Consider the following 72,089-nt stretch of genomic DNA (forward strand, 5'->3'; position numbering starts at 1 on the left):
AAACATTGGCAATATTTTAGGAATCTGCTTAACCATATCAGTCTGAAGAAGGGTAGGTTGTTCAACCTGTTGTGGGATTTTTAAAAGCTGTATTCAAACTGGTTTTTTTAAGCTCGAAGTCAAGATAAAATCTAGTTGATTACAAAATTACTATTTTTGCGTGGATCACATTCAGTTATTCAGTTTCAGTTAGCTTTGCTATCAAGTAGGTTTCATTAACATTATATTTTGTAATTCATACAGGAATTTTAAGAAGACATTAGCAGATGCAGTAAAAACACATAATTTTGTCTGCATCAAAATACAGCTCATACAAAAACTTTTAAGTCTCTTCTTTTGACCTCCTTTAGCAGACTTTGCAACAAGTATATTTACAATAGGCTTGTCAGTGGTACAATTGGGCAGGACAATATTGGTGTCATAACCCTATGAATGTGACAGTTTTCTAGTGTTACTGGCTGTTGTGACTATTTGTGACTGAATTCTTACAGGAAATAGTTCTTTATTTGTATGATCCTTCGATCTAACTATGCTGTCACTACACAAACCACACTTTTTTTTTTTACTAAAATCCAGAATTACATAATAAAAATGACTAACAGCTTCGATGTTATCACAAACCAGTGATAGTGTCTGTTTGTGGCAGATTCTGATCTTAGTTGCATGTTGTAAACCGAAGGGAGCTCTACTATCTTCACTAGAATTGCTCTTGACTGATGCCTCTTCACAGACTCTATTTATCTAGTATGATTTTTATCAACTGCTTTTGATTATGTTTTCTTTTCATCAACATAAAAACTTTAAAAGCAACATTTGAACTTAATCTGCATGCTGGAAACCACAGAGAAATAACTCCACAGATTTTAAAAATCATTTAAGACATTTTAATAATCTGGTTGTCGCATTATGCACTGTAATTCCATGAATTCACTATCTTTAAGAACTTCAGTATTTCCCCTAAAGTGATTTTCCAATATTCCTTAATTCTTTATATTATTTAAATCATATCACAAATGTCATTTTCAGATTACAGTATATTTCTAAAAGATGTTCCCAACACAAATTATTTTCTAAGAGTTAAAGCAAAATACTGTGTATTGTTTTCATGATATTTTATTCTACAAAAGCATGCAAGGAAAAATGTCGAAAGAAACAGGCATCAGAAAAGGTACTGGAAACTTGGGTGAATCACAATGATATTTTTGATCTGATACCTGCCTTCATAATGGTCTGAACCAAAATGCTACATCTAATTATTTCCAGGTTTTGAGATGTTCTAATTTAAAACAAAAATTTGAATATGAACTGGTATAAACCGCAAAAACCTCACTATCTGGAATTATACTAAAAAAAAAAAAAAATTGCTATTAAAGAAATAATTAATTCTATGACTAATAGGTTGTTTAATCATGCTATATTCCTATAACGGAGAAAACTACCCTATTAATAATGCAAAACTTGTTGTATTTTTTCCCCAGTTCTACCCAGAATGCTTTTCCTGGCATTCCAACAAATCATTTGATCACTGAAAACAAATTTAAATTAATTATATGATTCTCTTTTTAAATTCATCCCTTTGGGAAAAATCATTTACTAGCAATAAACCAAAAAAACTCGACCTTGATAATTGACTGTGGGAATCAAAAACACTGGGGACTTGTTGTGTAATACTAAATTTTACACAGTTGCCAAGCTCAAAACTAAATTATCACTCTCTTATGTTGAATTTTATTAATATATGCAAATCTGAGAGCATGTTTATAAGTCTGCATTTGTTAGCTTAATTTCTCCAAAAAGCTCTACCGTTTCAAGTGAACACATCAATTCCAGAAACTCTACATGTTCATAAAACACTCTGAGTGAAATTCCTGGTGGCAGCAACCATTTCAGTTAATGAATCCACACAGGTTTCATGCACGGTGTCACAGAACTACTCAACAGGAAATAGACTGTGAAGTAGATTCTACTGGTCCTTCAAGAAGTTACTAGGCAGTCTACTTAACTCTTTCTAGTGATTGCACCATCTGTCCAAGTCAACTGGATGTCCCTTAGCATTCACAAATTGTGAAATCCTTTCAGAAACAAGGATTACACCTGGTTGTTACTGCCCAATAATAAATAGAGCCATCATATATGAGTTTTTAATAATAGAGGAAAGAAAGCAAATAAAATCAATGAAATTAAATAATGAACTTGCCCTGAAATAACAATTTGATGTCTTAACTTCAGATCAAAAACCAGCTCCTGGGATAACAAGTTTCAACAGTAGTGTCACATGACTTCATTCTGGCTAAAGAGAACAGAATGAAAACACAACTTTCATTTGATGACAGGTTCTTTCCAGATAAAAGGAAGGGAAAATTAGAATAGATTATTCACTTCCCGTTTCTCTCACTCTGAAACAAATCTGTAAATTTCTCTCGTGGAGCTTTGATCTCACTTTCACCTGGAGTTATGCTAAGACTGCATAGTTTAGAATTTAGTTTATTCCAAGTTTAGAATTTTTGCTAATGGAATCACTACAGTCATTTATGTAAAACTAAGGTTCATGCTAGTGTGAAAGTTTCTGCTGCTCCTTCATATGTTCAAATGTCGTAATAAGTTATTCCACTGAGCTATTAGCATCACAATGAACATGAGACAGGCAGATTTTCACAATTTATTTATTTATTGTGGGAGTGGACTGCACAATGATCTCAGCAAAAAATATAAGTAACAACACTGTAAGCACAGCGAGTCCCGTAAAATGAAGAGATTGCAGCAAGTGTAGGGCAGTCATGGGAAGCAGGCAATTGAAGCAGGAGTGGAACCTCTCACAGATGGCAGCCATCAAAAAGAAGGCCATCCCCCAGCAACTTCCCATTTATATATGGGCCGTGGTGTTCATATATGAAATACTTGATTGATCAACCTGGATGTCAATCTAGGTCCTGTCTCATTGTGATTCCTCCCAGCTTCTAGCTTGAACATGCAGCTGGGAAGCCAAAAAAGTCCTTTGTCCACTTTGTAACAGTCAAAATATCAGTGAGTTCTTACATTTTTTCCTTCCAAATCCCAAACACTGGAAAGATACTGGAAGAAAACTTGAACTCTATCCCAGAGTGCTATCTTATTATTCTCAGACTAAGTGCAAACCAAAAGACTGTGCTAGGCACTACGAAGAAGATGTTCTAACTGCATGGAAAATCACCTAAATTTCAGCTAACCCAGCACAAAACAGTTGTGACACAGTAATGCACAATTATTATTACCATGGGTTGGCTTTGCTCAAGAATATCAAGAAAAAAAAAAAAGGATGAAATTATCTGATCTAGGGAATTTGATCTACTTACCTGAAAAGGACAGGGGGAAAGCTGCAAGGGAAATCTTCACAGTTGGATATTTTATTTTTATATTTTATGATGTGGTTAGCTTGCTCTACCATCAAGAACAAGTCCAAAAAGAAAGAGTGTTGTTTGAAAAAAAAAAAAAAAAAAAAAGAGAGAGAGAAATAAAAATCCAAAGTATGAGCATAACTTTTGCTAATGGAAGTTTAAGGCACTTTGATGAAATTTTGCTGCTCTTTACAGAGTAGAAAACTCTGGTTTCACTGCAGCTGAAAAGAGTTACATTTTGAGATATTTAAAAAAAATACATTACAATAATTTTCTCTACAGACTTCTGGCAGTTCCAGGACAAAGCCAACATGAGAAAGGAGGCCAGATTTCCCTGTGTTGAGAACTAGTATCACATATATTGCCAACAATGTTTTGCTCTAAATGTCATGCTTTATTTTACAGTTAGACAAATGTGAATGTAAACAACTCCTTATTGTATCCTTTGTTTTATTACTTTCATTAGAAGTTCATAAACTTCATACATGTAACCTTACTTTGAAATGTTAATATATATTTTGAAAGTTAATATGAAACTAAAAAATGAATAAATAAACAGAACTTTAAACTTTTTTTCTGTTGTCCTTTACTACTTAACATCTTGTTTGTTTTCTATTGAAAATTATCAAATTTATGTCTTCTGGAGGAAGAGAACAAAAAACCACAAAAACTTAATACCTCGTTTCCTTACTTCACAGAATCACAGAATCACAGAATGTTAGGGATTGGAAGGGACCTCTAAAGATCATCTAGTCCAATCCCCCCTGCCGGAGCAGGAACACCTAGATGAGGTTACACAGGAATGTGTCCAGGCGGGTTTGGAATGTCTCCAGAGAAGGAGACTCCACAATCTCCCTGGGCAGCCTGTTCCAGTGTTCTGTCCTCCTCACTGTGAAGAATTTTCTTCTCATATTTAAGTGGAACCTCCTATGTTCCAGTTTCCACCCAATCTTCTTTACTTCTTGAAGTAAAGTCTTTATTCACTTGTTCTTTGTTCAGTGTTTAGTATCTATCCACAATAAAAACTTTATTGATATTTGTAAATCTTTTTGAAGGGCTGTCATTGGTCTGTGTAATTTCTCTGCTCAAGATATCGAGACTGGTAAACGTTCAGACTGGTGAACTGGTAGTGGACAAGGAGAAGGCTGAGGCACCCAACAAATTCTTTACCTCAGTCTTCACTGGCAAGCTTTCTTCCCAGACTCCTCAAGTGAAAAATGAACTGCAAGACAGGGACTGGTTATGAGACAGGTTATGAGACGGTCATTCTGACAAAGATGCTTACTGACAATGGGAAAAATAGACACACAGAACATGATTCTGTGAGGAAAGAGGAACATGAATTACAGCTCACCTAAAAGGGCAAATAGATGGGACTGCACAGAGAGCCAAAGCAAATACATATTTGAGGAATTCAGCCCACTGGCTGTAAGGCTACGAATATGTGAGTAAACAGAAGAGCATTACCATGTGATTTTCCAGTGTTCCCCTAAGAAAATTTGTTGGTAATTTCACATAAAAGATAAAGTATGAAGTAAATTAAGGCTGCAACAGATAATACTCATAAAATAAAACTACAGACACGCAAAAGAATCTCATATTCCTCTACTGTGTTAATTTATTATTGAATAGTTCATAAAATATTTCATATTCTTCCAGTAGAAAAATGTATATACTGCACTTTCTTTATATGATGCACCTGAAGCAGCCCAGATTGAAATGATTCTAATCTGCTGCAGCTAGAGTGTCTCAAATATTTGATTTCAAGTTAGCACTTATACTTCGGTCCACAACATGAACACACTGTAACTAATAAGAATAGAATTAATTCCTTTGGAAAAAAAAGTAAATCTTAAGTCCTCTACATTTCAGAAATCCCAACAATGCTTTTGAAAGTGTATACTGCATTAGGCATTGTGGGAAGCACATGTACACCCAGTTGGTTACATGTAAAATTTAGTAAGAACGTTGGAGTTCTTTAGAGATTTTAGAGGGGGATTGAATTTAAATACTGCACATAAAATATTACTCTAAGCCATGACTTAAATTTGTATGCAGTCCCATGCAATATACACCAATAATCTCTTGGCATCACTTTGCAAGAATATTTTATGCCATACAGAAACGTCAGAACACAGAGTTATCTCAAGACTACACTCAAGAAAGCACAACACAAACTACTTGAATGTAAGGACTTCCATCTGAAAACAGTTCAAGCAGAGGATAATGTAGCTTACTTTAGTCTGCCCACCCATATAATTTTATTTCTTGATAACAGTGAAGATAAAATGCCAGATGTGGTGCTGAGCCATGAAAAATGTTCAGTATGTTTTCCATTGCACAGAAATAATATCGTCTGTCTTTTAGGAAACTGCTATAAATATTGTATGATTGGGGATGTTGGAGAAGGTTGACTAAGCCAGTTGCAATGGAAAGAAAGAACCAGTCAGCTCAAATTTAATTAGTCAATGTTACATAAATGCCCATCTTAAAAACACAGAAAATGGTCAGGTTGGCTGTTACTTATCAAATGGAACTGTTAACAAGTGGAGATTTGTCCAGAAAACCAAAAATTAAGTATGTGTTAAACTACAGTATCAATTAGAAAATTTATCTTCCAGCACTTTAGTTAATGAGCTTCACATAAGATTAAATAACAGATACTGCAGCTGCAAGGAGAGGGGTTTTGTGCAATGATTCACTTTTAAAATTACATCAAATTTCCATTAACCACAGTACTATACAAGTATTATACATTGATTAAAACAAAAGTGCACTTCCGATACATAAAATCTAGCCTCTTCTACTGTTTTGAGTACTGTAAAAGAATGCACAGGATGTATAATGTAATTCCTAGTATGTTCTGAATACTGTAAAATGATATCTGATATTATTCTACATTTCTTAAAAAATAAAAATGTGAGAGAAAAAAGGCATAATTTCTTACCTTTTCCTGTGTGGATATGTGGATTTACAGACATACACAATTTGAGTGTAATTAAACATTTTGTTTGGTTATATACCACACCTATTATTGTAGTTAAAACATTATTTTGTGTTACATAATAATTTCACTCTTTTACCTACTATGCTTTTAAAGTAATTTTTAAACAAACTTTATAGAATCAATACAATGAATTCTAAGTCTTAAAAAGACTTCAGTTTGTTTAACACACAGAAAAATTCCTGACTGATATAAACTGCTGTCTTTGCTTGAATTTAGTGAAGCTAAATTCATTTGAATCATTTTACACCAGCAAAAAATACGACCTAAATGTGTGTCTCATGATTCAAGAAAAAGAAATCAGTAAAGAAGAAATAAGAAATGAGCTATCGTGAAAGGTTTTTTTTCATAACAACATTGGATGCTACGATTTCATGTGTAACTGAAATCACATTGCAACTCCCTGGATGTCATTCTCTTAAACAATCTAAGTTTTATTTCTTGGCATTTATTTTCCCTGTTCTTTTCAGAGTAACTTGTGTGGCCATGCTTCCTATAGGGAAAATGGAGAGAAGCAGCTGCTTTTGCAGGCAACCACAGGGATTCTGTCCACACTATACTAATATAGAATTTGTATAGACAACAATCTGAAAAGAAGAGCCTGAACGGAATAACAGGAAAATTCTACAGAAAACCAGACATTTACTTGAGAACGGTTGATTCTTTACAGTTAATGTAGACTGATAAGACATGATTAGTAGAAGAGTTGCTGATGGGGATATGACATACACAATACAGGTGGTTCAGAACATGAGGAAGTATTACTCTGAATCAGTGAGGTCCAAAGGACTTGTTATTAACAACTGGGACACGACAGATGGGATACTGGCCTGCACTTTTCAGTGTGGTTTCAGCCAAAAGGAATCCAATTAGTGAATCCTGAGACTCTATAATGGATTCACTGTTATTGTTTCTTTGCAAATCAGAAATGTTTTTCTGATGCAAATCAGTTAATTACCCGTACTTCCTGATCTTCAGTCTTATCCATATCAAGCAGTCAAAAGGCATTGAGATCATGGGTCCAGACTAGTGGTAGAGTACAAAAAAAAAAAAAAAAGCAAAACACCCATTAATGTAAATAATATAGATGTTGTAGATGTTGAGTCCTCAGCAACAGCTGCCCACCAGGTGCAGAGAGGAGCCACCAGCTTGTGCAGCGGGTGTGGTAGCTTGTGCAGCGGGTATGGCAGCTTGTGCAGCGGGTATGGCAGCTTGTACAGCAGGGTGCAGAGAGCACTTGCTGCTTGTCATTCCCTCCGACTTATTGGCAGCATCCCAGACTGCTGATGACCATGGTCGCCTCCGGAAGGAGAGCTTGTCTCAAAAAGACTGTGGCAATGCAGACTGAGGTTCTGTCCCGAACGGTGACTGTTCAGGTCTCCTGCTGTAGGGAGTGCCAGAGCCTGCTGCTGCCAGGGGAGGGAGGTCAGCACTCTACTTGTGTGAGGTGTGAGCAGGTGCAAGATCTGCTGGACATGGTTGTGAAACTTAAGGAGGAGGTTGAGACGCTGAGGTCCATCAGGGAGTGCGAAAGGGAGATCAACCGGTGGAGTAACACCCTGACGTGCCAGTTGGAAAGGCCCCAGGGAGGTACCCCCAAAAAGGAGATGGACCTCCTGCCCTCTCAGACAGAGGCGGAGGTCCTGAGACAGCCCCACCCTTGTCACTCTCGGGCAGAGGTAAATGACCTAAATGAAGACGAAGGTTGTAAGCGTATTCCAGTTCGGCATCACGGGCAGCCCCCCTCCCTGCCTGCTTCGCCTCCCCAGGTGCCTCTCCGTAATAGGTTTGAGGCCCTGGATCTTGAAGAAGAGGTGGGTGAGGAGGTGGTGCTAAGCCTGCCTACAAGATCACATAGGAAGGAGTGGTTGACTACACAACTTAAGACTGCCTCCGATAAGAAAGAAAGAAGGGTGATTGTAATAGGAAATTCCCTTCTGAAAGGAACAGAGGGCCCAATATGCAGGGTTGATCCTCATCTTAGGGAAGTCTGTAGTCTACCTGGAGCCCGGATCAAGGATATTGCTAGAGAGCTCCCCAGACTGGTGCACCCAACAGACTACTACCTGCTGCTGGTCTTCCAGACAAATGGGGAGGAAGCTGCTTCCCGTAGTCTGAGGGGAATAAAGAATGATTTCAAGGTGCTGGGAAGGATGGTGAAAGACTCAGGAGCTCAAGTGATCTTCTCTTCACTCCTTCCCTCTTCAAGTGAAGATGTGGGGTGGAATGGGAAAATTCAGTCTCTAAATGGTTGGTCCCAAATCTGGTGCTACAGGCAGGGCTTTGGATTTTTTGATAATGGCTGGTTTTATAAGACTCCAGTCCGGATAGTATTACACAGGAAAGGCTTATCTCGCAGGGGCAAAAGGATGCTGGGGCAGGAATTAGCTGGGCTCATTTGGAGAGCTTTAAACTAGACTTGAAGGGGGATGGGGTTGTAGCTGGGCTTGCCCCAGTGGGGCAGCATTCTAAATGGATGAGGACCGGGTGGCCTCCTGTGCCCCTAGGGAGAAATTGGTGTGCTCTGCTCGCTCCCTGAAATGCCTGTACACCAATGCGCGCAGCATGGGGAATAAGCAGGAGGAGTTAGAATCCTATGTTCGGTCAGGAGATTATGATCTGGTGGCAATCACAGAAACGTGGTGGGACAGTTCACATGACTGGAATGTGGTCATGGATGGCTACGCCCTTTTCAGGAAAGACAGGCCAACCAGGCGTGGTGGTGGAGTTGCTCTCTATGTGAGAGAGCAACTGCAATGTACTAAATTCTGCCCAGGAGTGGATGAGGAACGAGTTGAGAGTGTATGGGTCAGGATCAAGAGGCAGGCTGGCAGGGGTGATACTGTTGTGGGTGTCTATTACAGGCCACCAGATCAGACTGAGGAAGTTGATGAGGCCTTCTATGCGCAGCTGAGAGTGGCCTCACAGTCACAGGCCCTGGTTGTTGTGGGTGATTTTAACTTCCCTGATGTTTGCTGGAAGGACCATTCAGCCAGCCAGCCACAGTCCAGGAGGTTCCTCCAGTGCACTGATGATAACTTCCTCATGCAGATGGTGAAGGAGCCGACTAGGAGAGGTGCACTGCTGGATCTCATCCTCGCTAACAAGGAGGGTCTGGTCGAAGCAGTAAAGGTTTAGGGCTGTCTGGGTTGCAGTGACCACGAGATGGCGGAGTTCAGCATCTCGTGTGGTAGGAGCAGAATAGCAAGTAGAATTGCAAGCCTGGACTTCAGCAGGGCTAACTTGGGCCTTTTCAAGCAATTGCTGGGGGAAATCCCATGGGCAAGACTGCTTGAAGTTGTCAACTTTGTACAGTTGTCTCAAATGCTGTGTAGCATCTGAAACAGCACTAAGACATTTATATTTTAACAGCTGAATTGAATTTTGCTCCCTTTCTAGTCAGTGGAGAGAAAGAGACACTTCTGGGGAAAAAAAAAAAAAAAGCCTCCAACCAAATGTGAACATTTACTTTAGGATGATACACATTATGTCATCTTTTACACTACAGTTTCTTACATCCTAAATTAAATATATATGTTTAGTTAATAAAGTCTTGCAAGTCAGATGGATAATTCCCAAAATTTGCAGAATAAACATCATACAATTCTCTGACATTAACTTCCTCTTTGGACCCATATCAAGGTTGTAAAGCTCCACATTTAAAGAAATGGTGATTTAAGGATTGGGACAGTGCATTAAACCTAATCTGCCAGATAATAATAGGAACCTGAAGGGACACCTAATATAGATTATGAATGCATTAATTCCTTTGAGGGTCTTTCTGTATCAAGGAGTTTCATTAACAAAGATTTTCTTTCATTGTCTTTCACTTGGCTGGCTGGTTTAATTTTGTTTAGTTAAACCCTAGGATTACTATAGATGAAGGTTAATCCTTAGAAAAATATTATTAGATTGCATTACTAAAGGTAAAAAGTTCAACGATCCAGTAAAAGTCAGATGAACAATGAAAGGTGGAGAAACCTTAGTAATCTCATCAAGGCAAATGGACCATATAGAATCAGCTGGTCTAAGACTAACAAAAGAGAACAAGAAAATAATCGTCCATGATGTGAGACCCTACAGAATTAGTCAAACAAAAATATTGTCTTCCCAGAACTCCTTGCAGACTAGAGGGATTGCCTATAAGGATTTCAGATTTATGGTGTACAGGAGGGAGAGCATATGAAAATTGTGTAAAACTTACTGGGGAATGTTTTAAGGATGTGGGGATGTGGAAGACTTATGGGATGTTTAGGACAAAAATTAAAGACAAGGAAAAGGAAAGACTGAAGTAGGTCTGGGATGAACAAGCTTGGGAAAATGCAAGGAAAAGGCTATAAAAAGGGCTGGATGAATGTATGTGTTGTTTCTTGGCACGCATGTTTCAATGAACCTTATGAAATCTATATTTTTATTAAATTCCGTTGCTAACTATCTTCTGTGTGCATACATACTCTATTCTGAATGGAAACCTGCTAATACTAGTGAACGTCAAGCTGGAACAGATAGCAAAGGATCTAAGAGGTCTAAGTAGTAGCAACTAGAGTGTAAATGTATACTTCTGGGGCTCATATGTCCAGGAGCCAGAAATGTGGGAGACTAGGGCACCTTGGAATCACCTGCTGGGTAGATCCATGGGTGTGCTCCATATTATGTGGATATATTCCCCCAGCAGACTCCAATCTTGACCATCTGGAAAGCAAGAACAGAATCGGGCCACCCAAGTTGTTCATGTTTGTTGAGTGCTATGTATTTATGAGGGTGTTGCTAAGCCACTGTTCTCTGTCTGTGGTAATCCACATAGCCAGTCATGTGTGTCTATTTTTCAGGCATTCATATGTGTCTGTTGGGAATACATGGTTAATCTTGCACTGCGGAAACTGAGGACATGGGTCCAACTACTTTACATCTGCAAGGCTACCAGATTCAGAAATGTAACTTCGAGTTACAAAGGGACTATTCTGTCAGCTGCAGAAGGGCAAAAGGCCTTGCAGGTGAGAAGTTTATAAGCAGATAAGCATCCTTTCATCAAGTTTGGAAGTTGGCACTTTGCTTCTGCTACTTTAGAAGGATGGTAAGAGTCAAAAGATATTTCTTCAGTTAATCTAGTGAACAGTAGCCCTTCAGCCCTGATCCTTCCTGTTCCTTTGTACTGAAACTATAAATAAATGACAGGGACATTGTAGCCAGGTGAAGAGAGATTTTCCTAGCTCATGGCTCTTTTGGCTATTCAAAATTGTAACAGAAACTGGGCTGCAGATGTGCAAACCAATCTCTGTGAGAGGGAATTGATTTTATCCATTGCACTTTAAATGTACATTCTATGAAAATCTCAAAGGATGTGTTTTTCCTGATTTTAATCAGTGAACTGCAATATCCCTTTTATAAACATCTCAGTGGTGGCATGTCCATTAAGATACATTAAGAATATAAATAACTGGACATTTATTCCATTGTTGCTTTGTCTTCCTCCTTCCAGACATTCACCTTTTCCTATATACATGAAAGTTGAAGAATCTATTTCTTGCTAGATAAAACATCTTTAATGCATAAAAAGGCTCAAAGAAATTTTATTTGTCTATGTGTAATAAAGCTTGGCAGCATAGTATAAAACAATAACATGTTTAAATTAGTGTATGACTTAGTTAAACAACATTTTATTTTGAGTGTGTACCTGGCAATAAATGTATTTCTGCTACACAGGGACATTTTGTTTACAATGTATTCAGGTTCTTTCAAGCTATATTTGCTGAAAAAGTTTTCTTGAAAATGATCTGCTGTATAAAAAGCATATCTGAACCTGTCATATTTGACCTGGGTCTGAGACAAAGCATTTAAAATAAGCAACACCTAGCTGAAATATCAGGAATATTTTGGATAACTTCTTTTCAAAAGATAAGGAACAAAAAAAAATCCAAAATGTATGCATTGTATTCTTGGATTTTATTCTGATGTACTAACTAGTATGAAGAATTCAAGTAGAGGAAGATCATCATAAAAATTAACCTTTCCACTTCAGATTGTTCCTGCCTCCTGCAATATAAACAAACATGAAGTATGTGTTATTTTTTGTTTAAATCCAATGCTTTACATTGTATGTATCTTGTCACTAGTGAGAGAAGGAGGCTATATGAATGACAGAATCTGTTTGATTCTGAGCTATTATAGTGATTGTTGCAGAGAAAGGGAAAACAGAAAGGAATAAAGGAAAGGACTGTACAGAAAAGAAACATATGCTACTTCTACTTTGAAAATTCTCTCTTCTAGTCATTGATATCAAAAGTCATACAAAGAATATGCTCTGCTACAAGAGTACAACTGGATTTTTGACCAAGTAGGTAAAATTGTATCTAGATTCTCTCTCTCACACACACACATCTTTACTCACCCAGGAAATGTATATTCATATATACTAGAAAATTTATGTTATTGTCTGATTCTGTAAAAGTAGTATGGTACAGTGATCATACCTTAAATCGAGGCAACACATTTGCATCTAAGTAAACACAGTTACACATAGTCATTGAGCAATTTTTTTAATTCTTAGATAAGATGTCATGGTAGAATGAGCAAGTAATTTTCTGCAAATGAAAAACCAATGAAATTGAATGGAAGCAATTTTAGTACATTATGTTAGTGGAACAGCATATCAAGTTTCAGAAACAGTACTGCTTTCTGCAACTTTTATTATTGATTGTGTAACAGAAATAGATTTTTTTGCAGCAAGGAAGACTGTGCTCTATGCAACTGCAAGACTACTACTTAGGATGGATGATTGACACACTTGAACAGGTTCCATGAACATACACTCATGAAACATAATGGCATAAGCCCCTGTTCATCTATTCAGTAGGCTGTCCCGTCCCAACAGACGGGATGAGGGATGAGTTAACTCTGAACGCGAGACGCGCCCTGACTCAGCAAATGAGATCAGGTGTGAGTTAACTCTGGGTAATTCTGCACAGCAATGCAAAGTGAATGACAGACAATTACTCTGGGGGTCCAATTACGAATTTACTAAAAGCACGTGGTGGAATACAAATTACAGTGATTAGTGACTTGACAAAAGGATATTATAATATCACAAAACTTATCAATACATTGACAGCTGTTGTGGTTCACACTGCAACATAGGTGTCCTGGTTCAGGAATGGCACGGCAACCACCCTCGGGTCGCTCGGTCCATCAACTCGCAGACACCAATGTGGTGGACGGCAAATGGTGTTTGTTGGTAGGTAATAAAGCAACATATACCTTGAGATTTACAACATCACATCCGCCTGCTTAGATAACACATGAAACACTACACCTATCAGGGGAGGGGCCACTATCTTCCTGTACAGCGCGAGATCTTCCGAACGCAAGACCCTAACTACCAACAGACAGCAAAAGTACTTCTACAAATGGTGGATTGGCAACAATTAGTGACTATAATACAAAACTTAACAAGACTTTAACAGCAGAACTTCAAACGATTTTACATTTACATGTTCAAGAAAAAGGAAAAGAGAGAGAGAGAGGAAGACTAAGATATGAGAGAGAAAGAGGATAAGACATTACCACTCCACAGGTTATTGATCCAGCGATGTCTGGTGAAGGGAGGGTGGATGCATTGAAGACTTTGGTCACGCCGCGCAGCACGTACACGCCACACCTGATGCCACACGCAGGATCATTTTATAACCCAGTTCATTTACATGTGAGCAGTTCATCTCCTCCCTCTGCTCGCTCTTCATGCTAACTAGGAAGACTCTTCTGGAAATGGGTCTGGGGTCTTTAAACTAGGGGAAAGTTCATGGTACTGACCAGAAGTGAGTTGTGTTGCCTGTTAGTGGTAGCTGGTTCATGGTTTCTTCTGATAATTAGTTGTCCAACAGATGCTTCATCTCATTCCAATTAGGCCATGAGGCCTTCCCAACAATTTACAAGGTGCCTGACACCATAACCATCTACCTCTTCTGCCAAACAAAACACCTTGGTAAAGATAAGGGAGGTCTCTGCCTACACAACCATCCATCTTATCCTCCCAAAGTAACAAAAAACAGACGTTTAAGGTATAACAAGGTTCTTTGTTCTCCTAAGGATGTGGGGGGAAGCGCTTCAAGATTGTCACATAGGTAGGTTGTAGAAATATTTTCTGTGAACTTTTTTTATGACTGTCGGGAGGAAATATCTTCTGAAAATATCAAGAGACTGGACCTACCCTGAAATGTAATGATCAAAATAGATGTTTTATTATGGTCTCTTGTGTGAGGAGCATCCGCATTTTAACTGCCCCAAATACACTTTCACATTTTATGATTTCAAATGGACACCAACTCTTCAGTTCAAGCCCTTCTTAGGTGAACATTACAGAAAGTAATTAGAAGGGAAAGAAATAATTTCAATAAAGGAATAAAATTAACTTTTTTTCTGCACAAAACAGAATCATAGAATAATATAATTGTGGAATTGTTTGTGTTGGAAGGAACCTTAGAGATCATCTAGTCCAATTCCTCTGCCATGGGTAGGGACATCTTTCACTAGATCAGGATGCTCAAAGCCCCATCCAACCTGACCTTGAACATTTCCAATGATGGAGCATCCACAACTTCTCTGGTCAATGTGTTCCAGTGTCTCCCAGCCCTCATTGCAGAAAAAGTCTTCCTTATGTCTAATATAAACCTATGTTCCTTCAGTTTAAATCTGTTGTCCCCCTTGTCCTGTCACTATAGGCTTTGATAAAAGTCCCTCACAATCTTTCTCATAAACCCCCTCTAAGTATTGAATGGCTACAATAGTTTTCACTGGAGCCTTCGCTTCTCCAGGCTAAGGATTGATGAAACCCAGGTGCCTTGACCTTGTTGAAGTTTGTGAGACTAACACAGGCCTGCTCCTTCAGTCTGTCAAGGTCCCTGTGGATGGAGGCATACACTTCCAGAACAGTAAAAGTTAGTCCTGAAGAGAGGAATACATACCAGGTAAAATGTGTCAGGAATCAGTCTAAGGAGACATACAGAAAAGAGACGAGGTAGCTAACTGGAATACAGCAAAAGACATATGTTTAAAAAAACCCCAAACATATAAGAGCAGTGGCAGACACACACCACCCCTCTCTCCCCCTGCCTTCCTTCAATATGGAAGGTGCAGACACATCTCCACCCCCTGCCTCTTCTGCAATGGGGTTAACAGCTTTTTTTGTTTTGATCCCACAGTCCATTGGCATGGGTCGTTAAGAGAGAGGAGGAGGGGGTGCAGAGGCGCCAAGGAGCTGCTGGGTGCCCACAGCCAGAGTATGGGTGCTTAGAAGCTTCAGGGCACCCCACAGCCAGAGTGGGTGTGCAGAGAAGCTTCTGGAATGCTCACAGTCAGATCTGACAAGGCTATATAAACAGGACCCCCGCTGAGGTTTTGCCGGTTGTGTGGACCTCTTGGAGCGCGGGCCAAAGGCTGTGGATAAGACCCCTCTCCCTTAGGCAGGATGGCTGCCTAAGGCAATCTCCTGGGACTGGGATTCCCTCCACAGATAAATTTCTTAATAATTCCTCGCAGGATTGTGGGTGCTTATTCTGTGCTTAAATATAAGCACAAGTATTTTCTTTAATAATTCCTTGCCAAATTCAGGCAAGTGTATACTTTTCCCAGAGTCAGGGACGCCTCTGGCATTGTTTTTGGTGAACCACGGTGTATGCACACTGTGGATCTCCATTGTTATTATTTGCTGCACCTCAATAATTACCTCGACTGATATTCAAACCTGTATTTATGTCACTATTGGAGAGCTAAAACTCTGTTTTCCACTGGTTAATCTGCTGCACCTTCTTTACCAAATGAAAGTTTGTTTTGGATCCTGTTGTCTGCCTAAACTAACTTCGGGGTGCCTCCGTGACAAGTAGTGAGAAGTTTTTGGATTCCTTTTTAGGAGTAGTTGAAAAATTAACTCAAAATTAAGATCTGGTTCTTCTGAAACATACTGAAACAACTTCATCTTGCAAACTCTCTGCTTAGTTGAAACACCACTCCCTGACGCTTACACTGCTAAAGAGGTTACATAAAATTTTAGTCATACTGAAAGACTATTCTGTGGACAAATCTCTACTATATTCTGTATCCTTATACACACACAAAAGGTATTTTCTTTAATTTTGCTTTTCATCCAGCACTTATTAAGGCTTCCCAGGTTGTAAGACACTTCATTAAACTAATTTTAAGTTCCTAGAAAAACTATTTTCTTCCTTCTTTTTATGAATTTTCATATCTTTCTATTCTATACTTTCCATCTCCATCTGTTCTTGTTCTGCACTCTTCACATTTGAAGTATCTCTCATTGCCTACACTCTTGAATATGTTGTTCTATAGGCAAGTGATCTAATTTCAGACAAGGCAGAAAATCATCTTACTCCAGGGGAATTCCTCTGATCCACATTTTATCAAACAGGGTACAGGTAAAAGACTTTTTGCATTCTTACAGGAAGTTACAGCTTGCTGAGAATATCCAGAAAATAGTGAGCAAAACAGATACCCTGTAACATCCTCCCTTTGTTGTAAAGGCATGCATTGATCTGTCATGACGTTAGTCTGGCCTCATTTTATTTAGTAACATAGACATTCTTGGTCAGAATCTAGTAATGAACTAGCAACATTTATGTTATTTAGTGCTGATGTGGAAAATACAAACAATATATTTCAGCACAGATACATTTCATACTGAAACAGCAAACAGTCACTGAAGGGGAAAAAAACTCTATTTACACATTGTTGAAATACAAGGTTACTTATTAGCTATTTAAGTGCAAGTGACTGCACTTGCTATTCTAACGAAAAGACTTATTTCCTGAAGATGTAAACCAGCATCTACTTTTGCTAAGAAAGTGTCACAACCATCTCCAAGATAAGTAGAGACACAAGAAATTTTAGATGAAAAACTACATTTTTGTGACCCACTTGAAGAATTCAAAGGGGAAACAGGCTGTAAGAACTAACGCTCTTTTAAAAATAAATGGGAGAAAGGGTACAATTTAAGACTCAATTCTATTTGAATGTGCACTCTGAGAAGTGACCTGCTATGAATGATTTCATTGACAAATATTAATAAATAGTTCAAACTGGGACATGTAGATGGAAAACACAATTGCCACTTCCTTCGGAGGAACACATCAAGTCATTAAAACAAGGAAGACTGAGAGATATTTGATAAATACCTGTAAATACATACTTCCTGTAAATACATTAAGCAGATTTTCTTCAAATTCTGCACTGCTCGTCTCTTACAAGTATTCACATCAGTGTTCACTATTTGAGTGTTATGAATAAAACATTATATCTACAAATGATCTTAATCTGTTTTGAATTTTTTTGTGGTTCAGTAACACTGATGGTAACCCAACATTCTACTCTTCATAAGAGTATGCTGACACTGTAAATCAGTCCTTGGGTCACCTTTAGCTTTCAATATCTTAACTCTGCAGCACACTCTTGATGTTCTAAGGCTAAAACAGTACATTCCATTGAGAGTTTGTATTACACAAGTCAGACTAACAAAAACATCTTCCCATAACTGCTGGCGCTATTGAAGGCTGTCTGGCACATAGAAAGGTCTTAATGTGCATATGTAAATCCATGCATATGCATGTAAATCATAAGGAAACTTCAATAGTTATTAACATTTCCACACACTTATATTAATCTAGCATAGCAGTCAGTTGTAATTCCAGCCAGATTTATTAGTTTGTTTCTGCAAGGATTCTTGTGAAAAAAAAAAAAAAAAAAGTTTTATCTGCTTATACAGTACTGTCTGCCTTCACAAGCATAAAACATGGTTAAGACAGGAGGGTGATCGAATGGATGCATCGAGTTACTGTTCCAGCTATGGAAAAGAGCTAACGTGTTCTTACACCTAATGACATATGACTTTTGTCTGTGGTTGGGAACACAAGAAATGAGTTCCAGAAATATATAAAAAAAACAAGCTTTATTCATATCTCCTATGTTCTTAGAGATCAAAGTCACTAAGTTACAAACAAAAGTCAACGGAAACCAGGCTTTACAAGGACCAGTGTTCATGTTTAATTTAGCGGATGAAAATCATCAGTATGCCTTAACATCAACATTATTCAGACAATCTATACTATTATCCAGAAATGTGATACTATTTATTGAGCATGAATTAGAGAGACTATGCCTGAATTAGTGACCATGGGAGAACATCTGCATTCCTCTGTTCAAGTGAGTACTCTGCTACCTTTCAACCAGTGTCTTCCAACTCAGAAATATATCAGACTTTCCTTATCTTACAATTTTGATCCTCAAGAGGTAAACCTGGGAGAGAAGGTCTCAGAACAAGATCATGGCACTATTTGCATAGGAAATTTCTGGGCCACTTGAGTGATTATAATGCTGAAGTGCACTCGGGTAAGATAAATGGAATACTGTGGTGGCCCACCTTTGTTGTTGTTGTTTATGTGTATTAAAAAAAAAAATTAAGAGTAATTAACATGAGATACTTTTCACACTCTTCTGTCTTTTGACCAACTTCTGAATTTTCAGTTGGTCTACCCAGTCCTATAGTGGGACAATATTTAGAAAATCATGCATGAAGATTCTTTAAGTACCTGATATCCATTCAACTCTGGATGTGGCAAGTGTTTTGAAGTTTGTCTGGCTTAGTTGATCTTAACCTCTAGATATGGAAATATGTATATTCTTAGTTGTAACTACAAGTTACAACCTATCTCTTCTCCCTCGGGAGGAATTCCACTTTAGCAGTAAATACTTGATTTATCTGAAGATGCCTATTTATCATTCATTAACACAGTTGGAAAAAATTATGTCCAGGATGATTATAATTATATTCTAATACTCTTTAGGCAGTTGACATATATATAGACATTTAAGGCAATCTAAGGCTTCCTTATAAAATTTTATCTATAGATAAATATGAGATGTATCACATCTATCCAGTTTGACTTTCTCCTTAGAATATTTTTAGACAAATATTTAAAGTTAAGAATAGACTTTATTTACTTTTCATTCTGATTTTATTATGACACTTAGATTCTTTCATGTCTAGACACTATTTTCAAAAGCTAAGACTGACACGATCCTGAGAATCTGTTACTCCTTTTTAAAATTATCATTTTTATTTTCCATGTTTCTGTTCAAAATTTGGCAGTCTCTTAAAAAAAAAAAAAAGTACATACATTGTAGCTTTAAAATCAGAAGGAATTATTTTATTTTTGATATTTTTAATGTAAATCACCCTAATCTCTGGCTGAACCAAAATTTGTGATTCTATCCGGAAGTAACACTTAACAATATTTAGTTAAGCAAATGCTTTCAGGAATTACTTCATGTCCAGCTAAGTTTCTGGTGGTTTATGAGTGACTGTATACTGAATTAATGGAAAATATTCCAAACTACAAATCCCCTGGTAGGTGTCCTATTTACACTGAATGTGCTCCACTACTTTTTGAAGTATCAAATCAATGTAGGATTTGATAGCTTTTTTTACAGTTTGGGAAAGCCTACAGTTTTTGGGGGAAATCATGGCATGTTGAAGCAGTTTCACTTCCGTTAACTCATTCTTCCATTTACTCTTCCTTTCATTTCTCCAGTTACATTAGGTGTATCTACATATCACAGACTAAATACTAACAATACAGCTTTCAAAAGTATATTAAGTAACATAATTTGTATTTTCCTTATAGTTAATTCTTTCTACTGAGGTGCTGCAGGAATGCAGTGGAGTTTAATAATAATTCATTATATATTAGGTAATTATCCTGAACAGCATACTTCTGCTATGTAACTGTATAGGATTATAAATTAACATAGTCCCTTTGTTGTTGTTTTGGTGTGGTTTGTCTTGATTTATTTTTTTTTAGAATGTTAACACTGCTTATGTGTTTAAACTAAAGAGGACAAAAAAAGTAGTAGTTTCCCTTAGACCTGGTGGGGAAAGAGCTTTTAGTTTTTCTAGAAGCCTAATCAGAAGTGTAGACAGGTCCAAAAATATATTGGCCTATAGTAAACACTGACATATGATACATTAGACCTACAAAACAAAACAGTTTTAGACCCAAAGAAGGGAAAACCACATCGCAGAATCACAGAATCACAGAATCACAGAATCACAGAATCACAGAATCACTGAATAGTTGAGGTTGGTAGGGACCTCCATCTGGTGCAATCTCCTTGCTTAAGGAAGACTACCTAGAACCAGTTTTCCAGAACCATGTCTAGATGGATTTTGAACATCTCCAAGGATGGAGACTCCGCAACATCTCTGGGAAACCTATTCCAGTGCTCTATCACTGTCACTAAAAAAGTGTTTCCTCATGTTCAAAGGACTCTTGCGTTTCAGTTTGTGCCCATTGCCTCTGTGCTTTTACTGAGCACCACTGAAAAGAGTCTATCTGTGTCCTCTTCGCACCCTCCCTTCAGGTATTTATATACATTGATGAGATTCCCTCCAAACCTTCTCTTCTCTGGGGGTAAACAGTCCAACACTCTCAGCCTTTCCCTACAGGTTTGATGCTCCAGTCTCTTCATCATCTTTGTGGCCCTTCATTGAACTCTCTCAAATATGTTGATGTCTCTCCTGTACTGATGGTCCCACAACTGAACATGACACTACTGCATCATGATTCAAGCACTAACGGTGAAAAGGGAGGAAATCTAAATTTTTCACCCCTTTTATAAGGAAGTTTTTATGGCTAATATTTTAAATCAGTAATAGCAATTAAAAAATAGTTTAATTTGTTAGCAGTTCTATGGGGCTAAGACAAAGAATACAATACTTTACATTTTTCAGTTGAATACAGACTGTCTAAGAAAACAGCAGATTCCTGGGATGGATATTTATCTTCAGATCATGGACACTACAATTTAGGTGTCCTTACCTCTAGTGATTACCTTGATAAAGAACTCAATTCAGTTATTCTTTTGTGGGATTTTAAATGATCTACTGCATCCCTCCCTTCTTAGCCTCCGGTTGACATTTCAGGAGGCATCGTTTTCTGTGATATGATGTCTTCCAATCCCATGTGGATGCTCCAGATACTTAGAGAGCCTTAAAGGGCACTGATCACCTATATCCAGGCAATTAGATCGAAGAATCATAGAATATCACAAGTTGGAAGGGACGCTTAAGGATCATCAACTCCAACTCCCTCTTCCTCGCAGAACCACCTAAAACTACACCATATGACTAAGAGCATTGTTCAGACCCTCCTTGAACTCTGACAGGCTTGGTGTCATGATCACTTCCCTGGGGAGTCTGTTCTAGTGACTGACCAGAGATCATGATCCTGATCTCTGTTGATTGTAATGGAAGCTTAGATAACTACCTATATGTACTCACAGAGACCTATGGAACACTTCTGATCCCTCTAAAATGAAACATGAGACCAGGTGGCATACCTTAGGATCTATCAAGTGGCACCTGTTTCTAAGCAACTGAATTCTAGGGCTTTATTTAGACACGGATGTAAAATATTTGCAGCTTAACCCGTGTATATTAAATTATTAGTACTTTTTTATTTTTTTTCTTTGTTAACCTTTTAATTCTTTCTCTTCAGTGGCAATCTCTCTGCACAGAAGGTAGAGTGACTTAAGGTTTTTAAATTTCAGGGTTTTTTTAGTTGTTGTTGTTGGTCTTGGCAGAGAAGTGATTTATTTTTTTTCTGAATATGAAACATCTTGTAATTTTCCCTTGGAGATGTGCACCTTGTCAACTGATGCAGACCTATGCTTCTTCTGACCATGATCATTTCAAATGCTGAGTTGATTTAAAACAATAAATCATTGCTGTCTTCTTCAGAAACAGCATTGCTTAACTCCTTGAGTTAGGAAGTGTATTTTACATGCAAGCAAACATATTATCTCCTTGTAGACCTGATTCAAGCCTATTAGGTCTAGAGAAAGATCAGAGTTCAGACATACTGTGTTTAGGTTTTTCATTTGGATAGTTCCACAATCAGCATACAAAGGGGCTATTTAATGTTCTGTCTCTGAGGCACTCAGCATTCCTGTATATTGTACAGAGAACCTCAAGATACCACCTTTGGGTATCCGGTTCTATTTGGGATTGGATAACTGAAAAACAAGTTCTGTGATACACAACTGGGAGATGACCAAATTTTTCTTTGGATTTGAGTCTCCTGACAGGTCTATCCCTCTGGCATCAAGGAGCTAAGCAGATTTTACCGGTTGAATTAGATGATTAGTATCATGAAATGCTCAGAAAGCAGGTGGCTTAAAGAGCCTGGATATGAGGCAGGCAGCATGTGAAAGGCCTCATTATGCTTAATTAAGAGGATCTCTTATGCTGCAGATTTTACCTGTCAGGGAGCAGGAATCTGCTTCAGTGATTTATATTTGTGATTAGCTGGATTCTCTGCATGAGAAGCCCTCCAATTCATCAAAGAGTTCTCAGATATACAATTGTGTCTCTCGGATCAAATTGGTTTTTTGCAAGACAAATGTAGGAATGCAGACAAAACTTAAAACATAACAGTAAATCAAATATTGCACCTTACAGTCTCAACAGATTTAAAGGTTACTCTTAGAGCTAACGAAATAGAGCTCTTTGGCTTTCTGCCTTCACTGCATCCACATCTGTGAATTGCTTTCTATTCTGCTTAAAAATATAATACTTCTAGATCTGATTTTGAAAGTCATGTGTTTTTTCCCATTTCAAATAGCTATTCAGAATAATAAATCTAAATCATGCTTACTGTCATGTATTTGAAATCAACAGTATTAAACCGAGCTTGAACATGGCATAAAAAAATAGTGAGAGGAGAAAGTTCATGCTGTAGTTTGCTTTTTTTCATTTCATTTAAATTGCTTCTAGTTAAATAGGCAATCACCAAAGAAAGGATTAATTTACAGCATAGTGAGGGTTATGTAGTTCTGCATCAGATTTAAAAAAAATTATACAGGTAAGAGGTACCAAAGCAGAATTGAGAAAATTAATGACTACTTCTTGTTATTTCAGTGTATGTACAGCCATTCTATCTCCTTTTTAAAATAAATGCTTCTATCACCTGTAGAACAGCGCTCAAGACTGAGCAGTATAAAATACTATAGTTGCTTATAGAAGAAAAGGAAACACTAAACCCAAAAGAAACAAGTAGAGAGAAGACAGGAGAACATATAGATAAAAAGCAAAGCAGAAAAAGGTATCAGAGACAATAGAAGATTTGAATTAAATAAAACTGAGTGTCTCTGAGTGAAAATACGTTCCATGCAAGTGCAGTAGAGGCTTGTACCATGAGATACAGAGCACTGGCTATGCTGTGCATAATGTAAGGTGTTCTAGGTTTGTCTCAATGCTCCAGCAGCACGACAGAACACAATCTGCCTTGGAACTGTCTCACTTCAAGATGGACTAGAATACTGATGGAGCTAGCAAACAACTTGAAGATTACTGTGAAATATGTGTTTGTGAATTTTGAATGCGTATAATCACAGCATGTCTTTCCAATCAATTATGTACTTCCAGTCTGCAGTGGATTTGGATGGGATAGAGCTAATTTTCTTCACAGTTGCTCACATGGCACTGTGTTTTGGCTTTGTGACCAGAATAGTCTTGATAACGCACCAGTGGTTTAGATATTGCTAAGCAGTGATTGCCCAGTGTTGAGGCCTGTGTTTCTCACACTGTCCCACCAGCAAGTAGGCTGATGCTGCACAAGAAGTTGGGAGGGGACACAGCTGGGACAGCTGACTCCAACTGACCAAAGGGATATCCCATATTATGTGGTGTCATGATCAACAACAAAAGCTACAGGGAAGGAGGAAATAAAGGATGTTCGTAGTTAAGGCATTTGTCTTCCTGGACATGGCTAACAGCTGTTTGACAATGGAAAGCAGTGAATTAATCCCTTATTTTGCTTTACATGCATGCACAGCTTTTTTTTTTTTTTTTTTAATCTCAACTCATAAATTTTTATACTTCTGCACTTCTGATTTTCTTCCCCATCCCACTGTAGGGGAGTGAGAGAGCAGTTGTGTGATGCTGAACTGCTTACAGGGATTAAGTCATAACGTAGTCTTAACAGTTTTGTTATTAACTGCAAGGGTCACACGATGGTTGTTTCATTATGCATGCATACCATACATATATTCTATGATATCTGCCAAATATTCATTAAAATACACAATTGTTTTAGCTTTTGAAACTTATTGTTCCACCAGGCTCTGTACTGGGATGACTACTAATTAATATCTTCGTCAATGACACAGACAGTGGGATAGAGTTCACCCTCAGCAAGTTCAGAGACCACAGTATCACAGTATCACAGTATGTTTGGGATTGGAAGGGACCTCAAAAGATCATCTAGTCCAATCCCCCTGCTGGAGCAGGAACGCCTAGGTGAGGTCGCACAGGAATGTGTCCAGGCGGGCTTTGAATGTCTCCAGGGAAGGAGACTCCAAGATGAGCGGTGCAGTTGACATGCCTGAGGATTGGATGCCATCCAGAGGGACCTGGGCCAGCTCAAGAAGTGGACCCATGTAAACCTCATGAGGTTCAACAAGGCCAAGTGCAAGGTCCTGCAGCTGGGTCAGGGCAACCCCTGGTATCAATACAGGGTGGGGGATGAAATAATTGAGAGCAGCCCTGCAGAGAAGGACCTGGGGGTACCGGTGGATGTGAGCTGGATGTGAGCCAGCAATGGAGGTCCTGGTGGACAGCAGGATGACCATGAGCCAGCACTGTGCACTTGTGGCCAAGAAGGCCAATGGCATCTTGAGGTGTATTAGAAGGGGTGTGGTTAGTAGGTTGAGAGAGGTTCTCTCCACCTTCTACTCTGCCCTGGTGAGACCACACCTGGAATATTGTGTCCAGTTCTGGGCCCCTCAGTTCAAGAAGGACAGGGAACTGCTGGAGAGAGACCAGTGCAGAGCCACAAAGATGATTAAGGGAGCGGAGCATCTCCTATATGAGGACAGGCTGAGGGAGCTGGGTCTCTTTAGCTTGGAGAAGAGGAGACTGAGGGGTTACCCTATTAATGTTTATAAATATATAAAGCATGAGTATCACGAGGATGGAGCCAGGCTCTTCTCAGTGACAACCAATGGTAGGACAAGGGGTAATGAGTTCAAACTGGAACACAAGAGGTTCCACTTATATTTGAGAAGAAACTTCTTCTCAGTGAGGGTATCAGAACACCGGAACAGGCTGCCCAGGGAGGCTGTGGAGTTTCCTTCTCTGGAGACATTCAAAACCCACCTGAACGCCTTTGATGTGCAACCTCATCTAGTTGTTCCTTCTCTGTCAGGGGGGTTGGACTAGATGATCTTTTGAGGTCCCTTCCAATCCCTAACATTCTGTGATTCTGTGATTCTGCGATTCTGTCCCTGTGTGCTCAGAAAGCCAACCATATCCTGGGATGCATAAAATGCAGAATGGCCAACAGATTGAAGTAGATGATTCTGCCCTTTTACTCTGGAGTATTGCATCCAGCTCTGGAGCCCTCAGTACAGGAAAGACATAGACCTGTTGAAGAGGGTCCAAAGAAAGGCCGCCAAGATGGTCAGAGGGATGGAACACCTCTCTTATGAGAACAGGCCGAGAGAGTTGCGGTTGCTTAGCCTGGAGAAGAGAAGGCTCCAGGTCATTCAGTACTTAAAGAACGCTTATAAGAAAGACTGGGAAAGACTTTTTAGCAGGGCCTGGTAAAATAGGACAAGGATTAATGGCTTTAAACTAAAAGAGGGTAGATTTAGACTAGATATAAAGACATTTTTTACAATAGGTGTGGTGAAACATTGGAACAGGTTGCCCAGAGAGGTGGTAGATTCCCCATCCATGGAAACATTTAAGGTTAGCTTGGATGGGGTTCTCAGCAAACTGATCTAGTGAAAGATGTCCCTAATAGTTTCAAGAAGATGAACTAGATGACCTTTGAAGGTCACTTCCAGGCAAACTATTCTATGATTCTATGATTGAATCAATTCAATTTTTGAATATTTTAGATCAGATAGAGACCTTCTTGTTTTTGTCATTCACATTATATTGTTTCATCATATTTACTCTGCTATACATCTGTTATTAGTCAGTGATTAAATTCATAAAGTAATATTATTTATATTACAGTTTAGTGAGTCCTCGGGCTATATGAGATAGTAGTGTGACTTCTTAATAGGGAAGCTTAGGTTAAGCCCCTTTGTACAGTAAGTACATTTCTTATTTGATTCTCTGAGTAAACATTCAACAACAATGAGCCTCTGGGTTGATCGATGTGGTGTACATTAACATTTTTGATTCATACAATGCATTTTAAAACAGATTTGTCATACCAAAAATGCCTAAAGTTCAATGATTATTCAATGATTATTCAATGATTATTTTGAAGCTAACCCACTGAAGATTTGCCCCAGATTGACCCCTTGTATCTCACATTCCTGAGGGCCAATCTTATTAGTGAAGTAAAGAAGGCATTCTGTATTTCTACCTTCTCTGTATCCTCCATCACCAGGGCACCCACTTCATTCAGCAGTGGACCTACATTTTCCCCAATCTTCCTTTTGCTGCTGATATACTTGAAGAAGCCCTTCCTGTTGTCCTTGACATCTCTAGCCAGATGTAATTCCAACTGGAACTTTGCATTCTCAAATAGTCTGTTCTCAGGGGAACAACAAAATTTTGACAAAACCATTGCAGACCTTGTTAAACACCACTAAGTGATAAATTCCATGGATTTCCACAAAGGAATTGGTATTGCTCAGCCCTTTTTTTTTTTTTTTTTTCCCTGTCCTTCAGTCTAGTGATACAAACAGAATTCAAGCACCAGTAATCCTCAAGTTTGTACTAGGTAGGAAAGTATAAGATAAAAAGTCAATCAGCAAGCTTTGGTTTTTGTTTGTTTTCTTTTGTTGTCTGACCTTTCTTAGCAAGCAGTAAAGTGACCTTTCTCATTGTCTAGTGTATATCCGTATTTTGCTTAGGTATATTACTTCTAATTTTCAGATACGCATCAACAAAGTAGAGGGGCATATTTAGTTTTTGTTCTTGTTGGTTGGTTTGTGTTTTTGTTTTGCTTTGTTTTTTTATGAACTTCAGGGCTAATTTGTTAAGTGTGAATTAAAAATAAACATCAATGGAGCTGAGTAAGTGTTGTTCAAGGGTAAAATGTATTAGCAAGAAACCAAAAAGTCCCAGTAGAAGCAAGTCATAATAAACAAAGCCAAAGGGTGATTATTACAGATGAGTCTTACCCTAGATAACAAGAATTTTGACAATGTGAATGCAAACTGATTTAAATCAGATTATCTACAAGATGAAGTGAGAATGATATAATACAAACATTCTACTGAAAACACTTTCTAAACATAGAGGTAATGGTTAATGAGAAGACATTATGTAAAGAGGTTAAAGAATACCTGTCAGTGGACATTGAAAAGACCAGGTCAAACAAAGAATAGTTAGAGTGTAGAATATTTAGCTTTGGGGAAACGACCTTTTGAGAACACCTCTTATTTTATGCGGAGCTATGATTCTACAGCAGGTAAGAATCTGTACTAAGCGCTCATTTAAAGAAACAAACTGGTTTTGTCTTGATTGAGGAAGAAGAAACTTGCGAAGTCAGAATTTGTAATGAAATAATGTGTTAAAAAGGATAAAAATATTTTTTTTCTCAGTAACAGTCTTCCACATCAAATGTTGTTATCAATATACCATAACCATTACAGTGATGAAAACAAGATTGAAGGCTTCATACTCATCAAAACTGAACATACCAATGAAAACATCCTTTGACAGGACTTTGTTCTTGTGAAGAATTTTGTTTAATCTAATTAAGATATTTATTTAAATTTATTTTGCTAAAATGTTGTAAACCAGTGTTCCTAACTAACATCAACAAGATAACCAAGAAATCAGACAAGATGAAGAACCTAAAGATTATCCACTGATAATGCCTGGGAGATTAAAAAATTTCTCTAAGTTAAACATTTTTTCACTAAGGCACTTAGAGGCAAAAAAAGTTACCGAGAAAATAATACTCATTTGCTGGTTTTGTGGGGTTTTTTATTGGTTGTTGTTGGTTGTTGGGTTGTTTTAGTTTGTTTGTTTGTTTGTTTGTTTTTGTTTTTTTTTGTTTTTGTTTTTGTTGTGTTTTGTTTTGTTTTGTTTAATCCATCTTGTCATGGGACCTGTAAGTGAATGTGTGAAACCTTGCAGGCAGCAGATAACCACATCATAGGTCAGCATTCTGTTCTGTCTTACTGATTCCTTCCTATACTATCACTGCAAGAGCACTACTGTTCCCTGTTCCCAATATATGAAATTGTTGCATCTGTATGATAGGAGTACAGATGACACAAAAAGATTGAAGGCAGAAGGCATCCAAAAGCTTGCATTGTAGAAGAATAAATATTATTCTTTCATTTGTAATTGAAATTATCTGCTTTTAATTATTGCAATACACATGTTACTTTGAATCAGTATTTCAATAATGAAATACGTATCTAATATTAAAGAACCAGGGCATAGTTCTCCACAAACATTCTGCCAGAGAAGGAAAGAGAACATTGAAGCTGTTTAGATATCTACAAATGGATTTTAGGTAAAATAATTTTATCATTTCAAGAGAATCTACGATTTTTTAACAGATCAGGTGAAAACATTCATTCTTTATGAAAATATACAACACATTACACTATTATTCAATATTGTATCATACTATATGTTGTTTATGTCTGTAACTTGCATAGTATAGAAAGATAAAGTGAATCAAATAGAAAAGAAAAAACTAGTTTCAGTTCTATTTTAAGTAAGAACACAAGCTGAGTAAACACTGAGAAAGAACTGGTGGTCATAGATCTATTTGATTTCTGTGTGATACTAGCATATTTTTTCTACCATTCAATGACAACAATTTTAATATTAGCACGGGTGAAAAACAGAAAAAAAAAGTTTTGAGGAGAAGGAAGTTGATGAAGAGTGAATGTCTATTTCATATGTGGGAAGCCTGTAAATCTGATATCTGCAGAAATCTCATTTGACATAGGAGTTTGAAGATCCAGAAAAAATGCAGTTATACAGCTTTCACATACATCTGTTAAAACCTAGGGGAATATCTCCTAATTTAAAGAATAAATATTTTGTCTATTTCATAGGGTTAAAGAAGGAGAAAAGCTTGTATTAATTCTCAACAAAAGGTTTACTTGCATTAATAAATTGGATTCTCAGTTCAGATTCTCTGTATCTTGTAATATATTAGTATTCATATGGATATTGTCAAATCATACACCTTTCCAAGGATATTATCTGTTTATGTTTTCTTTTGCATAAGTTAAGCAATGAAATATCCTTAATTTTAATTTTATTTATCCTATGCAAATAGATAGTGAAATATCTTCCAGAATTAGATTTTGGTTTGTATTTCCATATACTTGTATATCAAGTACAAAACAACTTGTATTCTTGAAGCCATGGGATTTTTAATCTGATCTTTTCTGTTAAAATGTCAATTTACCACTATGGGGCTTACAAAATACAAGACCTCTCATATGTGAATTTTCTTAACTGAAGTCAGATATGTCAGTTCCTAGAATGTGTGCAGGATTATCTGAGATTTTAATTTTGTTTTGTTTGGTATTCAAGCAAAAAATATAGCTTCTTTTTCTTCCCTTTCTTCAAAAGTACCCCCCAATTTTACCAGTGAACTTGTCTAAACTATCTCCTATTGCACCCATTTATCTTAAAACATCTGAAGACAACTTATCAGTGTTTGCTTTCTAAATATATTTTAAGTAAATCTGACTTCTTTGTTCAGAAAAAATATGTTTGATATTCAGGTTCACTGGGGGAATGAGGAATGCCATAATACATACTGGAAAACTGTACACTGGGCAAAATTAAAGTGCAGGTGTAAGAACAGTAAGGTCTGTGACATTCAAAGACCTCCTTAGCTGTCAAGTCTCATCCAAAGTCATCAAAGGTTAATATCTGTTGTCTAAAGGGATTTTGAAATGAGATGAAATGTTAGTAACTGTCATAGCACCAGTGTTATCAGAAGCTGCTACCAGGGTTTGGTGGATTTTTGTTGTTGTTGATTTTCTTCTTTGGGGTTGTTTTGTTGAGTTTTGTTTGTTTGTTTTTGTTTGTTTTTAATATATTGCATGCTACATTATGTGAATGGTGGGATATATTCATGACTGAGGTCATAACAAATCATGTCTGCTGGTTTAGTCACTCTCATCATCCTCTGTAGAAACAATTTTGTAATTCAGAGGTAAGTGGGTGGACATGAAGAATTAAAGTGTACTAAGAATAAATCCAAGGTAAAAAAAATATTAATCTTATCACTACTCTCACATTGCTTCCTGGAACAAAGCAACTAGAAGTCATCATTATTTGGATCAATATCATAAGTAAATAGCTCAGCATGTAAAGTTCTTCATGTGAATAGGTACTTTTTGTTAATGGCTTTAAGGATTACATTTCTTTTAGGTATCTAATTTTATTATTGACATTATATATTACACTTCCTTTGTACTAATCTCATGTGTGGTATCAAAATCAGATACTAAGTACATTAGAGAAGTTTTATTTGCAGTATTTTAATATCCCATGGGTTTCATTTTTCACTTACAGATGCATTTCAATTAAGTGGTACAGGAAAAGAGAATCTCTGCATTACATAAATGACAGCTCATCCTTTTAAGAATTTTAAATAACTGTACATTGATAAAAATAAAATTATAATATTTAAGATGTGAGTTTATTGGTGTTTATAACATTATTTATAGTGATAATTTTTTCCAACTTTTTTATTTTTTGTCAAGCTTATTTTGCGAACAGTCATGCTTTTATCTGTCACTCTCTGTTGTAGGGTTTGATTACTTAACACACTGACTCCTGCCCTTTGGGCCATCAGGTGAATGCCGAAAACTTTTTTGTGCTTTAAGACTGAATCTTTCTGCCTCATCTTTAGACAGCCTTATTTCTCTCAAGACCTAGAATTCTGTGCATTTTTATGTAAACTGAATCAGAAAGTACCTGACAGCTCCCTGACTTGTATATATAATGTATACCATGCCTGGACCAATGTGCTAAACATCCTTCAATCTGTGTTCACGTTTCCAAGCAAACTACCTAGTTTGAAGTTCCAGTTAATCTGCACAAAGTGTGATGGGCAAGTAACATTTCAGTATAAACCAGGATGTTAGAATATCTTACAGGATAGACATACCTCTATCAATCTTTTGAAATGCACAAATATAAGAACTGTATGTTTTACTGGTACCCCCCCCACCACCCACACACACCCCTTAAACAGGTATGTTTAACACTTTAATGAGGTATGATTGCAAACAAAAACTGATTTTAAAAAGACAACATGAAGTATCCCCCAAATGGGAACTCAGCCTTATTGTGATATTTAGATATCTTTAGAAACATATAAATAGTCACACTGCCTCCTCTTCTGAAGCGTTCTCCCACATAGAGCCTGTCTTGCATTTCAGCCAGGAGCTCTTCCTTTTCTATCCAGGCCTCTGCTCCTTGTGTTCAGCCTTTTCAACAATGAATAACAAGCATTTTTCTGTTACAAGAAGTTTGCTTTTCTTTCTGAGTTCTTAGGCACCCTCAGAAATATTCCATAGACTTTTGTCTATGCTTCAAGAACTATTGTACCTTCTCCTCAGAGAAAATATACTATCTCCTTAAAACAACTGACAACAGTCTTAATTTTCAAAGTTCTATGTCTCACTTTAACTATTAATATGTGTGTTCCAAAATCTTAATCTCTTCTTAATGTCATCAGTTACCACTGACAAACTTTGACAGGGGATGTTTCCCAGCACAGGATCTTGATCACATATACACCTTTAAAAGGTTAGAACAGTGTTTGTCAAAGACTTTGCTTAGGCCAACTCTCCCAGTCAATGTTTTTCATGAGTTCAGAGCTGACTGCAAGTAAGAAACATTCCCAATAGACATTTGTGTACAACTACCCTGTTTTGAAGTGTTTAACGGAATTAATGCAGGCTGTCCCATGGCAGTTGGCCTCAGTGTCATTTAATTTGTCAACCTATATATAGTCCCTCAGTTCTTCTGTAACAGGTATGGAAAAGACATATTTCAAGAAGGACATTCTTCAAACAACAAGTTTTCAGACTGTAGGTATTAAAATAAGTCTCGTGACACACAGCAAGCACATAAGGAGAGCAGAAACACTTTCAACCTTTTAAAGACATCAGCTGCAGAAGGGTGAAGGATTGACAACCAGTTAAGTATGGGTTAATATGAGACGGCCCACAGTCAAAAATACTGTTGTAAAATCAAGTATAACATTTCGTAATGTCTATTTTGTAGCAGAGTATAACAGAGATTTGTTTATAAAAGACAATAGAGGACAACTTTTATGCCCTGGACATATTGCCAGGAAAATATTTCAAACAAAAACCTAATATTATCCAACTGACAGGTACTATTGCAGTACAGAATGAAGGACACTGTTAAGTCCACTTGGATTTAGGTAACTGACATTTTATTAAGCAAATACCTTATTCTTTGTCATAGGAAAAGATTTTTTACAATATTTTTCCAGTCTTCTGAAGGACAATGCCTTAAATGTGTACAAGAAGTATAAAAATAAATAGAGGATATTTTGCTCACTGAAACCAATACATATGAATAATTTAGTATTTGTATAGATGCTGCAGAAATGAGAAAAGTATGAGGTTTTTTACAGTGCTGGGATGTCTCTTTGAACTTAATACTATAATAATTGAGTATATAGCTTAGTGGAAAAGCAACAACACTTTATATTTACTTCAGTCACATCTGGATGCCTGAAATAGTAGGATTTTAACATGCAGGAATTTCAACATGTTTGGCCTTTTGTGTGTTTACCTTCCTCATGCTTGAAACAGTGTGTGTATTTCTTTGCTTTGGATTTTTTTTTTGGTGTTTTTTTTTTTTTTTTTTTAGATGCATATTAATGGTAAGTGCTAAGAATTCACAGCAAATAATACATCTAATAAAATATAGAAAAGAAAAAAAAATCCTCAACAACTCAAACTGACAGATTTCAAGTAACAATGGAAGTCCTATTTCCTAATCCTTCCAGTCAGTCCTTTGATTAATTTGTTATATTTTGGATTTATTTTGTAGTGTTGAATAAGCAGTTCATGAATAAGTTTAACTGCTGTATTTATTACCAGCAGGTTCTTGAAAAGGTACTTACAAAATATTACAAAATGTTTCTCATAAGCCAGTCACAAACTAACATAAAACTCAGTACACATCTTTCAGATGTTTCATGAGGCTCATACCATCCTGTCTGTATAAGAATCCTGCAGTTCTGCAGCCTGAACTAAGAATGTTCGTAATGTTCCACACTTAATGAAGCAAGCTGCAGGGTCTTTTGCTGCTTTATTGATTGTTTCACACGTTTTTGGCAGAAATGATACTTTTGCTAATAATGACTATACCATTTTCTTTAGCAGCATGTTTTGAAGTCTGACTAGTTTATCTAGAGCACACTAAAGGACTTTATTGCAATAAAATAGATACTTAATTTGAAGTGGACATGCTTGGGAATCAACAATGCCATTTTCTAAAGTTTGAAACCAAAAGAAATACCAGAAACTGTGGAAACAATACGGAAAGCCTAGCTAATTCACTTTTAAGGAAACACTTCAATTATTTATTGACTGCATAACCTTTCTTGATTTCTAAATGGACAGTTTCAAAGGACAATCATTTCACATTTTTAAGGAACCTCTTCCACTAGTACTTAATCTGTTTTTTTTTCATTGTTCAGGACTTCGCAAAGGTAGCAGGGAAAAAAAAAGTTTACCTTTCCACTGTGAAGAGCACACTAAGTCTGGTGCTTGGATTTTAGGGTCTGCTAAATATTTTATACAGATTTATTTAATGGTAATTTTTGAAACTTCCACATGACTTTATTATTCCACAGACGTATTCGAGCTGTAGGGTCTAGGATTAAGGAAACAAGCTAACTGTATTTTAGTATTTACATTGGTAGAATTCCCATTTAGGGATATGAACATCATATTTTAATTAGACTCATCCAAAGCCATGTTTCTTGAAAAGCAGAACTGACAATTTGAATAATTGTTGGAATAGAATGCCTATATATAGTGCAAAGCACTACTACTAAATGGACAGCATTACTTAAAAAAAAAAAAATAAAAAGTGCTGTAATGAATTACTATCAAAGCCAATAAGGCCATGCAGATTACATATAAATATATATGAACAGATCTCAATAAATTGCATTGATCATTGCTCTTTGACACTTCTGGATCAGGGAGAAGTCTGACACTGAAAAATGCAACCGTAACCTTGATTAGATGACAGAAGGTAAAACTACAGACATTAATAGTATTACTCCAGACTTAACAACAATTCAAGTGGCAGCAGAATTTATGATTCAAAAAGTAAGTGTATGTGTGTCTTATTAAAAAAAAAAAAGTGTAGGAAATTGAGTGACTTTTTTAATCGATGATTTTTAATTTTTTTTAATCAGTGCCTTTGAACATAAAGATGACACTTCTCCTAGCCAGGAAAAAATCTTTAATGAAGTTCTGAAAAATAAATATTATATCAACAGATGACAGCTTTAAAGAAGAGAAAACAGAATTAGAAACCTCAAGCTAATAAAATACGACAAGGCATAACATTGCAACTAGAGTGCCTGCAGCACATTAAAAAGAGAAAGAAATCAAGCAAGACAGTCTAATAAATATAATATGTTTCCTCTTCTCTTTCTTTTTGTTGTACAGGTTTTATCTCTTGTTGTGAATATTTAAAGACGAAAGCAGTAAAAGTATCCCAGTTGTCTGTGTTCATAGTTATGTATTCTGAACACTGTTATTTAAAACATAGAACTCCTGAAAGCATAATATAAACCACTGTTGTTTATACAGTTTTAAGACGACAAAATAAAGGAGTTAATAACAAGGAATCAGTCAATAACTTGATCATACTTGGACTGCTGGATAGAAAGTAAATAAATATATATATTTTTAATAGGTATCATTATATCTGCATTATGCTTGGTTGGAACTCCTACTTAGAATTATTACCAAAAGTTGGTTAAAATTCGGATAAAAAATGATTGGAAAGTACTTAACTGTTCCTCTTTATGTATTCTGTCTCTTTTGCTGTTACTGTTTGATGAATTATCTTTGGTTTTCTTGGGTTTGTTTTCAACTTATAACTAGGGAGAATTCTTTTTCCAAGTTTAGACACTTTTTTTTTTCAAATACTTTTCCCCAAAATATATGTTGAACTACACAAGAAAAACCACAACAACATCCTATTGTTTAACAGCCTGAGTTTTAAAATTTAAGGCTCAGGCTCTGAAAAATATGTAGGCTAATACATTAAAAGATGATTCAGTACTTTGCTGAATATGTACCTAAAAACCAATGTCTTATTTTTATACAGTCTATAATACTATATTTTGATAAAATGTCTATTAAAAGTACTTTAAAAGTCTACCTGGACTTCAGTGAAGCATTTGACACAGTCTCTCACGGCATCCTTACAGCTAAACTGAGGGAGTGCTGTCTAGACGATCGGGTAGTGAGGTGGACTGTGAACTGGCTGAAGGAAAGAAGTCAGAGAGTCGTAGTCAATGGGGCGCAGTCCAGTTGGAGGCCTGTATCTAGTGGAGTGTCTCAAGGGTCAGTGCAGGGGCCTGGAATTATTCAATATATTCATCAATGATTTGGATGAGGGAATAGAGTATACTGTCAGCAAGTTTGCTGATGACACCAAGCTGGGAGGAGTGGCTGACACGCCAGAAGGCTGTGCTGCCATGCAGCGGGACCTGGACAGGCTGGAGAGTGAAATACAAGAGCAAGTGCAGAGTCTTGCATCTGGGTAGGAACAACCCCAGGTTCCAGTATAAGTTGGGGAATGACCTATTAGAGAGCAGCATAGGAGAAAGGGTCCTGGGGGTCCTGGGGGACAGCAGGATGACCGTGAGCCAGGACTGTGCCCTTGTGGCCAAGAAGACCAACGGCATCCTGGGGTGTATTAGAAGGGGAGTGGTTAGCAGGTCGAGAGAGGTTCTCCTTCCCCTCTACTCTGTCCTGGTGAGACCACACCTGGAATATTGTGTCCAGTTCTGGGCCCCTCAGTTCAAGAAGGACAGGGAACTGCTGGAGAGTCCAGCACAGGGCAACAAAGATGATTAAGGGAGTGGAGCATCTCCCTTATGAAGAAAGGCTGAGAGAGCTGGGTCTCTTTAGCTTGGAGAACAGGAGACTGAGGGGTGACCTCATTCATGTTTATAAATTTGTAAAGGGTGAGCGTCACGAGGATGGAGTCAGATTGTTCTCGGTGACAACCAATGGTAGGACAAGGGGTAATGGGTTCAAACTGGAACACAAGAGGTTCCACTTAAATTTGAGAAGAAGCTTCTTCTCAGTGAGGGTATCAGAACATTGGAACAGGCTGCCCAGGGGGGTTGTGGAGACTCCTACTATGGAGACATTCAAAACCCATTTGGACACATGCCTGTGTAGCCTCATCTAAGTTTTCCCGTTCCAGCAGGGGGATTGGACTAGATGATCTTTTGAGATCCCTTCCAATATCTAACATTCTGTGATTCTGTGATTCTGTGATTATTGCTTAACAGGAAAGGACCAAATAACAAGAAACACAACACACGTAGCATTAAGATGCCCTTTCATGTTTCATGTTTTATGTTTCCTGCTGATTTTGTGTTTTTAACACTGAGACTTCTAAAGCAATAGTTCTTTCCTAAGGTCTTATCCTAGTACCCTAGTCATCCAAGATCCTGAGAGCCTCCTGTGTGCAAAAGGAACACAAAGACAAAGCAAGACTTTACTGAAAAAGAACTCCACTAAGGTCATTTTTTGATTCACTGAAGCGTTAAAAAATTCCAGAATTTAGAACATACTGAAAATGTAAATTCTCTGCCTGTCTCATACACAATATAGTTCACTCTTCGATCACATGACCACCTATTCTTATACCTCTCTCCAACAGAATCATAGCATCATATAATACTTTGGGTTGGAAGGGACCTTCAAAGGTGGTGTAATCCAAGCCCCCTGCAAGGAGAAGGGACATCTTCAACTAGATCAGGTTGCTCAGAGCTGCTTCTATTTATAAGCAGGCTGGATCGTAGTCTGAGGAGAACCCATAACTTTTTATTTTCACTACTGTATAGCTGGCCCTTGGCATTATTATTTACTGCATGCTATTCAAACGCTTGTTTAAAGACAGGACTATTCATTTTCTTATGGATCTTTATAGCACTGTCTTTAACATCCAAGTACTTCATAAACATTTGTACATCTTTGTTCACAAGTCTCTGAGATAAAGTGATACTATTATCCCCCTGCTGTAGCTTTTGGGCTTCAGTTCCAATCTTCTTTCCTCAGATATAAAGATACACCAGATATATAGGAACATGACTTAGATAGATTTAAGTGGAAATTAGATATTTGTATACTCAAGGTCAAAAACTGATTAACATTGCCATTAAAATTGACAATGATTTTTGTGAAAACTTGATTGAATGAAAAAATGAATGTAAAAATTGACATAATGTGCTGTGTAATATAAACAAAACTAACGTAAGACAACTTTTTAAAAAGCTTTACCACAGTACTGTCCTTTGGCTTAATTTTACATTGTCCTGGGTCTTCTCCAGGCTGAACAACCCAAGCTCTCTCAGGTTGTCCTCATAGGAGAGGTGTTCCACTCCTCTGTTTTTGTGGGCTCCTCTGGACCCTCTCCAACTGGTCCATGTCTTTCCTTAGGTGACTGAAAGATATTTCATCAGCCAGCTCTGGATGACTTCCAGAGACTCTTTCTAACTCAAATTAATCTTTGAAACTATTTCATGAAGACACTTCAGGCAAAATTCAATTAATTATGTTTATCTAAATCTAAGTCTTTTGACCTCTGTTATCTATAGAAACAATATAATTTATGATATAAAAATTAGGTCTGTCTCCATATGATTAAACTGTGTAACTGCATACTATGTACAAGTATGTACTATGTACAGTGTTACATACTTTAGAGGCCTAAAGTAATTCTAAGCTTCCTGTTTAACAAAAAAAAAAAAAAAAAAAAGTTACAAGCAATTCTGGAGACCCAGACAAACCTCTCTACAGGAGATGTCTGTCTCTCAGCAGTCTAAGATGAAAAGGTTATAGTCCTTGATAAATGACTGAAATTAGGTGGGTTGCTGATCCACCCAATTTTTCTTCTAAATTACAACTTTTCTTCTAAATTACAACTATTCTGGTTTCCAAACTCGTCACACTATTTTATCTTAAAAAGCAGCATGAGTGTTAAAAGGATTGATGACATGAATCCCATCATTGGTGTAAAGACTCCATTGCCAATTTACAGTGGTGCTCCTGTTCTACACTAGTGCTCCATTTCTTTTCTTATTGCAAGGTGGAGGTTCTCCTACTCTGTAGATCCCACAACTCAGATAAAACATTTGTGTCCTGAAACAATTCCAGAGTCTGAAGTATAGGTTTTGTTTTAAACATGTGAATATCTTTTAATCAGGATAACTTCCTCTCATGAATAAAACAAAATCTGTAGTGCTACATGTTGTCAGTTTTTCATTTTGCTGCCAAGAAAGAATAAATCATTTCCTTCCATAAAGAAAATGGTTGGACAAGATTTCAGAAAATTTAATAAAAGTGAACAGTATCATATCTTGATCCTTAAGATGAAATACATACCACTCACTTTCTTTAGTCATGCTAAGGATCATTATGATCAGGGATAGACTATTTCACCACAGAACAGAATGATCTCCATACCTGATAATTTTATTTTCTTGTATCTACAAATGGTTTAGAGCTGAGGATACAAACACTTCTATTTAAGCCATGTTGCATAAAGCAGTTGCAGTGGGACTTTCACTATTTTAATTGTAATCAACAATATTATTCCAGAGTTATTAATTTAAAACCAAACATGAAAACAGCATTTCACACATTAAAAATCTCCGCCCCCCCCCCCCCCTTTTTTTTAGCATGAAATGCCAAGTACAGCACAAAAGTGTAAAGAGAATACTTAAAGAAAAAATGTAACACCATCCTGAAATCTTATTATGCAGTTAAAGTGCTCATACTTGGGCAGGAATTGTGCTACTGTAACAGACATTGTGGAAGAGGATCACTCACTTAAGAAGCAGGTCTTCCTATTTTAAATAGCAGTCTTTTGAGTCAACTGTAACTGAGATCAGGTCCTTGATAGATGGTCAGTCTTAGATGCTTAGTAATCTCACCTTTATGTAGATAACCTACTAGTGCAAAGACACAGTCTTTACATTTTGCAGTGTTACTTTGTTGGCTGTTTTTTAATCAAGGAGAGTGCCCTGTGATCAATACAGTGATGGTTTTATGCTAATCATTTGTCATTTATTCATAAACCTGCAGATGTTAGTCTTCTAGAAGAACCATTTGCAATTCTTTCAATGTATAATAAAATAGGGCGAAGTAATTTCATCCTTCATCCTTTCATCAAAGCTGTAAAACTGTTACACATATTACATAACAAGTTTTTGCCAATGCTTTGTTTAAAAGCTGTACAGTTTAGTTAGTAGTAGTTGTAGGATAAGGTCATTTTCTTACAACATTGCTTTGTAACTAGTAATTTAATTTCACCCTCTGACCACATGTGCCCTAATATATACCACAGTTGCCTATTAACATGTGTTACCTCTTAAATGGTAGCACACGATACGAAAAATAGTCAAGCTATTCTTTTTCATACAAAACCATTTATGAAACCTGCAAATCTGAAAGAAAATAATTCAGAGAAATCCAGTTACTTAATTTCACGTTAAGCCATTAGATGCTCAAACTCATTTTCACCAGCTTTTGCAATACCCTTAACATGTATTTGATTTAGATAAAAGTCACCACCTCTGCAGCTAGGCTCAGGCTATTTCATGTCTTATCAGCCACGGCAGAAGAAGACCGCCCCCTTGGTGCAAGATTCAGCCTATCAAATGCCATTACTGACAGGAGCTCCTGGAATCTTCCAGAAGCAGCTGCAACAAGGGTCCAGATTTAACAAAAACAAACCCAAAGGAAATAAGCAAGTGTAAAACCCTACAGAAAACTCAATATGAGTCTAGACCCATAATTAAAGCAGAATGCATTCTGATTCCAAATGACTCCCCAATGACAACTGGTGAAATTCTAATAGATATGAGCACAAATCTCACTATTAACACAGGAGAACAACAAGAAGTGTTTACTGGATGACAGCATGTGGTCCTTTTCTTCAGACATCAATCTTAACCCTAATAATAACCAGGAAATCACTGTGCCTGTGATCCACAGAGACCCTGCACTTCACGAGTCAAAAGTTAATATGTTCCACAGCACCTGAAGAAAACTTCTGAAATAAGCTCAGACTTAGGGAAAAAGCCAAATTATTTCCAGTACTCACTTCCCATATGTGGCAGTTGCATACCCTCCTCTCTCTCTGGCTTCCCCCATCACCTCTTTTGGTGTGGAAGGTGCATGCACACCCCCACCCTCTTCCCCAACACCTCCTGCCTCTCCTGTATAGGCTTTTGTTTAATCATCTGTCAGTTAGCTAGGAGAGGGGAAGAGGTGCCAGAGAGTCAGGAAGTTTCTGGGCGCCCACAGCCAAAGTGGGGGGTGTTGAGAAGTTTCTGAGCACCCATAGCCAGAGTGGGGGAGCAGAGAAACTTCTAGAATGCCCACAGCCAGATCTGATATGCTTATAAAAACGGGACTACCCACTGAGGCATGCTCTTTGTGTGTGTCCTCTCGGAGCAGCGGGCCAAGGACGCTGTCATCGAAAGCCCTCCCCTTAGGCAGGATCGCTGCCTAAGGTAATCTCCTGGGACTGGGACTGCCTCACCACACCATGTTGGTGAGTGATAACCTACTTAATAGTTCCTCACTGCATAAACGAGTGTATTTTTTTTCCCGATTTCCTCGCAGGATTTGCAGGTGTTTTTCCTCACTAGACAAAGTGAGGGTATTCCGTGCTTAAATATGAGCACATGTATTTGTTTCCTAAAGTCAGGGACAGCTCTGACATTGTTTTTGTGAGCTACGTGTATGCAGACTGTGAATCTCCGTTGTTATTATTTGCTGCACCCCAATAATTTCCTCAACTGATATTTGAACCTGTGTTTATGCTATTGGAGTGCTAAAACCCCATTCCTAACCGGTTAATTTGCTGCACCTTTTTGACCAGAATAAAAACTTGTTTTGGACCTTGTTGTCTACTTAAAACTAACTTCAGGTTGCCTCCGTGACACCATACAATTCACCGGTCTGGCTAGTCTGTAAATCTGATGGGAGATGGCATTTGACTTCTCCTGAGAAAGAAAGGAAGTGACAGCCTCAGTGAAGCAAGCATTATAGAAAGCAGAAGCTGAAATTCCACCTGAAAAGTGCCAGAGATCAAGTAAGGAAGTTAAATTTTTAAGCACTTGATGGGTTGCACTGGACATCCTAAGTGAAATAGGACAACTACAAGTGCCTTAATCTAGGAAAGAACTACAGCAGTTAACGGGAATGTTGAGATACTGGAGAAAATACGTACCTGGGCTTTCTGTCAGTGATTGCCCACTGTACTCACTTTTGGAAAAGGGAAAGCCATGGAACAGGAACTCAGAACATAAAGATCAGTCAAAACCCTAACACAGGAATTAAAAGCATATCTGTCATTTGGACCGATACACTCCCAAAAGCCTACAATAGTAAAAGAGAGTTTTGCTAAATGTGATACTTACCATAATCTATTTCAAACTGTCCCTGACTGAACCACAGAGAACTTCACTATTCAGCTCGACTGCACTTAAAGAGACAGAACACACATATTCTAAATAGGAAAAAAGACTTTTGTTTTTAGTCCAAGCAGTTAAAGGAGTTGAGTTACGAAGGGGCAACTCGTCTGGAAAAATCCTGCCAAGACCTCTATTTTTTTTTTCTTTCCAGGAACAGTACTGGGAGTGATACCAGCACACCTCCTCTCGAGACTGGGTTAACTATGGAAGGATTGCTTATCCTTCTTGCAGTGGTGATCTTCTCCAGCGTGAACCAGATTCAGTTCACACACCAACAAGCCTGACACATGGGGTGAAGACCCTCACTTCCTTCGTTTGTGCTAATCCGTATGATAACTATAGTATATTCTACACACATAGCTGAGAAGCATGTATGGTGCAGAATCTACTGTGCAGGGTAGTAAGAAGTTTAACGCTTCCCTGATAACCCACCACATTCTTGTCAGTGCCCATGGACTTACGTATCCATTCTGTGTAAGCATTCTCTGACCTCTTCCACCATCTTCTCATGTGCAGTCTTCTTCCCTAGTCCATGGGACCTGGGATTTCTGAAGACTAATCTTATTAGTAAAGACTGAACCAAATCAAGTATTCATTTTAAAGGTAGATTTAGTATTTTTATTCATATATGCAGTAGTTTTAAAACTGAGATCCAGTCTAAATTTGGTTTATTAGTATAAGCATCATGAAAAAAAAAACCATAATGCTAGCTATGGGTTATTGCTCTACACCTCTTAATAAAGCACAATATTCATCCATAAAAATGACAAAAATAAAATATATAGAGATATATTTATTTATAACCTCATATATTTATGTTTATATTTATTTATATTTTATAGATAATATATATTTGTATATAAAATATATATTTCATATAAATGTTATATATGATTTTTGCATTTATTTATATTTATTTTTATATATTTACATTTATAGCCTCATATTTACCTTTAGACGTCAACAGTATAGCTGTATGTAGTACTCAGGTGCGCTCTTCAAGCCCTGTTTGTATTCAATGAAGGAAAAAAAAAAAATGACACAGCCTGTCTGCCAAAATACAAATTCGTACTTTAGAATGCATTCCAGCTTGGGTGACTACTAAAACAAAAATCACAACATTCAAATTGTATATAAAATAAAAGCACAGACATGGACAGTTCTGCTTTACACTGCTTGATATTGCAAGTTTTATACTTCAAGACAACTAAGGTTTTCTCAAAGCTTTTCCTTTTACTGTACACAAAAGAAATCAGTGACTTTGTATCATTTTAACCAAACTATGCATTATAATTTCTTAAAAGTTCCCAGACATCAATAAAATTCTGGTATTTTCTACTACTCTACAGAAGTCTATTGAGTAAACTAACAGAAGAGTACTTAAACTTTGTGAAAAACAAGTTGTCTTCTGGAATTCATATCCTTTTTATCCTCTCAAAACAGTCAGGATAGCCACAGTGTTCAGGAACTGATACTTTACTGCTAAATTTATTTTTAATGTTAGAAGTGATACACTACTAATCTCTATTTTTAAAGATAATTTTAATCACTCAATTTGCATCCACATTATTTAATTAAAAGGGAAATTAATCTGGGGAATCTACTTATCAATTTTCTAGCAATTTAACATCTATGCAATTAACAAATACCTGTGTTTTGTTTAGTGCTTAAAACTGTCATCATTCTTATAATATGATGTAAGACAGCCTAGACCAAATCTGTGATGTGCCATTTATTATTCATGTATTCATACATTGGAGTATCAAAGAGTTTAAAAGAACTGAATAATTGTCTTTGTAAAACTGATGACATTTTTAGAAACAGCACACATTCAACATTTTTACTAGATTACTTTGATAAAGATGGTTGAGAAACTTAGCTTAGAAACTTTTGGAGACTCTTTTCCCTGAAGAGAAGACAAAGAAACTAGAATTATTTATGTAACTCTTGTATCACCATTAAATTACCTTGTGGATTCGTTAATGTCATTCAAAATTTGATATACTAAAGCAATATGAGTAAGGTAAAAAAATAAAGCATTAATTTACAGTAAGAATTAATGATGCCAATCTTGTTAAGGCAAACAAGAAATAAACAAAAATAAAAGCTTGCGAGTAGCTAGGTATTCTAAGAAAAATATTTACAGGAATTTCCTCCTCTGCTGTAGATTGAGCAGTTTACTTAGAATTATAGCCATGATGTGAGATTTTTTGCTACACTATTTATTTTAGATAATAACTGTGGTTTCAAAGAAATAGTGAGAGATCTTTACTAAAAGTATTACTCAGCTCACCTAATATCACTATATACCGATAGCATCCTATCCTAAATGGGATTTCAGAAATGTCAGATAGGAGCTTCTTCCTCAAATTCAGAAGTGATGCAAGGATAACATTAAAATTAAAAAAAAAAAAAAAATAGAAAAACATAAACAAAAAACAAACAAACAAAACACAAACAAAACAAAACAAAACCCACAAACCTGAAGGTGAGGGGGTTTTTTAGCATCAACATAACTAATGTTATGAGAATACTGGACATTGCTACTTAAAGTCAAACTTTCCTGGAATTTTGAGCAAGAGGAAGATAGAATACATTCCATGGAAGAAATTAATTTATGATCCTCTGCTCTGTGTCAGCAAAATGTTTCCTAACTTCTTAATGAAGGTGATAGTCTATGCTGAAATGATGCATGAAGTCTTTAAATTTACATGAAACACTCTGTTATACCAAGGTTATTTAATCACTTTATGTAAAACTATTGTATATTATTAATATTTAACAAAAGAACAAGTAAAATAAAATCAAGTTTTGCTTCCTATCCTTTCTGAAAAAAAAAGCCAAATAGAATACTAACTGATATAATATTAGAAGAAAAAAATAGGAGTTTAAAATAAGTAATAAATTTAGGAGCTTTGGTTGATATAGACTAAACATTTTATTGAAATAATTAGCACTGGGAGAAACATCACCAGCCCTTTACTGCAGTCATAGAGTAGTTTGAATTGTAAGGGACCTTCAAAGGTCACCTAGTCCAACCCCACTGCAATGGACTGGGACATCTTCAACCAGATCGAGTTGCTCAGAGCCCTGTCCAGCTTTCCCTTGAATGTATCTAGGGATGTGGTATCTAGCACCTCTCTGGGCAGCCTGTGCCAGTGTTTCACCAGCTTCATTGTAAAAAAACATCTTTCTCATCTCTAGCCTGAATCTCCCCTATTTTAGTTTAAAACCATTACCCCTTGTCTCATCACCATGTGCACCTTCTTTAAGCAAAAATTATCTAATCTTATTTTCCGGGCAATACACAGTAAATATAGACTGTTTATTTTGTTGATTGTACAGGGTGCATTCTACCACTTGAATCAGTTTTTATTTATTTTTATTTTATACTGTTGGTTCCTGGTAGAAAAGGAGTAAATGTATGGCATATGTTATAAAAGAGAACATGTACCACAATCAGAAACTGTCATGCCATAAAAAGTACATATTATTTCAGAATTATGGCATAAAGTCTTTCAAGACCTACATAATACATTGCAATATTGGAGATCTGCTGATTCTGGAAATTTTGGGGATGAGGGCATGCAGAAATACCTGGTCTCTCATTGTTGACTCTGCCCGTTCTCATATACTAAATTGCATTAAAGCTACAACTATGTAATATACTTTTGTGAAAGCTATTTTGCATGGATGCAGTATGAATATGGAAGACAGCCATTTATAGAAAATAGTGAAAAAAATTGTAAACTCAGAAAACATAAAGTAGTACTTGTTACTTCAACAGTTATTATGATGTTGAATAGAGGTTGTTCACTATTATTTTTCTCTGTAAATTCTTTCTAGTTTTGTCTCTTCATTTTTTTTTTTTTTCCGTTAAGAAGAGTCACAAAATTATGTCCTTGCCTCAATGAACCTCTAATTATACTATAAATGTAAAGATGAAGGAACTGCTTTCCTTTTACATCATAACGAGTCTATTTTTAAGCAGGACCTGAGTTTGAATCTTCCCTGGGAGATGCCAGATAGAAGCTAAGTTGTGAGCAGTTTCGAACAGCAGTATTGCAATAATAACTTGTGAATTTTGGTAGCACTATGTAAAACTTACTAGAGATGAAACAGAGCTTCATCTCTGACACCTAAGTTGTGGTAAGTAGCTTTCTCTTGCTACTGATCTGTCAGTTACTAATGCAAAGTTCTATAAAACAGATCAAAAAGGTAACTGCACAATTTACACCAGCATAACCAATATGAGGTGGTTTTAACATTTAACAGCAAAGTGTGAAATGATTATTTGAGCCCTCTCCTAGACACAAACAGAGCAAGGGACATAATAATTGGGTTTTCTAAATATCTACTTTGCTGTTGGTTTGGTATGAGTAAGAGGTATCACTGTTCTCTTTTGAAATGCTGTCTTGTTAAAACTGCATATGAGTGTTCCCTAAAAAAGGGAAAACTCTGATTTGTCATTTAGTAAGCTGAGTGAATTGTACTACCTGGCATTCAAAAGAATAATTGCCCTTTATTTCCTGTTGTCTAACACAGAATTACAAATGGATTAATGTGTTTGTCTCTTCCACTGGTTTTCCTTGCTTATTTTTTGTCTATTCTACTGAAACAAATTGATCTGATGACTGAATATCTATATGCAGTTATCCTGTCCTTACAAGATGACTTACATCCCTACAGGACAGGACAGGACAGGACTCATTCTACTAAATTTGAACTCGTATAACATACACCCATATATTCAGGTTAGTTCCCCTAGGGTTTGATTGTCCTGTCTGAAAAGAAATAGACTCTTTTAAAATAAAATTCACCTCATTCTAGAAATAGTCCAGATATATTGCTCCTTAGAAGTGCCTATTTGCCTTCATTAATTATAAAGAAAACCTGAGTGATTAATTCAAGTGAAGACATTTAGGCCATAGATGTCTGATTGCTGGTTCAGTTACCTAAACATAGGTGTCTAGCAATATTTAAGATGCCCTAGGTTATCCAAGGGCACATGCACAAGACTTGAAAGTATATCAGAAGGCTTGAGAGAGGCCAGCCCTTCTAAAGTGGGAGCTGGAAGTCAGACAGGCTTCATTAAGAAATCACACAGGAGCTGCTTAAGAAAACTCATCAAGTCCTATAGGTATTTTAGTTCCAGATTAGACACCTGCATTTGAGTATCTATAGTACATGGGGAGTAACTATTCCACTCAAACTAATTTAGTTAAGTATACTTTATCAAATATACAATTTTCCAGACTCCACAGACTGTATTAACTGCACATACAATAACAGAAGTTAAAAATCCCGATTACTTAACATTTAAACACTTAAATTAATGTGTTGACAATCTTGAATTAAACCTAAACACTGACGTGTGAAAAAATGAATCTTACTTGAAGTGTGTTATTGCAAATACATCAAGCCTATTTAAATCCATATATATACCTTGTACACATTTCAAATTAAGCTTAATAAATATTTTCCAAAATATCTCTGAAAAATTAGAGTGAGTTTTAAGTAGATAGTTCATAGTTCACACATACACGTGCCAGAACAGTAAACACAAGCTCTTAGATTCCACTTCTGAATTAGAATCTTGTTAAGAAAGATCATCAAGATATGACCCAGTTGAGACATAAACTCTGAAAATCACCTTTATTAACCAGTGACATCCAGGCAATTAAGAAAGGACAAATACAGGAGATGACAAGTAGGTGAGTTGAGTGAACACTTGAAACTATATCAGGAATTATTTAATTAGCTAGGTAAACATACTTAACAATTTTTTCTTGCACAATTTAAGTCTCCTTCCTACAACCTTCTGCTTTCTCTTCAGTCCTTGTTCCAGTTCTTTCTTTGATTTTATTCCCTCATTATCTCCCTTTTCTCACTCTTTTTCCTTACTTTACAACTGTTTTCCCTTTCCTTACCTTGCTGTTAGGAACTCCCATATATCTCTACATTATGGTTGGATTCGATGACCTTGAGGATCTTTTCCAAAAAAAACGAGTCTATGATTCTGTGATTCCAACTTTCCCCTTGTTTACTTTTGCACTATCTTACATTTCACTCTTATTCTCAAACATTCTAAATCTCTTATTACTCTAGCTTCACAATAAGGTCTTCTGTTGCTCTTTTTTCCTTGTTTCTTAAAACTGTGACAAATTCTCTTTATCATTTCTTTCAAATGTTTTTCCTTTTATTCCTGCAATATTTCTATGTTCATTTCAATCATTCTTCACTAACACCTGATTTTAATAAACTGATCTCTATAATCTGATTTTAAGAGATAACATTGTTTGATGTGAGTAGACTAAACAAATCCGTCTTAGAATAACAAAGTATTTGAGAATCTGAATCCACACTATAGTTTTATTATCAAAATACAGTTCTGTCTTTTTTATACTGATTTTGTGAAACGTTCTCTATAGATTGATAAATGATAATACAGATATGTATGCATCTCTGTTTTTTGAAACTAAGAATAAAATATAGTTATTCTTCAGATGTTGTGGTCTGGTAACTTATAGTCTCCTTGTTTGTTTTTGATAAAGCAATATCTATTGTTTCTCCCTTTCTTTTACACACACATATACCTTTGAGTGGGAAAATATATCCATTTAACTGAAGCCATCTGACAGTAGCAGAACAAAAATCTAAAACTGATGAAGTAGCACATACTTTAAATATGAGCAGCATCTTCCCCAATACTAATGCCATTCTTTAACGGCTCTGAATTACTTTTTATCTGTACTATACAATAGCCTCAGAAGAATACTAAATGTGGGGAAAATGGTACAATACTAAATAAATCTACTTTTAACAGATGAGAATGCAGGAAAAATAACAGAAAAAATGCTTTGTAAATTACAGCAAATTTCATAGTCTCAAATGAATAGCTAGACAACTGTGTTACCTCTTGTGGGCCAAATTGCGTTCTGAGCTACTCTAACATCAACTAGAGTTATTCACCAATTGGTTCAACAGAGTTACTACATTAAAAAATTGAACAGAACAAAACAAAATCATACTTCTTTAGATGATTAGTGCATTTCTTTTTACCAGAACATGTCATAATGTGTTTCTCCCTGAAATTCTCTCACAAAATTTCATTTTTTTCTAAAATACTAAGAAATACTGGATTCCCTGTCCCGAGTTGAATTTGAAAGAAGAGTGTCAGGAGTAGCTCCATTGCAGACTTCATGTTCAATTTCAGTTTCCCCAGAAAAACAAGCATGGGTTGCATACACTTAGAACTGCAGCTTATCAGGTTTTCAGAAGAGCCTTAAAAATACCGAAGCCCCATCCATTTGTCACAAAAAACAAATGCTAAAGCAGTACTTCTTTGTTCTTACCTTTTTCAATCACTATGTTTGTATAGAAAGAATTTGACTGGGAAACTTAATTACTGAAAACTTTCATAGAGAACATATTCTCTACCAAGGGTAGAAATAGAACAGAAAAACACTGACCCATTATACACTCACAAACACAGATCAGTTGCACATGTTTGGGTGTGCCTTAAGTATAAGGAAAAGGTATCACCGTACTTCCCAGGAATAACTTTCTACTTTTTAGTGGTATCTCAAGGACTTCTCTTAGTAGAAAAAGTCTATGCAAATGTAATTGTTTCACTTAATTTAAAGTGCCTTCAGTAGAAATATCTAAATCTAAACTAGTCACCCTTCTAAATCAGTGTGATGAATCTTTAGATGACTACATAAGGAAGAAATAAATTGAAATTTAAAGCTAGCTATACACAGTTGGCCAGATGTATCCCAAATTAGAATACCTGATGAATTTCTTTTCAGCAAATACATCTAGATGTTGGTGTTTGATATGTGTGTATAGCTTTTTAATTATTTTTCTTAATATTAAAATATTAATATTTCTGGATTTTAGAATTTATGCTTCTGTTATCTGGAAGTCTAGTAAATACTATAGCTTGAATTTTATTTGGATGCATTTAGCAGCCATGTTTTGAGGATGAAGGATTCTAGATTACTAAGATGACCTCTGGGAAATGTTTTTACAAAAAAAAATAAGGACTTCAGGAAGATTTCTAAATATAGCTGAGGCTCCAGCACTGAACACAGAAATACAACAATATCAACATAGGAATTCTAGTATAAATCTTACTTGTCCTGTATATAAAAAATGTTGATTAATTAATTTATAAACATGCTTGTTTGGCATATGTGTACACATACGCAGGCACGTCGCAAGAAGAGCCAGAGGCCACGAATGCATTTGCAAAGAGCAGGGTTTATTTTAGTTAACTCTCTACTGGGGGATCTCCGAAGCCACACCTGAGCTCCCAGGCAGAGGAGACACCAGCGGGGATGCAGGCGCTGGTCAGTTCAGCCCTGCTGGAAGATCGCTGGGCCTGCTGAGCTCACCTGTATTTCAAGGCTTCAGGTAGGCACAGCCTCCCGCTCTTTCTCACAACAAAGCAGGAATCTCAGACATAGTGATAAGGTGCCTTGAGTCTCTCACAGGCCTATGTTATCTAACACAGAGGTTCTACTCATCGAGCATACAAGGTCAGTAAAACAACTAGTGTGATGTATGTGTTTTTTCTACAGACAGGTGAAAGTCACTTGAGTGTATTTACATTTAACTAACCTCCTCGCCAAATCTTCCGCTATATCCCCATACAGCATATTGTCAGATATCAGACTATTTTAACTATTCTGTGTCCAAGGCTGAACTCATTAATATATATTAAAAAAATCCAAAATAATAAAACAAAGTGTGAATTTAGAACAGTGAACATATTTATTTAAAAAAAAATCCACAAATAAACCCACTAATTAATGAAAATTGCAGAGGATTCACCTACTATATGTCTGGTATAGAAAAATGTATCTTAGAACCTCTTATTTGCAGTCTTCATTATATCAAAACAAAAGGTCAATCATACCTCTATTCTTTTGACAGTTTCCACAATGCAGATAGTTCATTATTTTAAATCTTTGCAAGAAATATTTTTTTTAATAATCAGCTTCTGAGAGGCCTAGAGTGACCACAAATATGAACAGCATGTAACAGAAAACTACATTTCCACCTTCCTTCGTTGTGTTTGACCCTGACTACCATTCTGTTTGAAACATTTTGTGTTACATAGAAAAAATGGTGTTTCTATAGCTACTGTGATTTCTGAGTGATACTCTGTAAGAAACATTGTGCTATCATTTTATACCAAAGGGATTTTTTAATGAGGTATAGTCATGTAGGACAGTGAATTAACATGAAATGCATAAGATAGGATCAATTTTAGAAAAGAAAACAACCAAAAAACCTCAAACCAAACCCAAACCAATAAACTTAATCCAAGATACCTGTATTTAATTTTGAGATAATAATGAGAATCTGAGAGACTAAACATTAGTATACAAAACTGACAGAAAAAATAATCCAGTACCTTGAAAATAAAAGTTATTAATTCCTGTATGTGTACACTGAAACATCATTTTCATTGTCTGCATACCGAGTGATTCAGATATTCATTCATTATTTATTTGAAGCATTTCTAATGGTAACATAAGACAGACTTGTTTATGCCTGAAAAAATCATCCCAAACCCCAAACAAGCATATATTTTGGTACTGCACCTCATTTATATTGTAATTTTTTTTTTTTTTATTTTACCTGTAAAAATTGAAATATTCATTCTATCTACCCATATACGTATATCTGTGTATAAACTCCAGTCTCCCAGGGAATGATATCTCAAACATTTTGTTTGTTAGTAAATGCCAATCTATCTCAGGTTTCTATAAATAAACAATATTATTGAAAACATATATTCTTCTGTCTAAACTGTATAAATACTTTTACAATAAAAGAAACCTTTTCAATGTTTAAGCTATTTCTGTACAACTATAATTTTAGTTGATTTGTCAAGTCATTGTGTTTTAGCAACAAGATTGGTTTTCATAGCTCTGCAGGAGACCTAGCATAAAGATCCACTGACTCCGAGTTTAACCTTGGGGTAAAATTGCACTATAACTATTAAGGACTGGATTCCTAATTTCTATAACATAGATATGAAGAGAACAGCAAAAACCCCAAGGATTCCTACCTCTTTCAGATGTTCAGAAATTATGTACTTGTAAATTCACAGTGCAGAAGAGAGTAGAAAAACGTGGTGTGGGCATATCCTACTGTGAAGAAGTGGGAGGAAGTGGATTTCTGTTCTTTGCAAAAGAAACGTTGTATTCTCCATTGCAGGTTTGCAGAGAACAGGAAAATATTGAAAGCACATGCAGATTCTGTTACAGATAATTCTCAGGTTATTTCTTTCTGCATAGGAGAAAAACCCTGAAAGCAATTCAGCTTCAGAAATCTGACAGCATCTACCGTAACTTAGTATTCTGAGGAGAAATCTCTCCATGACTGTGGTTGATAATAAGAGCACAGTTTAGCCCTATACAGAAAGCATAATATCTAATAATCAGTATCATAATTGTATTTCTCTCTCTTTCAGCTTTCAGATCATATTTTCTTTTGTTTAACCAAAAAACACTGACAGATCAAAATATTTTGTTTGTTGTTTTCACTTTCCCAAGCCTATTTCATTTTCACTCTATTTTTCTGCAAAAGTCCAATGACATAAAATGGAAACCTTCATAGTTCCACTGTACAGTAAGTAAAGTAATACAGGCAATGAGTCTCAGGTATTTGCAGGTCATCATTCCCTTTGATATTCCAGAAGAAAAAACAGTAATAACCAATACCTGACATTTTATTATTGTGTTCATTTCATTTTGCTCATTAGGCTTCATTAACAGCACAACCAAAAAGATAAATCTCTCATTTTTATTCCCTGTAGTGTATTGTTTCTGGAACAAGTGCCAGCTACTCTTCACAAAAAACCAACCAAACAAAAATATATAAAATAATCATTATATAAATATTTTTTCCATTTGTTTGTTGAATAAAACAAGTGTAATTTGTCTGTATTAAGTTCAAATTCACTGAAAAAAAGTTGTAGGACTTCAAATGTTTGAATTTCTGCTAGAAAAGTAAAAAAAATGTTGTCTTTGAGTCACTTGATCTCTCTGAGATATGAGGTCATTATTATTTTGTTACTGCATACCTGAATAATGACATATTGAATGCAAATAAACATATGAATGATATGGCAATAATAGCATATTTTGGTTCCTACTGCACAATTATTGTCCATACCAATCTATACAAGATTATGTTACCAATTTTACTGATGATAAGACTCCTTCTGGTTTTACCTCTTCTCCTGATAACTGAAGACATGCGTGGAAAAACCTCAGTGGATTAACCAGCACAGTGGTGCCACTTTCCTGAGTAGGTCTTAATCCAGCTTTCATTTTGCTTCCTGACACTTACTCTTGACTGTAAGGTACAGCTGATATACTTTGTTGGATTCTAATTTTATAAGTAGAATAATTTTTCTCTGGACATTTTTCTCATTTGATATCATTGGCAATCAAAAGCAAACAGAAAAAACTCCAAGACATCAAAAATTTTTCTGCGATTAACCAAAATGTTATGAAATTCGTTTGATAATAAATATTTTAAAAATGGGTGGTTTTTTTATAGGCATAGTTTTATAGTAGATTTTGTAAAATTTTGTTGAGATATAGAGAATTTCTTTTTTTCTTGAAGTTATTTTTTAGAGAGGAGTCACTATTTCTCAGAGTTACTTTCAGGATATTATATCATCTTCATTAACATATAGGAATTCCTCACCTTCAGAATATTTTTTCTATGATGTTTATTTCATTGCAGTTCTTATGATTAAATAACTAATCTCATAGGAATTATGCAGATATGAATTTTGTTAATCAGATACAACATCCATACATGGAAGGGTATAGTATGCCTTGTGTCAAATTCTGTACTAGTTTTATGGATAATTCTAGAATTAAATACATTTTGTCATCATAAACAGTTAGTAAAGGCTGTTGATTTGGGGAAGAGAGTTTTTTTCGTATTTGATAGGATGGGATACTGATTAGCAGAATGTATTAACTCAGTCTCTACCTTTTGTCTGCTGCTAAGCATCGAAAAACATTGATACATGCAAATGAATTCTGTAAGCATGTTTTTTTTAATTACTTTTCACCAGGAAATAGATGAGCTTCTTTGTAAGTCTCCTGCCTATTGGTAAGATTCATTTAACAACAAAGAAAAACATGGAAAAGGTCAGCTGAATTTAAAATGATCCCATTAAGATTTTTTTTTTTCCCCATGATCATACAAGCTGTAACAAAGAACATTAATAAACAGTTTGAATCCTTTATGTCTGTGATTCAGATTAGTGCTGTTCATGCACTTAGACACACAGCAGTTTTTCCTTTTCTGATTCAAAAAAAATAGATGTCATTATCTTGTCCAAGTCCTGAAAAAAAGCTTTTTGTAGAAAACTGCTTCAAAAATACATGCATTTGTAGTACAAATACTGTTTTCTTAATTAGGAGCTGCTGTTACCATAGTAACCCTTTACTAATTTCTGTACACACACGTATAAATATACACACACATTCACATGTGCACATTCTCTCATTCTCTCTCAATGCATATTTAAAGATACATAGAATTTGCAGGTAGATCACCAAACATGAGTCTTTACCCCTGCTTCCACATTGCAGTTTACTTTCTTGAGATAGGAAAATTAGTTCTGGAGTACAGAAAAGTCTCTGCATCTTGTCCTGTTAAGTACAAAACTTTCTGTTTGAGAGGTTTTAAGGACAGTAAAGGTAGTTTAAATGTCAATGAAGTGGAAAAATGCTAGACCTACCCTCACTGTTATTTTTCTTTACATTTTCAAAACAATAGAAACAGATGTCATTGGACATAGCAATATAAAATCATTAAGCAATATAAGCTGAAAGTATTAATTTGTCCATTAACTGTATTATTCTAATTTTGCATTTGAATAATACTGAAATGATAAATCTTTGGTGATTTTATTTATTTATTTATTTATTTATTTACTTACTTACTTACTTACTTATTTTTACCAAGACAATATACACTGTACAGTGAACAGAACAGACATCAGTGTTCTTGTGATAAGGAAGACTAATCATTAGCAAAGACACTTCACTATATATATGCATATATTTACATATACTCCTGTGAGAAAACATTTGTGCATTTTGTGTATTTAATGTATCTGAAAATCAAACAACTTTGCCAAATATCTTATTTAATCTTTGCAGTGATTCTTGGACATAGAAATTTAGTTCAAGAGTTGAATGCTTTGGTTTATCTGGTTCAAAAACCAATGATACACTGTGTTATTTAAATTGAGGAGAGAACTTGAAAGAACTGGAATAATATTAAGCTCATGCAAGGTATATAAATTTGATACAACTTCATGATCGCTACTTCTTTGCATTTCATTTAGGGAAGTCAGTTGCTATTTGGTTGTTTTAATTATTTGCATAACATCACCTTGTATTGAAGAAGAAAATGTTTGAGTTTGGTTTTAATTCAAAAAATACTCAAAAGTTAAATAATAGCTAGCAAGTGCCCTGCATAAATTAAGAATTTATGAAGAAAATAAAGGACACATTATCTATATCATCTATATCTATACTTACATCTGTATCTATACATATCTCAACCCAAGCTAGTGATGTCTCATCTGAGATCTTTTTTAGAGGCATCTGAGCAACTAACACAGATAAATTTCAAAATGGGCAACTCTAAATCAGGAGGCAATAAAAAGCTTTATTCTGTGCAATGACATTGTTTCTTTACATAGATTCTAATGACCTGAACAGTTAATGCATTTTAGACTTGGTTGGCTGCCAAGGTCAAAGCATCATTACCATCAAGTTGGTTTTGCTCAGCAGCCCTGAGGAGTCTTAGGCAGGCTGTACAGAAGTGTCAACCTGACATTAAAGGAACACTTCCTTAAAGAGAAGTATCACAACTGTTAAGATATTCTCAAAGGAGCACTTACTTATATAGCACTCTATCCTTTTTAAAAACAAAAATAATTCAAAAATAATAGGTGTGAGAACCATCCCTTTAACTCATTTTCTAATCACCTAGGAGAGTAAGAGTGCAGTCAACATTACTAACAAGACAGAAGTTGTTTTTGGTTGTGGTTTTTTTTTTTTTTTTTAATTAATTTAAAAAAAAAAAAGTGATGGCATCTAAAATTCTACATACAGGGACAGCCACATATCTGCTGTTTAGAAGCTGAAAACAAAATTCATGGATCAGACAGGGACATTCCTGGAAAGACTACAGTTGCTAAGCCAAAAAAATGAGAATTAAAATAAATAAAATCCACCTGTTGGCTATTTTCTCCACACCTAATGTAGAGAGTGTCATAATTCACTACCTGTTTTCCCTCCATCCCTGTTGCTGAGAAGCAACAACAACCTCTCTGTGCTGCCTGAATTCCATCAGGGTGTTCTGCTGCCGGAGGCTCCAGAAGGCACAGAAGACAATCTGGACATGTGGCCAGTTAAATAATGCTGTGTCTTAAAAGAAACACAACTACATATCTGTTCTGTATTCTATAGTCTCTTCATGCATATTGTTTTCAATGATGATATATTACTTATGAGATGGTGTGTGGAAAAACACAGAGGGGATTTTACAATCACATTTTACTTCTCTTCTAAATTTATGAGAAGTAAACATGAGTGTCAGAAAGGCTATTTGACTCGATTTATCATGGATCAATTCTGCTTCTGAGTGAGGTGTGTTACTTAGTCTCCAAGTTAAATATGTTTGTTATCTGCTTGAGTACTCACAGACCTTCAGGAGTCATGGTGATGAAGACAAGAGAAAAGATGAATTGCTATTACAAGCCAAATGCATTGATTTATAATAGAAACTGCTCATGGAAATCAGCATATCACTGTATATTCCCTTCTATTGAACTTTTTTTTATGCTTGCATATACATGCACGATACATTGTTTAGCCTTTTTAAGGGCTTGCATTTGATTTCATGCAATTCAGCTTAATGAAGATCAAGTTTCTGTTAAATTTTCAGATGTTATTAGTCTTTTTTTCCCTGTCAAGTTGTTATTCCTCTTTCAGTTGCAGCCCTTATATGCCCTCTGCTTTCCTCTATGTTGAGCTCCTATTTTGGAAAGACCAGCTTATAAAAAGCTGCAATGCTACATTCTTCTGGCATCTCTAGTACATCTTAAAACCCAGTAGTAGCACAACTGTCTTGAGGTACATCAGTCTTAGTCATGTTTTCCTGTGTTTCTCCTTATTCATGTTAACATCTTATCGTCTCTGCTTATGTATTTTGCTTACAAGCTATTTGAGACAGGGCCCATATTTTTCTAACTGTTCATAGTGATTGCAACACATAGATCTGTTCCTTCATAGGGACACTAGAGATCTCTCACAAATTAGTATTCACAATAGGGTTAATACAGCTGTACAAGAGATTTGATAGTGAGACATCTACTTAGCAAATCATCAGCATTACTCACAGTTAGCAGTGAACTTTGCAACTCTTTGGCCTCAGTCTAACCGCACAGTGTTGCTGCATTTCCTAGGTGAGTTTGTATTTCCATGAAAATAGGTAATATTGTTGCTAATGCATTCAAGTTCTCATGTCTCCAGGCCTTTGCAAAAGAGGCAACTGGGGGCCAAGAAGGATAAGTGGCAGCTTCAATGTCTGTGAACCTGTAACTACTAATTGTATTGGTCTTAAAGTAAGTATGAATCTCACAGAATCACAAAATGGTTAGGACTGGAAGGGACCTCTGGAGATCATCTAGTCCAACCCACCTGCTAAAGCAGGTTCATCCATATACATTCCCTGTGTGCTCAAAAAATAAGAGATAGAGAGAAAACAAAGGTAATGCTAAGCTTAGGAAAATGAATCACCTAAACTATGCACTTCGGTTATTAGTATCAATGTAGGTGGGCAAATCAAAGTCCATTTGACAACAAGAAACAGAGTGAGTGAGTTTTATGGGCAAAAGACAAAAAGAATCTGTTTCCTTCTTGTTCTTCCAGAAGTCCTTTCTGGCTGTTCTTTCACTGACATTGAGGAGAGCACACCAAACCTACCATGAGTAAAGAAGTCAAGACATTCAATTTCAGATCAATGTATCCTCCAAACTGAGGTGACCTGGCACAGGCCACATTGCCTGTATCTCACACACAGATCAATCTTGAGATACATTTCCTCTCGATATTCTCTTTTCCGCCCTTTCTCCCCATCTGAGTTCTTTCAATTTACCATGGTAGCCCCCTTCCAGATAAACAACACACTTTTTCTTACCGTTACCCCACTAGCTTTGATCTTGATGATTTTGTAACCTTATTGCTTGCAAAAATCTTGCCCTGTTAAGTTCTACCTTGGGGACTGATTATGCAATGCTATTAATTTCCTTCTGTTATTTGTAATGCTGCTTCATTCTGCCATGTCTTGTGTTGTTTTCTTGTTAGTGTAGCTTCAGGTCAGGATTGGCAGTCCACACATATTACTTACTACCTCAGGAATGGCCAAAAAGCAAAGAACAGTACAGAAAAATAAACTTCAGCAATTGTGTTCTATTTTATTTTTCATTGGTGTGTCAGTCATTCCTGTTTTAAATTCTAACATCTTCAGGGCAATTGTTACTTCACTTTAGTAATATCAGAAATGCAGTAACCCAACATCTCTGCTGGGACATGTAATATCTCACTGATCACTTTTTGTGATCCAAGTGGACCCTCTATATAAATCTTTTGTGTTCTTTTATTACATATTAAGCACAGAAACATCTGACTTTTAGTGAAATACATGTCAGTTTTTGTATTGCTAGTGATTTTAACATTGTACTGTACTGAAGTAGGAAAACAGCCTGAAACAATTTGTTTCCTTTAAGTCAGGTCTCACAAATGTCTTAAAAAACCTCTGTTGCCCATGCAGGAGTGAACTCTGTTGTGTGTAATGGAGATTAAAGTTATAGTGAAGATTTAGATTCATATTCAGACATTCAGTTGTAGGTCCCTACATGCACATGTGTGCATCTGGCCTAAGTGTCGTTCTCATCAAACAAAACCCAGGATTTGATTCAGTTATCTAGTTAAATTGTTAGTACTATTCCCTACAACAAAATGTTTCCAAGACATTTGCATGGGTTTGTCAGATATGACATGGGAACTACAAGACACCTTCTATATTCTGGAAAACTTCAGTTTGAAGATAGTAGAATATTCTATTCAACTCATCTTAAAATAGATACCTCTAGTCTGCTGATTTTTTGGTCTCTACTGACTGGACATGCTAGCAGCTCAGTATAGTTATTAAGTATAGGTGTCTAGTATTATTTAAGATCCTCCTGGGTATCAAGCCCCAAGCTGCTCCTCAAGTACGGCAAAATTATCTTCTATATTGTGTGCCACTATAAAGATATTTCAAATATCTTAGAATGCTGCCTGTGTTTACACAACAGATTTTGTTTGACTGTAATGGTAGCTTTAGTCACTCTATTTCATCTAGGGCAGTAGGTTCAGCTACTGAACACTCAATGTACTTGTTCAGCTCCTTCTCCATTTCCCTCCTATGGCAACAGAAACACTGCGTGCCCCTTAGATTCTCATCCTTTCAGGAGTTTCACATTCAGTTTTGTCTTCACGGCTGAGAAGCCTGAGACAGCTCCTGCAACTCAGTCCTTACAGTAAATAAGCATGACAGAAGACCTGAACATTTAATAATGATTTTTTGAAAAGGAAAGTTTAGAGTTCACTGCTTTCTTCCATAAACTATAGGCTTGAAAATTTATACCTTTATAAGATTTATCAAATACCATTTCAAAAAATCTTTTGAAATTTACTTGGTTAACTGGTGATGTAGTGGACTTCACAATAGAACAATCAATTCCTTTTCTTTCTTCAGAACAGTACAATAAGATATAGTTGCAATAATTACCTGAAAAGATGTGTTGGTTTATTATCTTTTATAAGCCATTCTAAATGAGAGACATTTTTTAAATAAAAGGAGAAAGAAAAGTCCAGAATTCAAAGCCACAGCTCTCTGCAGTTAAATATTTTCTAAGAAATACTATCAGTGATTTTGTTTCTTTTTTCATGTTTCTGTAAAAATTACTCATTTTTCTGGTCAGAGGAAGTAGAATTTCACTCTTTGCTCAGTCCCACAGAATGAAATACTCATTCAAGGTGTAAGTACTGCTTAGTGTTAAAATGACCTTGGCCTTCAGTGAGCACTTATATATACAACAACAAAAAGAACAGAATAAAATACCATAGTTATGAATTTTTCCCTTTTATTTTCTCATAATTACTGTGTTAAAATATCTGCTTTATGGAAGACCCAAGAAGTATGCATTATTTATGTGGTTTATCCTTTTTGTTAAAGGGTTTTTTCTGCTAAATGTGGATATTGTTGAATTAGGTATTTTCAGCAGCAATATTTCAAGTGCTTAATTATTCAAATTGCATGATGGTAATAATATTGAGAACATTAAAAAAGAAGAATAGCCAAAACTTGTACCTTCATTGTTTTTCTGTTATTTTTAAGGGAGAACATTCAGTATTTGGCTGGTTGAAAATTACAATTATTAGTTACATTTTTGATTCTTATTTTGTAAAAAATGAGAAAGTATCAAAAATAAGTTTGAAGACTCCCAAAATGTTCATGTTTGAATGTCATCATCCTTCTACAGGTTAGGATAACCTTTTTCCAGTGCTGTGGATTGAAAACAAAGGATTTGTGTGAAAGGATATCAGTTGTGAACTCAAGTAACACAAAAAGACTGTTTTGTAATTTAGAGTTAATTATAGTACACAAAATGCTGTGAACGAAAGATGATTTTCAAAATATACACTCATACTTAAAAAAAAAAAATTTTCATTCTGAAAAAGTTGCAAGTGAATTAATGAAGTGTAGAAGCATGCAGCAAGTTAAACAGACTAATATCTGAAATAATAGAGTTGTTTTTCATTGCAACATATTCCCTCATACTCTGTTGCAGAAAGGCAAACTTTACAATATTTGCCTTTGACTCAGGGGATATTGCTTTCTGTTTTGGTTAAGCTTGATTATTTATCTGAAGAATTTAACTGCAGTTACTGAAAATTAGGTTCTCTACAAGTCTTGCTGAGTTGTGTTCTCCAGAAAGAAAGGTAGAATGTATAAGTATCCTGATAAAGTTTAATTATTTGCAGTATTGAAGTAATAGCTGATATGTATCTTTTATATTATATTATTTACACTTCTAAATAGGTAATAATATTTAATTTGCAAATATGACACACAAAACCTCCTTGTCTATTAAATCATACCTGGAGGTAAGGCAGAACGTATTACAAAGAACATATTGCAGTCTAAAGGCTTCAGATGTTAGTATTCATTGAACAGATGCACACCGAGTCCTTGACTGTGAAATATTTAGAAAGCTTTATTAACACCCACAATTGAATACAGTAACCACCACTATGTCAACACTATGAATCAATCTCTTAAGATGTTAATAGCTCTTTTGTTTACCCTTCAACCATCTGGAATATTTATCAGATTCAGGCACTCAAAATGAGAAAGCAGCATGCCCAGGTGCTACTGTCCCTTTCAGCTGGGCCGCTTTTATAACCCAACTATTAGCCTGACTATTCTCCATCTGTAGTGGCATGGTCCATCCAGAACATGCAAATTATTTAGAAAATTCATCCTTTCTCATTAGTTTTACATTAAAAAGTAGCTCATTTAGACAATTAAATTGCCCATAACATTGATGTTGTGAATTATATTAGAGATGAATGCATTGACTTTATCAGACTATTTTATCTGGCACACGGAAATCTAACATTAATGACACATGTCATTCTGTAGATATCATAGCAAATTGCGAAATGGAAATGAAGCAGTAAAAGCAAAGGTTTAGGAAGATAGAATAAACATTTACACTAGTTTTTGAAAATGTCTTAGACATAATTTGTTAACCACATTTGGTTTGATTTGTGGAAACACATATTACCTTCTTTGGAGCTGCTGCAAAAATGCAAATCTCTGAACATGCCAAAAAACAATTTAAAAGAAATACTTAGTTAAGAACCCTAAATGCAGTGATCATATAGGACCAGTAATGAACTATAGAAAACATTGAATTATTTTAACTTTCTCAATATAATCTGGATGAGAACAAGTTTGGAAAGCATCGTTATTTATCAACTAAATAACACTATCAGAAAAATATTTCTATTGAATGTGTATTTATTTTAATATTCCCAGGTTCAAATAGGTTAATGAAAATATTCATATTATAACATAAATGGAACTAATTAATTGATGATATCACTTGGACATTATAATGTTAAGAAAACAGAAGGGAAAATATCAAAGATTATTCCTCTGTGAGTTTTCCAAAACAAGACAAAAATTGTAACTAGATTCCATCTGCATATGTGCTGTATAAATATGGGTCCTCATTATTGCCTCCAATGCCTCTTCACTTTTTATCTTCCACAGATTTCATGGCAAATTAGTCCACCTAGGGCTAAAGTTGTTCTTCAGCTCTTCTGCAAGGTGCATACGACATTACAGCGTGCTGTGACAAAAAAAAAAAAAAAAAAAAAAAAAAAAAAAGCTTTGTCTCAAATGCTTGAGACTACTTGAGGTAAGATGTGAGAAGTGAATGGGTTGAACGAATTTTACTAAATGTCTGGTGCCTTAGGTAACAGAGTCATACCATGAACAACATAATCTGCAGACCCACTTCTAACAGAAAGTTGAGCCAGAAGGTCTGCAGAGATCCCTTGGAAATGAAACTTTTCTATAATTTTCTGAAAATGGATTTCTTTTTTGCTTTGTTTTGAAATTATCTACATGTTTCCTGATACATTTATGCACAGGGACAAATGCTCTACAAATTTTCCTTGTATTATTTTTCTTTGATATCTTAGTTTCTCATACTACCTTGTATGCCATTTCCAGCAACTTAGAATGGCTCTCACTTTCACTTTTAATTTCAGTTCATAGAGGAATGGCACATGAACCTCCAAAAGACTTTGTAAGGAAGTGATCCTTTACATCTAGTTCAAAGAGATAGAAAAGGGGTAGAGTTTTTTTACAGTGAGGGTGGTGAAACACTGGTTCATGTTGCCCAGAGAGGTGGTAGATGCCCCATTCCTGGAGACATTCAAGGCCAGGCTGGATGGGGCTCTGAGCATTCTGATCTGCTTGAAGATGTTCCTGCTTATTTCAGGGGGATTGGACTAGATGACCTTTGAAGTTCCCTTCCAACTCAAACTATTCTTTGACTCTTTTATTCTGTGACATTTAGATTTTGATTCACATTTGGTTTTCCAGTTATAAAAAGAAAATAGCATTAATTTAACCAGTTATTCCAAGAATTCAGTCAGCTGATTGGAGCCAGCCCAGCGAGAGCCAGAGCCGGCGAGGTTCAGCCGACCACAAGGTTCAGCCGAGATTAGGAAGCTCAGAGGGAAACGTTCAGGGACAGCGTGATTCCCAGCGTGTCCCGATCCCTGAAGCCCCGGCAGCTATTGTGAGAGAGCAGCTGTCGTGGCCGGGGCGTTCCCACGGTGATGGCGACCACACCCACTCCCCTTGCCTTAAAAAGGCCTTTGGGATGGCAGCATCTAGTCGCTGCCCACCAGGTGCAGAGAGGAGCAACCAGCTCGTGCAGCGGGTGAGTCCCACCCACACTGTGCTGCAGCAGCGGGTGTGGTAGCTTGTGCAGCAGGGTGCAGAGAGCACTTGTTGCTTGTCAGCCCCTCTAACTTATTGCCAGCGTCCCAGACTGCTGACGATCATGGTTGCCTCCAGAAGGAGAGCTTGTCTCAAAAAGACTGTGGCAACGCAGACTGAGGTTCTGTCCCGAGCGGTGGCTGTTCAGGTCTCCGGCTGCAGGAAGTGCCAGAGCCTGCTGCTGCCGGGGGACGGAGGCCAGCACTCCATCTGTGTGAGGTGTGAGCAGGTGCAAGATCTGCTCGACATGGTTGTGAAACTTAAGGAGGAGGTTGAGACGCTGAGGTCCATCAGGGTGTGCGAAAGGGAGATCGACTGGTGGAGTAACACCCTGACGTGCCAGTTGGAAAGGCCCCAGGGAGGTACCCCCCAAAAGGAGATGGACCTCCTGCCCTCTCGGACAAAGGCAGAAGTCCTGAGACAGCCCCACCCTTGTCGCTGTCGGGCAAAGGTAAATGACCTAAAAGATGACGAGGGTTGGAAGTGTATTCCAGTTCGGCATCACAGGCAGCCCCTCCTCCCTCCCTGCTCTGCCTCCCCAGGTGCCCCTCCGTAATAGGTTTGAGGTCCTGGATCTTGAAGAAGAGGTAGGTGAAGAGGTGGTGCCAAGCCTGCCTACAAGATCACATAGGAAGAGGCGGTTGACTTCACAACTTAAGACTGCCTCTGATAAGAGAGAAAGAAGGGTGATTGTAATAGGAAATTTCCTTCTGAAAGGAACAGAGGGCCCAATATGCAGAGTTGACCCTCATCTTAGGGAAGTTTGTAGTCTACCTGGAGCCTGGATCAAGGATATCGCTAGAGAGCTCCCCAGACTGGTGTACCCGACAGACTACTACCTGCTTCTGGTCTTCCAGACAGATGGGGAGGAAGCTGCTTACCGTAGTCTGAGAGGAATGAAGAATGATTTCAAGGTCTTGGGAAGGATGGTGAAAGACTCAGGGGCTCAAGTGATCTTCTCTTCACTCCTTCCATCTTCAAGTGACGATGTGGGGTGGAATAGGAAAATTCAATCTCTAAATGGTTGGCTCCAAGACTGGTGCTACAGGCAGGGCTGTGGATTTTTTGATAATGGCTGGTTTTCTAAGACTCCAGTCCAGACAGTGATATGCAGGAAAGGTTTATCTCGCAGGGCCAAAAGGATGCTGGGGCAGGAATTAGCTGGGCTCATTTGGAGAGCTTTAAACTAGGCTTGAAGGGGGATGGGGTTGTAGCTGGGCTTGCCCCAGTGGGGCAGCATTCTAAATGGATGAGGACTGGGTGGCCTCCTGTGTCCCTAGGGAGAAATTGGTGTGCTCTGCTCGCTCCCTGAAATGCCAGTACACCAATGCGCGCAGCATGGGGAATAAGCAGGAGGAGTTAGAATCCTATGTTCGGTCGGGAGATTATGATCTGGTGGCAATCACAGAAACGTGGTGGGACAGTTCACATGACCGGAATGTGATCATGGATGGCTACGCCCTTTTCAGGAAAGACAGGCCAACCAGGCGTGGTGGTGGAGTTGCTCTCTATGTGAGAGAGCAATTGCAATGTATAAATTCTGCCCAGGAGCGGATGAGGAGCGAGTTGAGAGTGTATGGGTCAGGATCACTGGGCAGGCCGGCAGGGGTGATACTGTTGTGGGTGTCTATTACAGGCCACCAGATCAGGCTGAGGAAGTTGATGAGGCCTTCTATGGGCAGCTGAGAGTGGCCTCACAGTCACAGGCCCTGGTTGTTGTGGGTGATTTTAACTTCCCTGATGTTTGCTGGAAGGACCATTCAGCCAGCCAGCCACAGTCCAGGAGGTTCCTCCAGTGCATTGATGATAACTTCCTCATGCAGATGGTGGAGGAGCAGACTAGGAGAGGTACACTGCTGGATCTCATCCTCACTAACAAGGAGGGTCTGGTCGAAGCAGTAAAGGTTGAGGGCTGCCTGGGTTGCAGTGACCACGAGATGGTGGAGTTCAGAATCTTGTGTGGCAGGAACAGAATAGCAAGTAGAATTGCAACCCTGGACTTTAGCAGGGCTAACTTCAGCCTTTTAAAGCAATTGCTAGGTTAAATCCCATGGGCAAGACTGCTTGAACGAAAAGAGGCCCAAGATAGCTGGATTGCATTCAGAGATTGCTTCTTCCACTCTCAGGATCAGAGCATCCCCACAGGTAGGAAGTCAAGTCAATGAGGACTGGGTTAGGGAGCAATTAAATAGTCTGGACATTCATAAATCCATGGGTCCAGATGGGATGCATCCGCAGGAGCTGAGGGAGCTGACTGAAGTCATTGCTAGACCACTCTACATCATCTTTGCCAAGTCTTGGGAAATGGGAGGGGTACCTGAGGATTGGAGGAAAGCAAATGTCACTCCAGTCTTCAAAAAGGTCAAGAAGGAGGACCCAGGTAACTATAGACTGGACAGCCTCACCTCTGTCCCTGGGAAAGTAATGGAACAGCATGTCCTTGGTACCATCTCAAGGCATATCAAGGATAAGAGGGTTATTAGGGGCAGTCAGCATGGCTTTACCAAGGGTAGGTCATGCTTGACCAACCTCATAGCCTTTTATGAGAATGTAACGAGGTGGATGGATGATGGCAGAGCGGTGGATGTGGTCTAACTTGACTTCAATAAAGTCTTTGACACAGTCTCCCACAGCATCCTCACAGCTAAGTTGAGGAGGTGTGGTCTGGACAATAGAGTAGTGAGGTGAGTTGCAAACTGGCTTAAAGAGAGAAGCCAGAGAGTGATAGTCAATGGTGTGGGGTCTAGTTGGAGGCCAGTATCTAGTGGAGTGCCTTAGGGGTCAGTACTGGGGCCAATATTATTCAATATATTCATTAACGATTTGGATGAGGGAATTGACTGTACTATCAGCAAGTTTGCTGATGACACCAAGCTGGGAGGAGTGGCTGACACGCCAGAAGGCTGTGCTGCCATCCAGCGGGACCTGGACAGGCTGGAGAGTTGAGTGGGGAATAACCTGATGAAATTTAACAAGGGAAAGTGTAGAGTCCTGCATCTGGGCAGGAACAACCCCAGGTTCCAGTATAGGTTGGGAAATTATATATTAGAGAGTAGTGTAGGGGAAAGGGACCTGGGGGTCCTGGTGGACAACAGGATGACCTCGGGTGTATTACAAGGGGGGTGGTTAGTAGATCGAGAGAGGTCCTCCTTCCCCTCTACTCCGCCCTGGTGAGACCCCATCTAGAATATTGTGTCCAGTTCTGGGCCCCTCAGTTCAAGAAGGACAGGGAACTGCTAGAGAGGGTCCAGCGTAGAGCAACAAAGATGATTAAGGCTGCGAGAGCTGGGTCTCTTTAGTATGGAGAAGAGGAGACTGAGGGGTGACCTTATTAATGTTTATAAATATATAAAGGATGAGTGCCACGAGGATGGAGCCAGGCTCTTCTCAGTGGCAAACAATGATAGGACAAGGGGTAATGGGATCAAGCTGGAACACAAGAGGTTCCACTTAAATTTGAGAGAGAACTTCTTCTCAGTGAGGGTGACAGAGCACTGGAACAGGCTGCTCAGGGAGGTTGTGGAGTCTCCTTCCCTGGAGACATTCAAAAACTGCCTGGACATGTTCCTGTGCGACCTCACCTAGGTGTTCCTGCTCTGGCAGGGGGATTGGACTAGATGATCTTTTGAGGTCCCTTCCAATCCCAAACATACTGTGATACTGTGAATTTGGATTTTGCACTTCTGGTAAATGCAATTCTTCTGTAGTGAAAAGTCAGGTGCATATTTCCTAAACTCATAAATAATCCTCTGAAACTTGTTCATCTGCTGATTTTCTTTTCCAAATGTGGTCACTTGTTCTATATTAATTGATTCTGTTTTGTTTGTGCTTTTTTTTTTTTTTTTTTTTTTGGTGGGGGGGAGGGTGGTAGCAATATGGCAATTAATTGTATTAATGGTACAAGCATTTTACCAAAGCTGATTTTTTTGTGTGTTTTTTTTTAATGTTTTTTGGTTGGTTGGTTGGTTGGTTTGGTTTCGGTTTTGGTTTTGGTTTATTTTTAGGACCAATAATTCAGTTAATGCATTTAAAATAAACTGTACTTCAGATACACTCAATATCTCTTAATATGGCTTAGATATTTTTAACAATCCATTAGTGGTGATCCCTTTTCTCCCTCATTCTACACATAACCTCTATGGAACTTTGACAGGGAAACTTTAAAAAAGACTATAATGTATTTAAGAAGTTACAATTGAAAATCTCTAGAAAAAGAATTATTTTGTTCTGAGGTAGGACAATTAGAGATTTTAATCTTTTATAATTTCAAAATTATTAGTTGAAATATACATCCATATATCACTTCCTCCATCAAGATAATAGTAATAGTTTATACTTTATTACTCATTATATAAGGCAGGAAAAAGATTTTTTTTTTGTTACAAACAGTTACAGTAAATGCATTCATTGAAGTATGCTATATATGAATGACAGCAGAATATGAAATGAGCTAGTGGTGAACATAATGCTGAAAAATTGTGATTTAAGAAGTAACACTGATATCTTGCTGGGAAGATTCTTACAACGGTAATACATTTCAATTTTTTTAAGGAGCCAAGGGAAAGAAATTAACAATATTCTCTTTCTAACACTTTCACAATTCCAGTAAATTTTGTTTCCACAGTAAAAATGTAAGCATGAGAAATTTGAATTAAAATGGACATTTGCTACCCATTCTAAGTACTGGAAGACAGAAGGCATAAAAATTCATAACCTGCTCTTTAGGTTCTTGAAACAAAGGATTTTTCTAGTTTGTAGTATTTTTATGATCTACTTGGAAAATGAGCTAGTTTTATTATTAATTAAATAATCCTAAAGAAGCGGTTTTATTATCCAACAAGGAATGATTCAGACAGAGAAGAAGCCATTTTGAAACGTATCACATTAGCCATGAGGCTGTAAGACTTGGTAAGCAAAAAAGGCTGCTTTTGGTATATAACACCATAGGTTAATATTAGATTTCAAGTCAGAAATTCAGAGTAATTAAGAGATCATAAAGTTTTAAGTGTTTTTTTCAGGATATAGAGCACTACAACATTATGGAGCAAGAAAGAAGTACACTGATAGTATGTATAAATTGGCAGTTCGCAATTCATGGAGAGTGTTTCTTTCTCACAGGAGAATGGGTTCTGTCCCCTTCAGAACTTTACCAGGGAGGACTTCCATTGAAGTCCTTCTGAGCTATTTTTTTACCTTAATCATGAAAGCCAACGGTGCACATGCCACCACTAAGTTCAGCAACACAACTAAGTATTCTGTGCTTGTGCTGTAACCTTCACTGGGGTGCAGAAGAACCTCCCATTGGCTGAGGAAGCATCAGGCTTCCCCTGTGAAGTGATGCTGTATTCAGTCTGAAATAATGTAGTACTTGGACAAACATATTATTTTTTCAAAGTAGCCAAGTGGGTAAGTATCAGGACACTAAACAAAGTCAGAAGTTGCACCATTTTGTCCTTACTAGTAAGCAAACTTCACTACTGTCGGGAAAACCATCTCCTTGAACTAATAATGAGGTAGACAAGAAAGTTCATGTATCTAAGTAAATAAAATCAAGTTACACGGGGAGTGTGCTGTCATGTGACTCATGAAGTTCAACAAGGAAAAGTGCAAAGTCCTGTATCAGCGGAGGAACAACCTCATACGCTGATATATGGTGGGGGCCATCCAGATGGAAAGCAGCTTTGCAGAAAAGGCCCTGGGGTTGTGGTGGACACCCAGTTGAACAACAGCTAGTAATGCGCCCTTGCTGAAAAGAAGGCTAATGGTATCCTGGACTGCACTAGGCAAAGTATTGCTAGCAAATTAAAGGACGTGATTCTTCCCTTCTTCTCAGCAGGTCACAGGTGGAGTACTGTGTCCAGTACTGTGGCTTCTCAGTAAAAGGGACACATTGAGATATTTGATAGTCAAAAAAAGGACCACAGAGATGATTAAGGGACTGAAGCATCTATTCTATAGAAAGACTGAGAGATCTGGGACTGTTTATTCTGAAGAAGAGATGGTTCAGGGAGGATCTCATCAATTATATAAATACCTGAGGGAAGGTAGAAAACGGACAGAACCAGGCTCTTTTCAGTGGTGCCCAGTGGCAGGAACAGAGGCAATGGGCACAAACTGAAACTCAGTAAGTTGCCTCTGAACATCAGGAAACGGTTTTTCAATGTGGTGAAAAGTGATCTTAGTGATTGAATGTGAAGTGATTAAATGTTTGAATGTCTTTGAAGGCTTCTAGATGGAAGTTTAGTTGGACTCATAGTCACTAGGAGCATCCAGTGGTGCCCATCTCTTTCTGTCTACTCCAGAAAAAGTTTGAGATTCTTTCCTTGGAATGTCTGTTTCAATATATGTCAAAAACATACGTTGATGCTGAAGTTAAGCATGGCTGAAGACAACTATAAATATCAAGTAGTTTTCAAAAAACTGCTTTTGAATTTCAAATGTGTATAAACAAAGAATTTAGGTATGTCACTGATAGAAAAAAAAATGAAATAGCATTTTTTGTTATCAACAGCCTGACTGGGAAAAAAATAGGAGCTCATCACCACAGAGAGCTTCAGCACTCATTTTGGCACTCTATGGAGCTGACTAAAGGATTGTTAACAGAAAAGCCTTCCTTTAGAAAACAGAGTTATAAAAACATATACATATTTCAGAATAACCTGTTTAACTTCTAGATCAAGAGAGCAATATCCATTAGCTTTATTTGTTAATGCATTATTTTACTTAATATCTCCTAATATTAAATTGTACATAATCTTATTGTTGCTATTGTACACCTAGTGTCTTTCCCTAGAAATAAAGCATTTCCTGCAGGAAATGATTTCTGTGTACTTCTGAGCAGTTGATTAAAATGTCAGCATTTTCTATGTAGTACAAGTTACCTTCTAACTATATGTGGCACATATAATAGTTCCCCCTGTCACTACTGGCACATCATTTTTTTTGTCTGTCAAAAGGAAAAAAAAAGATTTATCCAATAGAGCTGTACTAAACTTTGGTACTATATTTTGTACACCAATTTCAGTCTACCTGAGAGAGTTCATATTCTTAGAGGAATAAAAAGCCTAAAATGTTCTATCCTGATAAAATTGAAAGCAAGACAGAAAAAGTAGATTTTGAAATACTAAGGGGATATGTATACAGGTAATAAAGTCATACATTTTGACATTCATATTACAGTATTAGCAAATAGTGATACACATAACTTTATGGTCTCTTTTTATGCATCAGTAATTTATGGTCAGGTTGGCAGTTTTACTTTAGCCTTAGTTTAGTTTACCTTTATACTCAAAAACAAACAAACAAACAAAAACACAAATAAAAACAAAACCACAAACAAACAAGGGAAACAAAAAAAGGATAACATGGTACCATTCAACTACATGATGAAGAAATACTTCTATAAGGGAACAAAGCAAAGCCTGGATGCATTCCTGTGTAACCTGACCTAGATGTTCCTGCTCCGGCACTGGGATTGGACTAGATGATCTTTCGAGGTCCCTTCCAATCCCTAACATTCTGTGATTCTGTGAAAAATGTCCTGTGTATAAATGGTGTTAGTGAATGCAAATTATCCAGGAAATGTCTGACTGTCTGAAGTGAGAGGAGATTAAATGAATGGGATGCAATAGATTAGGCTAAAAAAATTCTGAAGATCTAGCAATGTACTGAACATCTCATTTTTATTTGTATATTTTAAGACTACTGTTCTGCTCAGCATTTATTTCCAAAATGCAAGAGGCTTATTTGGAAAAATGTTCAGAATTACTACAATACCAACTGTGCTGAATATTTTTAACTTGAAGAAGTACAGAGTTTCATTTTAAAATGAAACAAACAAACAAACAAAAAGATGTAAACAGAAGAAATCCTTTCTAAGAATCTTAAAAAAACAAAAAACAAAACAAAACAAAGCAAAACCCACTTGAATTTTTAAAGTCTAAATTCTAAGGTTTTTGTTTTATTATTCTTTGCATAAACAAAATGTCTTGTCAGCACTGCAGTGCATGGTCCTTGGGTAATCAGTAGCAAGACAGGTTCATGTGTAATAGCATAACTGTTATCCTAACGACTTCTGCAAAACCCAGCTGGAAAATATCTGGAGATGCACAAATAAATGCTTAGATTTGAAAATTCTAGTATTCAGTGTTTGAATGACTTTTAGCAATTTTAATTAAAAAAATAAACAAAGGTTTTTCTTTGTGTAGGTAT

This window comes from Patagioenas fasciata, chromosome 1, assembly GCF_037038585.1.
Source record: "Patagioenas fasciata isolate bPatFas1 chromosome 1, bPatFas1.hap1, whole genome shotgun sequence".
Lineage (NCBI taxonomy): Eukaryota > Metazoa > Chordata > Aves > Columbiformes > Columbidae > Patagioenas > Patagioenas fasciata.